Raw genomic sequence first — 72,089 nt, forward strand, 5'->3', positions numbered from 1 at the left:
TTTTTATTCGAAATTAAAAAGAAGAAAGACTTAAAAGGTTGATGTACTGTTAACCAATTCTTTTAATAATATCTAGATGCAAATATTTTGTTTTACCAAATGCAAGTGTACGCCCGGGCGTTTTGACGTAAACATAGCTACGCGCATGAAAGGACGTTCAAAAGATCCCCTTGGCCGTCTACAGGACCCCCTGTTGTCTGATCATTCTACTATAGGACGTTCTATAGGAACCCTTGCTCCTTATTTATAATGAAGCTACTATTAGGGCGTTAGGAACATGTAAATACTATCAGGCGTTATATAAGATCCATTGGGCGGTCTGCAGGATCCCCTGTTTCTTCAACATTATATATCTACTATAGGACGTTCTATAGGATCCCCTGTTTTTCCCCCATGTATATACTATAGGGCTTTCTATAGGATTACTTGGGCGATCTAAAGGATCCCCTGTTGATAGAAAATTATGCATCTGAGAAAGGAACTTCTTTAGGTTCCCCTGTTGTTTGTTTATCATGTATATACTATAGGGCTTTCTATATGATCCTTGGGCGGTCTGCAGGATCCCCTGTTTTCTCAACATTATATATCTACTACAGGACGTTCTATAGGACCCCCTGTTGTTTGTTTTTCATGTAAATGCTATAGGAGCAAGGGCATCATAAGCCTATTTGGCTGGCTGACAATTACTTGTATATACGAATGTAATTGTTCGTTATAATTCGCTTTGCACTTTGATATTAAAATATTCTATTCTATTCTATTCTATATAATCCCCTGTTGTTTGTTTTTCGTGTATATACAAATGTACTATAGGCATCTACGGGATCCCCTGGCGGTCTACATGATCCCCTGTTGTTTGTTTTTCGAGTGTATACTATACGGCGTTCTACAGGATCCCCTGGGTGATCTACGGGATCCCCTATTTTCTCAACATTATATATCTACTATAGGAAGTTCTATAGGATCCCCTGTTGATTGTTTTTTCATGTTCATACTATAGGGCGTTCTACAGAATCCACTGGGCGGTCTTTTTCGTACACGATTATTACACAACAGGTGATCCTTTACACCCCACAGGAGGTCCCATAGAACGCCCTTTAGCAGATGCACAATTATTAAACCACAGCTCCCTTACCGAAAAATAAGCCCTGCGGAAAACATTTGCCGCAACCATTTTACCATGCAAATGAAGGTTGCAGCAAGCTTGCTGCAAACATAATTATGGAAATAAGATTTGCCTCAAGCTTGCGGCAATTGTTTGCTGCAAGCATGCTGCAATTGTTTGTTGCAAACTTTCGGCAAATTTGCAGGAACTACACATATACATGTAACAATGCCATGTATGTAGACACATTCAATTTATCTCTTTCAAATTACACAGCAACATTTTAAAAAATTCAATTCCTGCCTGTATACAAACAGACATTGAAAGAATTCTTGTAAACTTATGAGATTTAAGGAAATACATACATGTACCTGCATTAGAGTTTTGAAAAAAAGGGCAGGGGTCATTCTCAAATGAAATCATATACCTGTATTAAGAAATGAAAAAGGATAAATCTCAGATGTGTATTGAGTATAAATCTAGGTAATACTAGTAATTGCATTACAGAATTAAACTTAATTTTAATAAACATGGTACAGTACATCAGTTACAAAATTCAAACTTATAATAGCTTAAGTTTTTTAAACACACATACATGTATAGTTGCTTACTTAGTTATATATGATGATGACATTAATTATTTTATTAAAACATGCAGTTCTATGAATTATTTGTACTTACAAAATACTGAATATCCTATATCATTGAACCAAAATGCTTCCTTGATCTCTTATATGTGAAATGAATTTTCTAAACACAATCAACATGACCTAACCACAATTTGAAATTGTTAGCTTCCAGGAAGTGCCAACTAGGCATGCCCAGTCAGTGGTTCTTGCAATGTTCTGACAAACATATAGAATGGTCGAAGCTTTCTTCAATCTTGCGGCAAATATATAAAATTGTTAAAGTTTTCTGCAATCTTGCGGCAAACATTCTTTATCATATTAAACTATCTGGCAATCTTACGGCAAACATTGATGTTTCTGCAAACTTGCCGCAAGCTTGCAGCAAAAGGCTGCAATGTTTTCCAGAAGTATGCAGCTAGCGGCAAACATCCGCAAACACTATTTTCTGTGTTTCTGCAAACTTTTTGTTTGCCGCAAGCTTGCAGCAACCAATTTAGTTCCATAAAGGAGGGGTTCCTATAGGATCCCCGGGGCGGTTTATAGGATCCCCTAATGGTTTTTCATCATGTATTTAAAACAGGGCGATCTATAGGGTCCCCTATTGTTTAATAATCGTGCATCTGCTAAAGTGCGTTCTATAGGATCCCCGGGTCGGTCTATAGGATCACTTTTTGATTAATAATCGTGCATCTGCTACAGGGCGTTCTCTTAGATTCTCTTGGCCGTATATAGTATCCCCTGTTGGTTGTTCATCATGTTTCTATAACAGGCTGTTCTACATGATCCCCTGGGAGGTCTATAGGATCCAGTATTGTTTAACAATCGTGCATCTAATATAGGGCATTCTCTGGGATCCCCTGTTGTTTGTCCAACATTATCTTCTAGAGGGTGTTCCTATAGACCCATCAGGGGATCCAATAGAACGCTCTCTAGAAAATACATCTAGAAGATAAATGATTACCAAACAGCGTTCTATGGGATCCCTTGTTGGGTCTATAGGATCACCTGTTGTGTAATAATCGTGTATATGCTAAAAGGCGTTCTATAGAATCCCCGGGGCGGTCTTTAAGATTCCGTTGTTTGGTATAAACATGTATCTACTAGATGTTTCTACTAGAAGGCGTTCTATGGGATCTCCTGTGGGGTCTATAGTATCACCTGTTGTTTAAATATCGTGTATCTGCTATACGGCGTTCTATAGGATCCCCGGGGCGGTCTATATGATCCCCTGTTGGTTGTTCATCCTGATCCTATAGAACGTCCTATAGTAGATGTATAATGTTCAGACAAACTGTAGAACGCCCTATATAATATATATATGAAAAAAACCAACAGGGGATCCTATACAACGTAATATAGTAGATATATAATGTTGAGAAACTGGTATTCCTGCAGACCGCCAAAAGGATCCAGCAGACCGCCCAAGGGATCCTGCAGACCGCCCAGTGGATTCTGTAGAACGCCCTATAGTATAAACATGAAAAAACAATCAACAGGGGATCTTATAGAACGTCCTATAGTAGATATATAATGTTCAGACACCAGAGGATCATGTAGACCGCCCAGGGATCCTGTAGAACGCCGTATAGTATACACACGAAAAACAAACAACACCGGATCCTATAGAAGGTCCTATCTTAGCTGCATTATTTTCGATCAACAGGGGATCCTATAGACCGCACACGGGATCATGTAGAACGCCCTATAGTATATACACGAACAACAAACAACTGGGGAACCTATCGAACGCCCTTTCGTAAATATATAATGTTGAGAAAACAGGGGATCCTGTAGAACGCCCTATAGTATACACAAGAAAAACAAACAAGAGGGGATCTATAGTACGTCCTGTAGTAGATATATAATGTTGAGAAAACAGGGGATCCTGCAGACCGCCCAAGGGATCATATATAATGCCCTATAGTATATACGTAATAAACAAACAACAGGGGAACATAAAGCAGGTCCTATCTCAGATGCATAATTCCTAAACAACAGGGGATCCTGTAGACCGTTCAGGGGATCCTGTAGTATGCCCTATAGTATATATACATGAAAAACAAACGACAGGGGATCCTATAGAACGACTTATAGTAAATATATAATGTTAAGAAAACAAGGGATCCTGCAGACTGCACCATGAATCATAAAAGCCCTATAGTATATACATGATGAAAAAATAACAGGGTAACCTATAGAAGGTCCTATCTTAGATGCATAATTTGTAAATTACAGGGGACACTGTAGACCGTCCAAGGGATCCTGTAGAACACCCTGTAGTTAATATGTGAAAAACGAACAACAGTCGATCATACAAAACGTCCTATAGTAGATATATAATGTTCAGACAACAGGGGATTTTGTAGACTGCCCTGGGATCCTGTAGAAAGCCCTATAGTATAAACATGATAAACAAACAACAGGGGAACCTATTAAAGTTCCTATCTCAGATGTATAATTTTGAAACAAGCCGGGATCCTGCAGATCACCCAGGAGATCCTATAGAAAGCCCTATAGTATATACATGAAAAACAAACAACAGGGGATCCTATAGAACGTCCTATTATTTAATAGTTGATATATAATGTTTAAAATACAAGGGATCCTGGAGACCGCCCAAGGGATCTAATATAACGCCTTACAGTATTTACATGTTCCTGAAGAACGCCCTAAAAGTAGCTTCATTAAAAACAGTGAACAAGGGTTCCTATAGAACGTTCTATTGTAGAATGTTCAGACAACAGGGGGTCCTGTAGGCGGCCAAGGGGGTCCTGTAGAACTTCCTATAGTAGATGTTTTATATCGATACAGATTTATTTTTTATTCAAATGCAAACCTAGCATTTTTTTTTTTCAATCAATCCAAAGCCAGAATTCATTATTCAACATCATTCATACTTATAAGGTGAATTCAGAATTTTCTTTGAATAACTGTATACTAGGACCGATTTTTCTAATTATCAAAATGAGGACCAGATTAATTCGTTTCTTTAAACCCAGACCAGCCCCCACCGTCCCCTCACATTCATGTAAAGGAATTTCTCGTGCCGTAGTACGTGTAATCTTTTTAGCGGATAATAAAAATATTATTAACTCAAAAGTACATGTATGTTGAAAGCTGATGTTGGGACTTTTGTTATGTGGACTTTATTAGAAAGGAGCAAAGATTGCCGTCCAGAATATGAACCAGCTGACAATAAATTGAATTATGTGAAAATGATAAAACTGTTCGGCTAAGACGTCAAACGCTATTTGTCATAAATTACCCGAAAAAAATAACAAAAGATATAATAGGTCATAGAGAAGTTCTCGCTCGGAAACACACTCCATAATGTATTTTAAAAAGGAATCTGTATTTGTTAAGAGGGCACAATGATATATGCTACTGTAATGCTGTACATTTTCCTATTTTTCATGTGATAAAAAAAAAAGTAAATTCACCTGAGTGTTACATGAAAGTTAATGATTTCGCATCGTTTTTAAGATAGTTTTACATGTTGAGAATATTCTATGTTGAGAATATTCTATTTTTAGTGGTATTTTAAGTATCGTTTATAAATAGCTTATAAATAGAATATGCATAATTCCTGAATCGTGACGTAGGGCGGTCTACGGGATCCCTTATTCCGCTTACGACGTTGGAAAACTTCGTTACTGTTATTTAAAAAAAAATCGGTGGCGGAGGTCTTATATTCTCTAGTTTGTACTAATTTCATATATCTTGAGCGTTGTGAGAAAAATATTTCTCCTCACTAGTAAAATATCTGCTCTTGGCAAATGATTAGTCGAAATTTGATAACTTAATATTTTTCTTTGTTTTATTAGTTGTGTACGGAATTTAACAATGCATTTTCAACACAATTGTTAAATTCTTTACTTTAGGATAACACTAACTATCATTTATATAGTTTCACGCCATAAAATTCCTCACATATATCTTTTTTCTGATTAAATTACTAATAATTTAGATAAAAAAAAAAACTTTTCATACTACAAGTAAGTACAATTGTTAAGACCGGTCAATGTTCAACTACTAAACAGATATAATAAAGAAGCAAATCCGATATTTCAAAATCAAATTAAAACATCCTAAATGTAAAATTGAAAAAAAAGTATGAAAAAGGATGTAAGATTGAAAATGGGGAATATGTCTAAGAGACAACAGCCCAACTAAAAAAGAAGATACATTATTTTAAAGATCCATGTGAATTTCACTTGACAAAAAAAACAAAAAACATGTAATTTTCAGAGATATGTGAAATTCACGTGAGACACTGATTTCATGTGAGTTTCACGTATAAGCTCGTTTGAGGTGAAATTCACATGAATATAAATTCACGTGAAATTCATGTGAGTGAAAATTGACCGTTATGGAATAACCGTTTCACAAATGATATCGGATATGTTCCTTACTTCGTAACTACAATCCCCTTCCCTTTCATGAATGTGACTACCGAATTAGACTATTTACCGGATTTGTAATCACATAAGCAACACGACGGGTGCCACATGTGGAGCAGGATCTGCTTACCCTTCCGGAGCACCTGAGATCACCCCTAGTTTTTGGAGGGGTTCGTGTTGTTTATTCTTAAGTTTTCTATGTTGTGTCATGTGTACTATTGTTTTTCTGTTTGTCTTTTTCATTTTTAGCCATGGCGTTGTCAGTTTGTTTTAGATTTATGAGTTTGACTGTCCCTTTGGTATCTTTCGTCCCTCCTTTGCATGTGTAGGTCACTCAAATCAATATGCGATTTAGATGTTTGACACGAATATCTTACATTTCTAAAGCAACCAAATGGAAATTATGTGTCATATTCCTGACTTGATTCAGGTGTTTTCTGAACAAAATGATGGGTTTAACCTGGTTTTACAGCTTGCTAAACCTCCCTCTTGTATATCAGGGTTTAACTAACAAAAAGGAACTCTTACATTCAATCTTTAAGAAATATAAATACATAGACAGACCAGCTGTACATATATCAAGATATTTGTCATTCATTTGACGATATTGACCAAACTGATAACCTGTCAGACACCTGCTGATATTGATACTGGAGGTAAAGAGAAGACTTGGTCTAGGGTTACCAGTTTAGGTAAACATTTGATAGCATTCACACCAGGAATAATCTGAAGATGAAGGTTCTCTGTACACTGCTATTTCTACAGTTTTTGTTGATGACGAAGGGTAAATACTCATCTTTTTATTCTCAGTAGTTGTTTCGTATTTGAACGACATCACATCGTTTTTCAATTCGCCTTTTCAGAATCTAAAGGAATATGGGTAATCTCATTGTTCGTACACCAAAATAAAAATAACGTTACATCATTGGTTGATTTTTTATTTTGTATTGCGTTTTAAATCAATCACAATGTTTTGGTGTACGCTTTATAGTAAATATCAGAAAGCATTATATTCTGAAACGCCGACAATAGGCATGTAAGGGAAGTAGTGTTTTTCTTTCACACCAAATGTATGAAAGTAAGTATGCATAATGAATATAGCTAAAAGAAAAAACATCAAAATATTGAATATCACTTCGAAAAACAAACACCGAAAATCCTGTACGTGAAAAAAAGACGGTCATTTCATAGCCTCTTATAGCTTACTATGCGGGTATGTTTAGCTTTTTTTGAAGGCCGCATGGTTACCGTTATAAACGATAACGTTTACGTCATTTGATCTCTGATGGAGAGTTGTATAATTGGAAATCTAATTGGAAATCATACCACATCTTCTTTTTTAATTTTTTCTATATCAAACAAATAAATAGGAAGAAAGCCTTCAATGCAATTTAATATTGAGCTAAAATAATATGTAAAAAAATGGAATAATTCTTTTAAATATTAAAATGAATACCTTATCACTAGAAACTTAATATGTCTGCAGAACAATGGTTCAATGATGCGGTCAATTTTGTTATTAAATTTTGTCTTTTGGCCACAAGTATGTCAGTTTTTCTTATTGAAATTGTAGTTTTGGATTATCCCCCTTGATGTCTTGTTTATCTTTTGAAAAATCTTATGTACATCTTTTTCACTACACCAAACCATTTTTTTCTAGGATTCTTATTTGATTTGACAAAAGACTCCGATCCGTGTAGCAGCCTGAAACTCTTCTGTCCACCCGGATGTGCTTCGATGACACCAAGCGGATGCAAATGTGACTGCGCACACCATTTTGATCCATCGAATCCGGGAAACACTTTCAATGGTGGAAACAAAACTCCTAAACCAAATATATGTAAGTAATCTGTCACATGAAATATCGTTTCCTCTGTTTACACTTATTTATTATATTATAAAAGTACCATGATAATGTCGTCTCAACCGTTAATATAAAGTATTTTTTAGGTTGGCGTTTTTCTACCATAAATTTTTACAGAATTATTCCAACATAGTATATTTATTGTAATATGGAGTCGAATATTGATACATTACACCTTTTAAAAATTATTAACTTTACTGAAAATGTTTCGTAAACCGATACTTGTCAGTCTATCTAAAACATAAGTCACGTTTGATGGACTCTGTCTAGTATATGTATTAGAACATGAAGTATATATTCCCCAGTAATCCTGGCTACCTGTTTTACCCGAACACTGTACATGTAAGAGGGTTTGGACTAGGATTGAGAATAAAACATAGTTGATAAAAACGTCAAAATAAAGGAGGGAACATAAAGAACAAACAAAAAAATAGTGAAAAATGCAGTACTCCATTAGAAAAAAAAGAGAATTATAATAGACAAAATAAGTAAAGGATAGAGAAATATGATCAAACGAATTACTTTTTTAGTAGAGAAGAAATTACAACTTCCCAATTAGACTTTCTTCTTATGTAACACACTTTGAAAATAAAAAAAAATATCAAAGATATTAGATTTTTCATAAGTTACGCAAGACACACGTTTGTATAAATAATTCTCACCAGAAACGCTCGAATCTACATATCTCGGAAGACAGCATCAACCACGAAGTTGTTTCGGTTTTTAACAAAAATCAATCCGACAAGTTGTGCCAAACACGGTTAAGGCCACCTATGTCTTGGCGATGACAATCTAAGTGTTTCGAGTATCTCAACGCTTTATGAACAAAAATTCTAGGATTCCAAGTAAACCACTCGTATGGAAGTTCGATGATTTTAAGTTTGCCATATATCATATGAGCTGCGTCGGAAAGAAATCGACCTTATGCAAGCGCATAAATACATGTACATTTTATTGATTTTATAGGATTCACATACGAAATAAAAGATGAATTTTAGTCTGTTTTGTAGGGTTCTTATAAATAACTATAAAATTTTCAAACAGTTAAAGACTCACCGTTTAAGTTTTTTCAACCCGAAATATTTTAACAGATGTATTGATATTCATTTGCATAAGGTCGATTTTTATCCAACGCGGCTCAAATGTTACATGTAGTTACTCTTACAAATATACGACACACCCTCTTTAGCAGGAGGATCCTGTAACACTGACTGGAAGAATTGTCAACAACCATGTGCCACTAAATCTAACCCTGTGTCCGGATGTATTGAATGTAGCTGTCGTAAGTCAGTAAAATGTTGTTATCTCCCTTAGTATCGGAAGTCACCTTAATAAAATGATTTTACTATTGATTCATTATTATTCGTTGGATGTTAACTTTGATGGAATTCGTGGGTAAATGTGTACCACGATTTTAAATGTTCAACGATTTGTTAATTTTTGGCAATGCAGACTTTGGTAAAACCAAGAAATCAAAATAAATATCCATGAAAATTCAAGTTTTTCTAGGTCAACGAAAACTGGTACCCACGAAAGTAAATGAATCCACAGTAAAACAAATATATACTGATACCGATATGATGTGATGAACTATATATATCATAAGTAAAATCGACAAATGTAGATCAAATTGAAGTTCGGACATAAGAATTACACCAAAACTTTGTGTAAGTCAACATACAAATTAATCTTTGCAAATTACAAAATGAAAGCGATTAAAGAATTGATAAACTATACCCGGTACTGCCTTTAAATTAAACTCAAAAGGCAAGAAATATACCACATTAAAGAATTGAATGAAAATTGTACTGGCATTATAATTCCCCAAAAACTCTAGTCGACCACTTGTCTTTTTATTAAAACACAAAATGTAATACCATAAGTTGCATATTTTTCCTTATCTAACTCTTGTGCAGTCCGATGAGTATTCCTTTTATATTTATAGTATCGTAGGTTTAATAGTCCAACTATGAATTGTAGCTGCAGTTCAAACAACCACACCAGTTGATACAATGATTTCAAGAACAACAGAACCTCACGGTACTGTTCATTTAAATAGTCAGCAGTCTTCCGCCATTTCTACAACAAACAGACCTACAAGTACGTCGGAAACACAGAAACTGATGACGGCAAAACCTACTACAACCGCCCTACAACCATTAGTTCAGTCAACAGAAATATCCACTAAAAGTAAAGTTAACACGGAGGTACATTTAAAACGTACATTAAAGAGAATTAAGATTAAAAGAGGGACGAAAGATACCAGAGTGATATTTTAATGTATATTTTGATAGTATATTTTGAGAGTATATTTTGATAGTAAAAAAAAAAACTATATTCAAAAAAGAATTGCAGTTTTAGGGGTTTGTGGGATTTACAAAGGGCTCAACAATGACTAAAGAGGCTGCTATAACATGTGTATAATAGAGAATAGGAAATGATTGGTAAAAAACAAATAAAGAGAAAAATGACATGAAACTGGAACATTGACTACTATTTCGATAAAACCAGTAAGTTTGGTTTAATTTTAGAACATTAATATCAAACACTTTACTGATACATTATTAACTTGTAAGACCTCATATCGACCCGTATGCATACGACATATGATATGCCTTCAGTTGGGGATCAATCGTACTTGTCTTCGGCATGTTCTGTCACGAATTCAATTGAACATGATCAAAAGTAAACACAACAGACCCATATCGTTTACACACTCGACACGCCAACATCTATTCTTATACAGTTAACACGACTTTTTATATTGTGATGTTTGTAATATTAGATTAGGAGGATAGTCTGTACTATGCTATTCCACTTTTAGAATATTGCTCTTGCATATTTTTAATAAATTGAGGCCATAGAACCATCGGTAATCTTAGGAGGATATGTCGATGGTTGAAATAAGTATATTTATAGTTTTGTTTTTTAAAGCATGTCAAACTATGTATCTAACAGTCGATTGATCAAAAGATAGAATGAGTGAAATAAGAATAAGATACCAAAATGTAGACTTTTGATGATTTGCTTGTCGTTTTCAGATTAAATTCCCGGATGTCTTCACCACCCCACATGTACCGGCACCGGAAGTTACAAGTTACCAAACAACAAAAGGCACCACCCTCCATATGATTGTATGTGCAGAAGTTTTCGACTGTGATTTAGATTGCTATACAGGATATTCTACTGATGATAGTGGATGTCCTTTGTGTAAATGTACACCTCTTCCCACAGGTTTCGTTTGTAAGTTTTTAATGTTATATCTTATATTAAAAACCTGTTTTTCACACTTATCACTTTACAATGCAGTATTAAACCTTAAAGTTGTTTCTGTTTTCTTAGAAATATTAATATTTTCAATTGATTTCAATGACATATCAAATTTACTTAAGAATTGAATGCTTCTTTTTGTAAATTTCATTGTGTTGTAAAAGCGGTCAACCGAAGTACGCGCTTCATTCTAAAAATGTGCGCACGGTCAACGCTTTTACAACCCTATAGAATTACCAAAAGAAGCATTCAATACTAATGTCTTATAATTACATTTTTTCGCTATGAAAATGAAAAATTGATTTTTATCAGTTATTTCTTTTTGAAAATAACCTGTGCACTTTTTTGTGATAGCACGTGTCATCATGAATGTTAAACTTCATTGAGATATGAAGGTGAATAATAGTTTACGCACAAGCGTTGTTATCCAATCAAAATAAAGGAATCCTTTGAAACATACATGTTATGTAATTATTCTTGGAAATTAACGAACGGAGAATTATATTTATAATATTGTGTATTATCATTTTTTGTAAATATGGCAAGTACATACCATTCTTTTTTTTTCTTTTTCAGAAAATAACACAGATACAATAAATGGAAAATATGACCTTATTGTTCACATTATTGACCTTTGACCTTAACGGATACATTTAGTTGTCTTATTGTCAATCATACCACATCATCTTATATGACGGTATTCGCATTTGTATAAAATCTTTGAGGTCCTAAACTCAGTTCACTATTGACTTACCAAACATGTGGGTCGACCCTACCAACTCCAGAAACGTTTTGTGCATATGGAATAACATTTCCTTGCTACTATATCTAGATCAGTTATATTTAGTTAGTAAATAATTAATCGCTCAAGAACAAAGATATGTGAGTTTGCGTAAATGTTATCTGTACAAGGGACACTATCACTCAGTCTAGCTTTACAACATTGAGGTTTTATGTGGAACCAAAATATTTCTCATCACTAGTGAAAAATCTGTTCTCAGCAAACAGTTATTGGTCGCAATTTATCTTGGTATCTTCTGAATTTTATATTGTGACGTCCTGATAAAAGTCATCCATGCCTGATGATGTGACATAAAAAGAATACGAATTTATACAAATGCTTGAAATGGAAGGATATAAATCAATTACATGTATAGAGAAACATATTCAAACACTATACCTCTTGTATAACGATATTTCTCCACCCTCAACAGTAAAACTTAATTATCAAAAAAGCTCGGCAAGCCTCGCGCTTTAAATATCAAAATTTAACTGTTTCAGGTAGAGAAGTATCGTAACACACTTGTTGCAGTGATGGAATCTACATTTGTCTCGTTTCTGTCACAGTTTTTGTTGTGAATCCCTCTGGCAATATTGAAATAAGAACAATTTTAGATACATTTCTTACAGCATTCAAGTCGAGTTGTTATAAATTTTGTCTGTTTGACTTTCATAGCGTTTTGTCTAAGGAATTATGATAAAAGGAGAAATTGGATCGACTTGCCATTAATTTTTATACCCCTCCCAAATTTATTTCTTTATGTTTAATGCCTCAAATTGTAAGTAGGGGGTTGAAATTACACTGTAAAAAAATTTGGGTCCAGAATTTTACAGGAAAGTGGTGATTTGGTCCAGCTGAAAAAGGTTAAAAATTAGCACTTCGGAAGCTGACAAAAGATTTCAAGATACCCTAAACACAAAATTATCCATATTTTGAGTTAGAGCCGATGAAGTTTTCTATAATTTTGATATAATTTGTCCCAGAAGTAGCACAACACACTGTAAAAATTCATTGAGAAAGCGCAGGTTGGATTTTTTTAATTTTCATTTATGTTCTAAAAGAAATGCACTACGAAATAATTGTGGTCTCGGACCATATCTAAAGCAGTTATATTTAGTTAGTTAATAATTAATCGCTCAAGAACAAAGATATGTGAGTTTGCGTAAATGTAATCTGTACAAGGGACACTATCACTCAGTCTAGCTTTACAACATTGAAGTTTTATGTGGAACCAAAATATTTCTCATCACTAGTGAAAAATCTGTTCTCAGCAAATAGTTATTGGTCGAAATTTATCTTGGTATCTTCTGAATTTTATATTGTGACGTCCTGACAAAAGTCATCCATGCCTGATGATGTGACAAAAAAAGAATATGAATTTATTATGCTTGAAAAGGAAGGATATAAATCAATTATAGAGAAACATATTCAAACGCTATATCTCTTGTATAACGATATTTCTCCACCCTCAACAGTAAAACTTAATTATCAAAAAAGCTCGGCAAGCCTCGCGCTTTAAATGTCAAAATTTAACTGTCTCAGGTGGAGTAGTATCGTAACACACTTGTAGCAGTGATGGAATCTGCATATGTCTCGTTTCTGTCACACAGTTTTTGTTGTTAATCCCTCTGGCAATGTTAGATACACTTCTTACAGCATTCAAGTCGAGTTGTTATAAGTTTTGTTTGTTTGACTTTCAAAACGTTTTGTCTAATGAATTTGGATAAAAGGAGACATTGGATCGACGTCAATTTGCAGCAGAAATTACAAAATACATCTACAGGGCAACATACAGTCGTCAACAATAGACATGTGTCTTTATAGCAAGATCTAAATCTTCTAGGATTTAGAAATCTTTTGAAAAAATAACGCACACAATTTTAAATGAAGATTATTATAAAAACGTTTGAAATCAGTGTTATATATTCGATTGATACAATTAGCAACATGTCTTTTAAAACATAATGACTAAGAATATGACGAAAGGAAAGATTGACTGAAAGCATTATATACCAAAATCATTTATCACTGTCTCTTTGTAAAAATGTTGATGTTACATGTATATTGTAAAGGTATTTTTGTGTTAACTTAACATTCCGCTGGACATTCATGGCAGACTAGCCACCAAGTGGTTTTCCATCATAGTACATTTTACAATAGTAGTAATTTATGCCAGCTGAAGTCCGCCTCCGGGTCCTGAATTTCCTAGCTGTGCTGAAGACCCATTGATTTTGAAATATTTTATCAATACAGAGTTACAAACTGTAAAAGAAACGAATCGACACAATAGTGGTATAAAATAAAATATCCCTTTCATAAAAATTAAAAAAATAAGCAAAAAGATTTCTTGTGCAATGATAGTCGTTGAATACAAACTATCGATAAACAAGAAGAGATTGGGATACAGACGTAGTCATCGCTCCCAATTTAAAGCTGGACAATAGCAAACTGTAGACCAAATATTAAAAGTTAACAAGAATATGTCCAAAGTACACGGATGCCCCAATCGCACTATCATTTCAATGTTCAATGGACCATCAAATTGGGATCAAAAGTCTAATTTGACATTAAAATGAGAAAAATCATATCATAAGAAACATGTATACTAAGTTACAAGTTGATTGGACTTCAGCTTCATCAAAAACTACCTTGACCAAAATCTTTCACCTGAAGCGGAACGAACGGACGCACGGACGAACGAACAGACAGACAGATGGACGGACGGACAGACCAGAAAACATAATGCCCCTCTACTATCGTAGGTCGAGCATAAAAACAGAGGGAGTGAAGCGTCTGATGAAATAACTATCAATTTGCAGACATTCCCTTAAATCTACATAAAACATCAATATTCTCTTTTATGTTCCAATAAGCAAAGCTACTATTATCTACCGTGTATGTAAATCTAAAAATTGAAGACAAACAAACTTACAGAGTGTTTTTTGCATATTTGGAACGAATTCTGCAACAAGCTATTAAAACTACTATATATACAATTGCTCATCTTTTTAACCGGTCTTACCAGGTCTAAGACGACGAAAGAATACACCTCACCCGCCTCAATTTTAGACATGTTTTGGTATTTGGATTGGTCTTAAAATAATGTTTTAGTATATTATTGCTGGTGAATAGGTTATTTATGTTCTTGATTAAAAAAAATTATGTGGTATGATTGCCAATGAGACCACTCTCCACAAGAGACCAAAATGACACAGCAATGAACATATATACATGTAGTATATATATTTTAAATATTTAATCACTAATAGGAAAATCACGCCATCCTCTAATAAGATTTGCTTTAAACAGTAAACAATGCGATATGGGCTTTCCTCATTGTTGAAGACCGTACGATGACCTATATTTGTTAATTTCTGTGTCATTTGGACTCTTATGGAGATTTAGTTTAAAAAAATATTTATCCATAGAGGATTAGGAAACAAGTTTTGGAACTTATATTCATCCCTTTCCACTTTGCGGGTGCGAGTGCTGCCTTGTAGAGGCATTAGCCTGCTCTTTTCGAAATCTTCAATGGTGTCTTTTACGTGCATGGCTCTCTCTCTCATCACGGGTCAGCCATTTATCGTCCAATTCTGATGGAATTTCATCGTTTACTCAAGACCATACTTGCAAATTGTATCAAGGGAGAGCCGAAAATTCAGTTCCTGAAATTTCATCCCGAAACGGGAATCGAACCATACCACATCTCCTTTTTATATAGGTTCGTTATACGCAAACTTTGCCCCTTCAATTCTCTCTCTCTCTCTCCAATTTTACATCCACGTGCGGTTAAACTCATGACGGGTTGATAATCATAACAACTTAAAGATACACTTTCTTACCGTTGTAAACGTATGAATTAAACAAGAAATGACAAATGATATCACAAATGTTTGGACAATTTTCTCCTTAATTCTTAAAATTACTGCATGTATCTTTAAAGAAGTTTCTGACTTGTATCTTTTTCTATGGCTGTGTAAGCTTTGATTAAATTTTCGAAAGTCTCCAATATTATTTCAATGAATAACATTGTACATCAAGAACATACAAAAGGTAAAGAATTAAAGCTTAAAACGTTATTGTAAATTTTGAAAATACCTTCGAGGTATATACGGAGTTGATGTTGCCGAGTCTAAAGTCTGTCATGTTGTGTTTTGTCTATTATTTTTTATTTGCTTTTACATAATTATGTAGCTTTTCATTCGTATTGCGTTTTTTGATTGCACGTCCTTTTTTTTTTTAATTTTTGCCGCTTTTTCATATTTTCCATAAATTGAATTTTTCTATTGGATTACAACATATTTTGTCAAAAAGGAATTGCAACGTGTAGTGTGAGAGCAATGAAGTTCTGCAAAGCATAATTTCTTGCGACTGTGAAATTATTTCAGTAACCTAATTGATTAATCTAGTATTAATGAATGGGTGTTTTTATAATGGCCCTGTTGTATTTCCAAGGTCTGTAATAATGGTCGAGGAAGTCTGTAATGGCCCGAGGCAACGCCGAGAGCCATAACAGACATCCGAGGCCATTATTACTGACAAAGGACATATAAAAGGGACATTATAAAAACACACATTTCTTAATACATTTATTAACCAACTGAACAAAAGTGTATGTGTTGCTGCAAACTTGATGTACTCTCTACTCTTTTAATGACAGTTTAGTTTGAAAAAAACAGTTTGTACTTCACCATCATAAAGCTTTTAATATACCAAATATCCAAGATATTAAGTTGACAGAAGTTATGTGTTGAAAAACAGGATGAACAGTGATCCCTATATTTGAAAATCGGCGGCCATGTTAAATATATTATATTTGATATTAACACTGTTTTTCTGCAATGGCCCTGTTTTTTCTGTAATGGCCCTGTTTTTCCTTTTTTCCTTAATGGCCCTGTTTTTTCTGTAATGACCCTGTATTAATGCCCAGTTTGTCTGTATTAAGCCCAGTTAGGGTTTATAATAAACAGTTATTTTTGGCAATAATGTACTTAGTTGGTTAATAAATAAAGATAACAAAATTGAGATTTTCGCATTGATAAGTTACAGTACTTTCCAGTGTCCATGATGAAATTCAACACGTTTTTTTAAAGAAATATTATAGTTTTATCGGCACAACAACACAGTTGGCAAAGCAGACCACAACAAGCCCATCGGCAATTATCGGGTGAATCCGCTTGAACTTAGAATATGCCAATCTTTGCTGCATATTGGTAGAAAAAAATATGCCAGCTGAGGGACGCCTCCAGGTGCGAGAGTTTCTCGCTATATTGAAGACCCATTGGTAGCCTTCGGCTGTTGTCTGCTCTATGGTCGGGTTGTTGTCGCTTTGACACATTCCCAATTTTTATTCTTAATTTTACGTACAAGTCGTTAGAATATTTGACAACAATAAAACATGGTTATCACTGAACTAGTATATATTTGTTTAGGGGCCAGCTGAAGGACGCCTCCGGGTGCGGGAATTTCTCGCTACATTGAAGACCTGTTTGTGACCTTCTGCTGTTATTTTTTTCTACGGTCGGGTTGTTGTCTCTTTGACACATTCCCCATTTCCATTCTCAATTTTCCATGTATATAATAAGTAGCCTCTTTATAATAAAAATTTCTCTAAAAACATACATTGTAGTCACCGGTAGAAGTTCGCTTAAGCCAAAAAAAAAGAGGTAATCATGTGATGTTATATGTCAACTTCCAAGCAAAGACTGAAGCTCATAAACTCGGCAATCAACGCAGGACTTCGGGAATGTCCGGAGAGCCGACAACCTTGCTTCGGAAGTTGGTTATATGTAGTGAAGAAGAAGTGATACATGTAACTACAGCCAAAAACTGCTTTAATACAATCATGACAAGTTCATGGCCTTTGTTAGTCTTTTAGTATTTTAATTTTAGTTTCTTGTGTACAATTTGGAAATGAGTATGGCGTTCATTATCACTGAACTAGTATACATTTGTTTAGGGGCCACGGTCGTGTTGTTGTCTCTTTGACACATTCCCCATTTCCATTCTCAATTTTACATGTATATAATAAGTAGCCTGTTTAGAATAAATATTTCTCTAAAAACAAACATTGAAGTCACCGGTAGAAGTTCGCTTCAGCCACAAAAAAAGGTAATCATGTGATACTATATGTAGTGAAGAAGAAGTGATACATGTTACTACAGCCCAAAACTGCTTTAAGGTGGTACCTAACACAACAGGGAGATAACTCTGTAAAGTCAGCTAAACGTTTTAATTACGTTGTGTTGTAAAGGGAATATTAAGCTTCTCAAAGATCAAAATAAGTTTTTGTCAAACTGCTATATAACCAGCGTAATTTTTCTGATAAAATGGTTGGTTAAAATTTTTTGAAATTTTTATATTTTTGTCAAAGGGTCAAAGTAAATACTTTGTCAAAATTTTAAGAAAATTAAAGGAGCCAAATTAATTTTAGTTAAAGTGTTGGGTACCACCTTAACTCGTACTTTTACGCAACATAAGAAATCGGATACGTATCTAGTATATAATTTGCACATGTTTAGCAAAACAAAACAAAAAAGACAAGCCAACTTAAAGAAAAGAAAACAGATAAAAACTCGAACAATGAAATGATAAATGTACATAATTTTATTATCAACCACATTTTAAAGTAATTCTAAAAATGAACATGTATTTGCTACTTAAAATAAAAAGTCATGATCTAATGACCGATAGGTCTTACGTTTCAGGACAGGTGTCGCTGATAGATACACAATTCTATCACATTATTCGCGATAACAGGACAGCAGAAAAGTTTAGTCGTGATGCGATAAATATGAACACACTTGCTGATTGGTGGCCTCCGCTTACTTCCGGTGATAACTGGAAAATAATCAGACGTCAATAAAAACTGTAAATTAAAGTTGACCAAAAGAGGGACGAACAAACTGAAAGAACAAACAGAATGATATTTTGGATTACCATCTCAATAGCAATTACATCAATTTGTGAGTATTGTTGTGATAAAACGACATATTTGTTACAGCATGATTTAAGATTTTTTTTTAAAATGCACCCACTTCTGTTTCTCTGCTTAAGTTTCATGTCAGCTTAACCCATTGATCGCGACATTTTAAGAATAAATGAAATCGTGAAATATTTTGTCAACATGATTGAGCGATACTTAGCGCAATAGAAATAAACATGTTGTATGAAGCCTTTCCATTTTAATGTTTCTTACTAAAGTTTAATTAGTAGAAATAACGATATTATTAGTTTTTTGGTTCTTTATAAAGTAGAGTGAATGTAATAAAAGTTGTGTTTAAAATTACTACATGTATATGCGAAATAATAGCCTCGGTTGAAGACTAGAGTGTTAACCATTTTTAGGCTCGACTACCACTGAAAAGATGTTTTAAGCTGTCACCAAGCGCATTTGATGTGGTAAAATACGTACGGTTGATGTTATAAGTAGCAGTCAGATATAGTGTTTAATGGAATATTTACAATTTGATAAGCTATTTTCCTATCATTATTATAATAACATTTTTGCGAATCAGCATTATTACATATCTTATCCATATAGTTGATACTTAAAAAAATCTGTTCCAGGGGCGTACGGACCATGCCCAAACCCTCCACGATGTGCACCGGGCTGTTTTAAACTTGACGAAAGGGGATGTCTTCTCTGCGCTTGCGGTGTATGTGAGTATTAAAGTGGTAGATGAACTATATTCTTGTGAAAGGAGGGAGAATGGGAAAAAGAAGTATGGTATTTTATGTTGATTGAGAACTTTTTCTCGCAAAACATACATGTTATAAAATATATTTTTCTTTTACAATTTTAATTATAATGTCATGATCATCTTGTAAATTGTCAGTAAATTTCACATATGGATGATCGTCGGTACATATCTTGTTCATGTATTTCATCTTTGTTGACCGTACGAAGTTTATTTTTCTGTTAAACTTCCCGTTCTTCCGGAAACGAGCCATCGCGGTTGTTTACTCGTTACCAGACGACACTATAACTGTTCCCAGGTCTCCGATTTCTAAGCGTCATATTAGCGCGTAAATACAGGGAACCAGTCGTAATTGGGTTATTTCCCTTAGTGTCGGGATCTAACTTAAGACACGATCAGACACTTGAGAAATGTTAACCTATTATAATACTATTTCTTACTGAATCGCAAAATGAATAATTAATCTTTTTCTTACAAGAGGGATAAATAAGCATTGCCACCATCGTTTTCCTATCAAAATGTACTTGTTTTCTGAAATAATCGTCCACATTTTGGTGTGCATTTCAGTAAATTTCCACCCTGGAGGATACCACGGAATGCCACAAGGTAAGCACATATGTATTCAGGTATTATCAATGACTAAAGAATTATTTCAGATATTTATTTTTTTGTGACAGACTTTTAAAGTGCCCTGCCTCATATATTCATGCTGTTACATTAGTATTTGTTTCTATAAGACATTGCTAGAACTTTCATAGTTTTATATTCGTTTTAACAAAAAATATGAAAATAAACACTTCTTTTACATGTTTAGTTTTTAAGTGTTTAGATTGTGTTTAATATCTAAACACATTAGATGAACATATGTCTTGATTCAAACACTTTTCAACGTGTTTAGAACTATAGTTTTCAGGAATAAAACAAAAAACATCTAAGTTTAACATGATTATAAACATAATCATAAACACATTGCCAATCTAACTATGTTTAGAACAAAGACAGGTTGAGAAAAACACTTGAAAAAACGAAATTCATTTCCACTGGTAATTAAAGTAACAACAATCAATTAAGCAAAATATGTTTGCCAATCGTTATAACATGTTTTTGACTTTTATTATTTTTTTTACAATAGTCCATATGGGTGGCGGAGGATTTGTACCTGGACAAATGCCAGGAGGTGGCATGTTTGGAGGACATAAGGTAAATGGTCTTTCAAGACGTGTTAGCACTTACAAATACAACACATACATGTAGAATAAAACAGAACTGTTCAGTATATTATGGATAAATACATTTCTAATGCGAAACTATGTTAGAATGAAATCAAACAGGTGTTAATCTTATCAGACACATATATATATATATATATTTGAAATCAACCACAGTGAATTCATTTTGAAAAATGAAAATACTAAATATCATAGTTTGGTATTTATACCCTTGTGCAAAAAGCATTATATCATTCACAACTTTATAGTCTACAATACGTGAAGATGGAATTGCGCTTTGGCTTAATTTTTATATATCATATATATATGGAACATACCCTCGCAAATGGTCATTATCTTTTTTATGTCCAATTTTTAAAGCAGGGAGTCCTAGTAAACCTGAAAACTACAGAGGCATAGCAATACATCATCTGTTTGTTTTCAAAACCATATTAGACAAATATACTAACAAAAAAGGGGGGAAAATCTATGCTTGCTTTGTGGACTTTAAAAAGGCTTTCGACAGGGTCATAAATTGTGGTATTAAATATAAATTATTGGAAAATTTTATACTATTTTAAAAGATATGTACAGTAAGAATGAAATGTCTGTGAAAGTGGGCAATGTATACTTTAATTGGCCTTTTAAAACTTTTTTGAATTCGAGCGTCACTGATGAGTCTTTTGTAGACGAAACGCGCGTCTGGCGTATATACAAAATTTAGTCCTGGTATCTATGATGAGTTTAATTAACATCATCTTTCAGTTCACTAGTTGGGGTAAGACAAGGGGATGTTCTAAGTCCAAACTTATTTAAGATTTTCATTAACGATCTGCCTCCAAAATTTGAGCCAAGTCCAGATGCTGTTGATATCAATGGGCGTAGAATTGATTTTTTTATGTACGCTGATGACATTATTGTATTATCAAACACTAAAAAAGGTCTTCAAAATCGACTTTATATATTGCATACTTATTGTATTGACTGGTGTCTAGATGTAAACTTGTCCAAAACAAAAGTTTAAATTTTTAACAAGCCTGGAAATTTTTTGAAGGAATCATTTTATTTAGATAAAAAGGCTATAGAACGTGTTAATAAATGTAAATATTTAGGGATAGTCTTTACTTCTAGTGGTCTTTTTCAACAGGGGAAAGAAGAGCTATTCAAAAAATCCTTAAAGGCAATATTTAAATTACAAAAATCCATGTCAGCTTGTAATCCAAGTATTGATACTGCAATTCATTTATATGATCACACAATAAAACCAATTTTATTAATATATTGTAGTGACATTTGGGGTTCATTTAAAATTAACCCTGCTGCTTGCAAGAAAAAAAGTGATTATCTATTTGAATTAATCTACATAAATGATTATTTGGAAAAATCACATTTCAGATATTTAAAGTATATTCTTGGTGTAAATAAGAAAGCCTCAAATTTAGCAGTGTTATCAGAGGTTGCAAGATTTCCTCTTTATTTTTCTGTCATTATATCTATGGTAAAATATGTACACAGGCTTAACAAGTAGGACAAAGGGTTACTTTATGATGTTTATGTTTGTAATAAAATTTTAGATGCAGAAAACATTAATTGTTGGTATTCATCTATGAAATATGTACTTCAATCACTTGATATACAAAATTTAGATACAAAGCTCAATAAATTAATTAAATTTGTAAAATGTAAACTTTGTAATAGTTTTAAAACATTTTGGGTGGTCAAAAGATCTGAAACCTTATCACAAGGTACATGTATAAATATTAAATTAGAAAATTATTTTACCCTCAAGACTGACTTTGTAAAGGAGGTTTATTTATCGATTAAAGATTTTAGTATAAGAAGAGCTATATGTAAAATGAGAATGAGTGCTCATGATCTTAGAATTGATAAAGATAGATATAGTAAAAAATATATAGAGAGAACTCAATGTCTATGTCATCACTGCTTATCACATGGATCAAATTTTATTGAAGATGAGACCCATTTTACAGTAAATTGTCCATTATATGATGAACAGAGGAAATTATATTTGATAAAGTTATCACTTTTGTACTTATTTTAAAGAACTACCTAATGATAAGAAGTATTTCTGGCTGTTCACAAATGAGCATTAATTTACCAACTCTCATGTGCCTAGGAAATTACATTATTAAAGGTTTAGAAATAAGATCCAGATGTGAACAAAATATATGAAGAAATATGATATTTTATTGTTATAAGATTTAATATAATAGTTATATAAAACACATGTTGTGTTAGGCTCTGATCCTGTCCATAACGTTATAGTATGGTATTAGTTTTCTGTTTTGCTTTTTCCAATCATATTGTGTTGTAAAATGATGCCCTTTATGGGTTCTTGATTAGATTAATAAAATTCTTATCTTATCTTACATAAAGCATGAACCCTACACATATTACAATGTGGAAAAACAGTTTCGATAGATGAAAGTGGCAGAAAAAGAAATAAATAGATAGATATATCTGAGTTCTTGTAATATTTCGTCCTTGTGGTCCTTTAAGAAAACTTCTCACTGCTATTTTTGAAAAATTGTGTCGGTCATAAGCAAAATGTTTGCGCTTATCACATTCGGAGCACCACTGTTCGATGATTTTATTGTGTTTACTACTAGACAAAGTCCGAGATTGTAGTAGAAACTGTCGTCTGTAGTTTTAACTTTTGATATCATTTTTATTCCGTATTTATTAACATTCAAGGAACAGACACAGTCACAGGCCAAACCATTAAGTCAATGCCCAGGAACGAAGTTATGCATGCAGACTTGTAACGGAAAGTATTCCCTTGGTAATAATGACAGAAATGGATGTAAAACATGCACCTGTCACACAACACACGTGTCAACACAGCACACTAGTAACAGTAAGTATCATGTTATTACACATTTCCACGTATACAAGTAATAATTATTGTCGATCTTTGAAATATTTACCAACCCAACCACTCGTATCACCCAAACACATACTATCTTACGTACTTGTCACAGAACATTTGTATTTTACATATTTAAAAAAAAAGAACCAAACGACGGTTACTATTGAAAATTAAAATATATAAATAATTTATATCTCTCACACGTACACAGTAATAACATTAAGGATCAGCGTAACGTGTTATCGATCACACATCACAGATATTCACAAACATTGCATTCGTAATATATCTCAATTTTCAAGAAAAAACACATTTCTTTTCTTTTGATTCTGAATTTTATCTTAATTCGTTCGTTATCTCATTTCTGATATTTTCAATTATGTACCGCTTATCAAGTTTGGAAAAACGAAATATTTCATTCAATGTTTAATGTTTTCTCCCTCAGCTGTATATGTCGCAAAGCAACAACCACACCAACAACCAAAACCACAACCTCAACCACATAAGACATACACGTACGTTGTACAACAAGTACAACATAAAGAAGCATCCTGTACTGGAACAAAACTATGTATGATGACTTGCAAATCTAGATATGTTCTCGGGGCTAAAGGTCGAGATGGATGCAACACCTGCACGTGCATCCCAGGTTCGTTGTTTACCACGTGTATACTTTTTATATGTTTAGCATGATACAATTATGCTCTAGTACTAAATGTTATCTTTTACATTTATAATAGAATCACAAAGGATACGGGGTATCTATTATTGACACAAAAGCAGAACATACACAAGGAACATCGCTTTTATTGCTGTTCTTCATCTCACAAACAAGTATCATTATGCCACAAGTACTAAGTAGTAGGTCGTGCAAAAGAGATGAATTATTGTTAACTTCATAGCAGAAAAGCACTTTACGTGTATTGTCTTAATTAACTTTGAAATTTTTTAATAAAATCAGTCGCTCACTCCGACTCACTCACTCACCGTCACCAACTCATCGTAAGTGGAATTTCAGAGAATACTGAATAGACATTGTCATTTCGGGGCCTTTTATAAATGACTATGCGGTATGGACTTTGCTCATTGTTGAAGGCTGTACGGTGACCTATAGTTGTTAATTTTAGTCTCTTGTGGAGAGTTGTCTCATTTGCAATCATACTACATCTTCTCTTTTTTATATCAATTTATTTCTTTAGAAAACCTTGATGACTATAATGAACGCAATTGAACTTGAATACAACAACAAACGACTAAATGTATACAAAACACTAACCTGTCAAATATGTTTGTAGCACCAACACCAGCACTAACAAAAGTTCCCGCCAAAATGTATACAAAACACTAACCTGTCAAATATGTTTGTAGTACCAACACCAGCACTAACAAAAGTTCCCGCCAAAATGTATACAAAACACTAACCTGTCAAATATGTGTGAAGCACCAACACCAGCACCAACAAAAGCTCCCGCCAAAATGTATACAAAACACTAACCTGTCAAATATGTGTGAAGCACCAACACCAGCACTAACAAAAGTTCCCGCCAAAATGTATACAAAACACTAACCTGTCAAATATGTTTGTAGTACCAACACCAGCACTAACAAAAGTTCCCGCCAAAATGTATACAAACACTAACCTGTAAAATATGTGTGAAGCACCAACACCAGCACCAACAAAAGCTCCCGCCAAAATGTATACAAAACACTAACCTGTCAAATATGTGTGAAGCACCAACACCAGCACTAACAAAAGTTCCCGCCAAAATGTATACAAAACACTAACCTGTCATATATGTTTGTAGTACCAACACCTGCACCAACAAAAGCTCCGGCTAAATTGATACAAAACACAAACCTGTCAAATATGTGTGAAGCACCAACACCAGCACTAACAAAAGTTCCCGCCAAAATGTATACAAAACACTAACCTGTCAAATATGTGTGAAGCCCCAACACAAGCACTAACAAAAGTTCCCGCCAAAATGTATACAAAACCCTTACCTGTCAAATATGTTTGTAGTACCAACACCAGCACCAACAAAAGCTCCCGCCAAAATGTATACAAAACACTAATCTGTCATATATGTTTGTAGTACCAACACCAGCACCAACAAAAGCTCCCGCCAAAATGAGCTGTATGTCTACTGTTATGTGTATGTTAACATGTAAGAATGGTTATCAACTAGGAGCTACTAAGACTGATGGCTGTCAGGAATGCGCATGTGTTGTTCGTAAGTTGTCATTGTATTGCTCCAAAATCAGATATTTTACATTTCGTGATTGAAAAAAAAACATTTCAGTTTGATAAAACACTGTTTGTAACCTGTCTCACAATTATTCCAACATAATAATTATTGGAATTGTCTGATCTATTGATTGTTTGTTTGTGTTTGACGCCACTTTAAATAACTTTGTCTATACCGGGGGGAAAAGGGGGGGGGTCGTTTTCTTTTAGGGAGACAACCAGAGTATCCGGAGAGAACAAGTGGTATTCGGCAGCAAAATTGTCAATCCTAGTGTACTACGATGGGCGTCGAACGTGTCTGATTCGAGCGGATCAAATTATGCCCTTTCTATTATTAATTGTTTGAAACACCCTTGAACAAACAGTATTATAGATACTGCACTTATTCCTTTTTTACACAATGCACGTGGTTCGTCAACTGATTAATCACCGGTAAGTTAGAATAAATAAAATAAAATATCTAAATAAAGTATGAATTTGAGAAGCACTAAGGACCCAATATCCGAAAGGTTTTTACAAAATTTAGGGAACCACATGAATAGTAGTATTTATAGCTGTTCACCTTTTCAAGTGTATTTTACCATAGACTGGTTCCCGATCGCAATATTTAGTATGTTACACACATATATATACCAATATAACCGTGAGAGAGTATGCTAATAGCTAATACCTGGAACGTAGTACCGGGAACCACGATAACTTTACTATTAAATATTGTTATTGCAGCACAAGTAGTAAAGATGGAAGTGACCTGTGCTAGTAAACTGACCTGTTCCTCAGGATGTAACGTAGGCTACAAGTGTGGAACTGACGGATGTCCAACATGTGGCTGTATTAAACCTCAAGGTACCTTCATTTCATTCTTTAAAAAAAAAAATCTTTGACTTTTTCGGAACAGATGTGTTCATTTAAAACAAGGACAAACGATACCAGAGGAAAGTCAATCTCATAGATCGAAAAATAAACTGACAACGCGATGGCTAAAAAAGAAAAAAGACAAAAGACAAAAGACAAATAAAAGTACGCAAGACACAATATAGAAAACTAAGAGTAAGCAGCTTCGAATGTAAATGTGGCGTGACCTTGAAATTATTTGTGGTTTGCTTTAATCATAAAAAAATTGTCTTATTTTTTTTTAAATCAAATTTTACAAGAGTTGTCTTTTTTTAGACACGTGCACACTAACAAGTAAACCAAGCGCAAAGTCGAACTTATCTGATTGCTTAAATAGATGAAAAATCGGACCAACATTGGAGAACAATATTGTCTATTATAATTAAATCAAATAGATTGTCTACATAGCAAACCATGATCGCACACACATCATCATCAAAGTAAAATTCTTCCCCCTTTTTTTATTTTTCGTTTTTTCAATTTTGTATTTAATTTTTTTGTGTTTCTGTTTTCTAAATATTCATTTATTTATTTATATATATATATATTTTTTCTGTATTATTATTATTTTCTTTTTCTTCAATTTTCCGTCTTTTGATCCATATTTATATATATATATATATATACTAAATAGCTATACCATTCTATACATGCATGCTCATACATATATTTTTGTATTATATTGCTATACATGTTAAATGGAGAAGACTTCATAAGTCTGTTTGACTTGTGTCTTATCCAATTTGTACTTAAACAGATAAAATATGTTTAAACTAAATCAAATAAAACGCCAATTCAAAGCATTAGAATTTGAAGTAACTATATAACACTTCGTTATTAAATTACGATTATCGTCATCATCAGTTCGGAACTATCTTATTGGAATTTAAAATTGTATTCCTGGAAAACCATAAACGAAATAAATACATAAATTTTAGAGAATAAAAACCGATACATGTGATTTAAAAGCTTTTGCAATATAATTTAAAAATAAATAACATATAGAACACCGTACTCAAATGAAAAAAAAATCCGTTGTTTACCCAGAAAAGCTAGGTACTGATAATAATTACAAATGTTTTATCATGCGAGTCTTTTATAAATCATTTCAGTTGTTGGACTCAAGGTAGTAGAAGTAGTTCAGAAACAAGTCACGTGCATGTCTTCCTTCTCCTGTCCCAGTAAATGTTCCCTTGGTTACAAATGTGGTACAGATGGATGTCCCACGTGCGAATGTTTGGTAGCAGTACACACAGGTATTGTTGTTTTTATTGATCTGGCAATTCATGTGGAAACCTTGCTATACATTTTTGTTTGAAATATTTGTTTTATATGCCCGAGTGTCTGAGGGATCCTTTGTTACTGTATAATTTCATTTTTTGAGGCGTTCATTTTTCTTTATCTTTTAAACTAATATTGTTAAATTCGCAATACATCATTATACTCTGAGTTTTATTTGTTTTAAAATGATTTCCTTATTTGGAACATTTAATCAAAATTTTAATACCTCATTCGTTAATTTTTCACAGTTATTCCTGATTTGTTAGCACCCATGTCTATTCCTAATTTATTTTACTATTTTTTCTGTATTTGTTAAGGCTCTATTCTGTAAATCCAATTAAGATCCTGATGACCGAATGATTCATTTTGTTGATGCTTATTTTTGTTTCTTTTAATCAAATGTGACCCATATACCTCCCTTTGAAGGAATCGTTTCTTTTTTTAATTTTTATTTTGATTTATGGAAGGTAAAATTCTTTTTTTTAAATTTTAAGATTGTAAAATTAAACGTAATGTGTAAATATTCATTTTTTTAATTTGAAATTTACTGATATGAATATATCAAAGTAAAAAAACTACTTCATCACCTGATGCCATCAATGTTAATTAATAGTTAAAATTCAAAATGATTTATTAGTTTCAATTTGTAGAATGCAATGACTGTAGTAACGTCAATAGTGGTAGCAATCACGTGTATATCACTCAGACAACCAATCAGTGTCATGATTGTGACAATACACATACATCAACAACCAATCAAATCGCAACTCAGAATACCGGTTCATGTACTGATTGCGGTACTGGTACAGGAAGTGCTAACATAGCACAAAATAGTGGCATGAAACCAGGTCAAAGTGGTTCAGGAGGATTTCAGTCACCTTTTACACCAGGCAGTGGTGGAATGGGTAATGGTCAAGGTGTCATGACAAACAATGGACAGAATGGCGGAACGAACACCGGACAATCCCCATTTAATACAAACGGAGGTGGTATGACAAACGCAGGAGGGGGCATGACTAATACAGGGACCGGATATAGCCAAAGTCAAGGACAACATGGAAGTAATTCGATGGGAACTGGCGGTGGAAATATGGCTCAAGGTAATTTGCAACAATCCAATACTGGTAGTGGTCTCTCACAGAGTGGTCTTGGAACAGGAACCGTGTCCCAGTCCTTAGGAAACACCATGGGAAATCAAGGACCTTCGGCCGGCATAAATACTACTGGTACAGGGCCATTTGTTGCTTCTGGATATGGATTCTTTGGAAATGAGGGATTTAAACAGAGTCCGTATTCACAAGCAAGCGGAGGTAATACTGAGAAAGGTCCTTTTGCCCAAGCAGGGGGTAATTCTGGAAAGAACCCATTTGCACAGGCTGGAGGAAATACAAACGGACAAATAGGTTCAAATTCTGGTGGTGCACAAGGTCCGTTTAGTTCTATGCAAAGCGGACAAGGATCAGTAACACACAGTGGTCAAGGTACATCAACTGGAGGGAACCAAGGTCCTTTCAGTTCTGGGCAAAATGGCCAAGGTCCTTCGAGTGGTGGTAATCAGGGACCATTTAGTTCAATGCAGAACGGAAAAGGTCCGAATACAGACGGTGGACAGGGTCCTTTTAGTTCAATGCAAAATGGACAAGGTCCATCAACTGGAGGTAACCAAGGTCCTTTCAGTTCGGGGCAAAATGGACAAGGTCCTTCGAGTGGTGGTAATCAGGGATCATTTAGTTCAATGCAGAACGGAAAAGGTCCGACTACAGGTGGTGGACAGGGTCCTTTTAGTTCAATGCAAAATGGACAAGGTCCATCAAAGGGAGGGAACCAAGGTCCTTCGAGTGGTGGTAATCAGGGACCATTTAGTTCAATGCAGAACGGGAAAGGTCCAACTACAGGTGGGGGACAAGGTCCTTTTAGTTCAACGCAAAATGGACAAGGTCCTTCGACTGGTGGTAATAAGGGACCATTTAGTTCAACGCAGAGCGGAAAAGGTCCGACTTCAGGTGGGGGACAAGGTCCTTTTAGTTCAGGGCAAAATGGACAAGGTCCTTCGATTGGTGGTAATCAAGGACCATTTAGTTCAATACAGAACGGAAAAGGTCCGACTTCAGGTGGGGGACAAGGTCCTATAAATTCAATGCAAGGCGGGTCAAATGGGCTTGCTGGATTACAAGGAAATGGCAATGTTGATGTGTCCCATATTATTAAAAATTGTCCAGAGACTATGTACTGCATGGGTCAATGTCCAATGGGATATCAACTTGCAGAAGCCGATAAAAATGGTTGTCCTAATTGTTCCTGTCTAACCGGAAATGGAGAAACAATGCAAGGTCTACCTCATCAAAATCAGATCAACAGTCAAGGTCAACTTGGCAAAGGTTCTGGTCCCTTTACATCAGGAGGACAACAAACAACAGGAAGTCAACAGACCAGTGGTACTCAAACGACTGGAGCGCAGCAAACAACCGGAGGAAAACAAATAACCGGAGGACAGCAAATAACCGGATCACAACAAACAAGTACTGATAATAATAATGGTAAGTATGGAATTAATTTGAAGTTTTCAATCTCAACTTACGTTCACATCCTCTTCCTTTAGTCTCTGATCGGTGGTTGTCGTAATGGAAATCATACAGAATCTCCTTATATATATATATTACTTAGTAGCTAGATTGGAACAAATTACAGTCTGTAGCTTTCTATGTTGTTTCTTGTGTACTATTACTTGTTTGCTTGTCTTTTTCATTTTAAGCCATGATTTAAGATTTATATGAGTTTAACTGTTCCTCTGGTATCTTTCGCTCCACTTTTAAACTTATAAGCAACTAGCTATATATAGAAAGGGATGAAAAATATATAAAAATGGATTTGTTTTTATATTCTTACAAATATGCTACTATCTGAGTATCATAATTCAAATTTTGTAAAGGAATCACTTGGCGGTTATCTTATAGTGCTAAAATTTGTATTTTGAATAATATGATATTACATTATGACAATAGAAACAATTCGTTTATCAGAAATGGCTCTCATATCAGTTGTGTATAAATACTGCAACTTTCTGATTTTATCAAGTTTTAGTATGTTATATCACACATGTAAACATGTCTGTTAGGAGAATAAATATAACCATCAAAGATAGCAGGATTAAACTTTTGTAAGTCAGACGCCCGTTTCATCTAAAAAATATACGACTCACCAATAACCCCTGAATCAAAAAGCTAAAAAGGCAAAATAAAGTATATCAGATACATACCAGTGCTATAATAACAGATTTTTATTTTTTTATTATTTGCAGCACAAAAATCTATTGTTTTATCTTGTCCGACAACCTTTAACTGTCCCCATGGATGTTCGATTGGTTACATTCCTGGTCCTGATGGATGTCCGTCATGTGAATGTGCTGGAGGTTATAGTAAGTTATTTTCTTATACAGAGCATGTCGTTTTAGAATTAATGAATTCTGGGAAATATTTTCAGAATTGAACCAAAGCTCAAACAGATCAAACGAATAGATTAACAACTTACAAATAATTAGAATTGAACCAGTGTCTTGAAGTTATTTTCGTTTCGTGGTATGAGCGATAAAATAAAGATGCTTTAGATTCGAAACCGACACATTGGTTATCAATATAATAACACATTTAATTCATGATGCACATAACATGCACAAAAGTTAAAAAACCAAAAAAATCTCCACCATGATATTGTTTAAATCAAAAAAAAAAAAGTTCATCAAACAGACTATCAAATTCCTTTTAATTTTATTACTTGACATAAACTCGACGTACCTTATCACATAAAACAAAAGAAAATTTATTTTAGAAACTGTTTCAGACATCTAAATATAGGACGTAAATGCTCAAATGTAAAATCTGATACTAATTACTTTGAGATGAATACTGGATATAAAGCCTGTTTTAATGCAGAGATTGTATGTCCAATGAATATTTTCGTATGTTTGAACAAATTAATATTAAATAACACATACAACATGAACAAATGTATTCAGCAATACCTACTAATTTGCTCCAAACTTTTTTTATTTTCGATGAAACGTATTTTCACAAATTTGTCAAAAAACTTGAGGTTAGTACAAATTGTTAAAGTTTTTTTATTTTTTTTATTTTTTAGGAACCACGTCACCTGCGGACTGCATGGGGACATTTGCCTGCTCCGATGTCTGTAAATCAGCGTACATGCGTGGATCGGATGGATGTCCCAAATGTGACTGTATAAAAACATCTGGATGATCCCGAGATATTTAGACATAATAAAATGCTCTGTCCATCAATACTGAAACAACATCATCTTCTTGTGTTATTCTGTCTGCCATACTAATCATTGGTCTTACACATGTTGATGTTGGCTTTGAGATACATTGTAGAATAATCCATAATCTAAACTGTTGTATTGCTTGATTGGATGCTACCACTTATGACGTTATACAGTTGGGTTGTTCTTACTTAAAAAAATAACATATGGTGTATTTTATGAAGGCCAATATGCTTTTTTGTTTAGAACTGAATTTATTTCATTTACATACCCAATAATAACATTTATTTTGATTAAATTTATTTGAATATTGTTTAACATGAAAAAAAATTTGGAAAAATTAAATAAACATATTTTAAACTTTATTAATAATTTTACAGAACAAAAACCAGTGATTGTAACAGAGCCTTTAAAACAACCATCAAAAACTGAGACGGTCACCTTATTGAAACAGTGCCCTGCAACATTCAAATGTATGACGTCATGTAAGGAAGGTTACACATTGGGTAGTGCTGGTCGGGATGGCTGTCCTGTTTGTACCTGTGCTACAGTACAAAGTATGTATTTCATTGCTTTTGAAACAACAACAAATTGACCGGATTAAGGTGGTACCCAACACCGTGACTAAAGTCAATTTTGATCGTTTAATTGTCATAAATGTTTGACAAAATATTCATTTTGACGCTTTGACAAAAAAAAATAAGAATTTCAAAAATTTTTAACCAACAATTTTATAAAAAAAACCAACTACCTTTGTTATTTATATAACAGTTTGACAACACACTAATTTTGATCATTGAGAAGCTTAGTATCCCCTTAACAACACAACTTGATTAAAACGTTTAGCTGATTTATCTCCCTGTAGTGTTAGGTACCACAATGTCTGTTCCTCGCCAAGTCATGGACTTTGAATGTCCCTTTGGTATCTTCTGCCTTCTTTAACCCTAAAATATGACCAGGTACGATGCATGATAATCATCTCTTGCTTTGTTGTCATCAACACTGTTATACCAATACAATTTGATAAAGAAAGTGCAAAATCCAGAAGCATGGCGAGTCATAAGTCATCAACACTGTTATACCAATACAATTTGATATAGAAATTGCAAAATCCAGGAGCATGGTGAGTCATGAGTCCAACAGGTCATGAAAACAACCGAAAAACACCTTGTCAATATAAAAATTGAGTTGTTGGTTTGCAGTTCCCTATTTAAGTATCATTAGAGTTAAAAAGCATCACTATTTATCTAATGATAGTAATACAAAAAGAAAATCAACAAAATACTGAACCCCGAGAAAAATTCAAAACCAAAAGTCCCTAATCAAATGGCAAAATTAAAAGCCCAAACACATCAAACGAATGGTCAAGAACTGTCATATTCCTGACTTGGTGCACACATTTTCGTATGAAGATTATTGTTGATTAAACCTTGTTTTAAAGCTAGTAAAACTTGAATGACAGTCGCATAAAATTCCATTATAATGACAACGATGTGTGAAAAAAACCAAAATACACAAAAGGCTTAAATGTCATATGATGTTAGGGTTAGTGACATATCAATTTGTAAATTCACAGAGCAAAAGAACGCTAAAATGGATTAAATTATAACAATATGCAAAGAACAAAACGGTTATGGATCATCGAGACATAAATTGCAGTGCAACTAAATGAAGCTTTTCAAAAAAAAAGAAGAGAAAGATATATTCTTCCTCATCACATAAAAACAAAACGCTATTTGCATACAGTTTTTATTCATGTGGTTACCTCTTAACTCGTAGGAATATTCTAATAGGTCGGCACTGTAGATCACATTTGTATACGGTAGAACACGTTTAAAAACTTGCACACTGTAGAACACATTTGTACACTGTAGAACAAACATGCAATGATTGCCACACATCTCGTAGTTGTGATGCTACAATATCCTGTATGGCAACCTGTGAACACGGATATATCCTCGGTGATAAAGATAACAACGGTTGCCCTTCCTGCCAATGTCAGGCATGTAGTACGTGTGAAGAAACAAAACCGCAAGTTGTCCTTGTTCAACAGCAAAAAGAGACATGTAATAATTGTGAACAGGTTCAAGTAGTACAGAAGGTTAAGGAAGAATGCCACGAATGCGGAACCTCAGGTAAATATGTTAATAAATCGGAGTTCATGTATACTTCTATTGAAAATTGAAACGCAGACTTAAATATATCAAAGACAAGTTTAATTTCCAACCGTTGTTTTATGTTAATTATTTGTTAATTTCACTGAATTTTTCGGCCTCATTTGTAGAGTTGGTATATTTTTGAAACGAAAAAGAGCTAGACTATTTATTTCAAAGCATACGTTGACTCACTGTTTAGAGACATTTAGATTTCTTTCTTTCTTAATTAAATATTCATTTGGAGTATGCAGTAAATACATAGATAATTTTGCTTTGGATGTGCAACTAAGGAAGTAACAACTATGTGATTTTTTTTTGTTTTATTCTCATATGAAACAAAAAGTAACCAACTGTTACTATTTATTACTTTTTATACATTTTTTGCGTGTATTAAAGGTGGTACAAGTCTAATGACAGGGGGTACATCCGGTGGCGGAAGTGTTGGAGGAATGACGGGAGGAGGAAGTGGCAGTGGAATGATGGGAGGCGGAGGAGGAGGAGGGGCCATGGGAGGAGGAATGTCATCAGGAGGTGGGGGTAGTGCAGGAATGACTGGAGGTAAAACCTTTAAACATCCGTGTATGATCTTTGTAATTTTAATATTGTTGCTAATAAAATAACGCCATTCCATGCTTTCTAAATTCAAAATTGTAACTCGAAATAGCATCAGTTACAAATAAAATTAAATGACTGCCTAAGAGGGGGCCCGCTCCAGTCACGCCTCAGTGATTCCCTATATAAGCAACCAATTTTTTTTCCCAAAAAAAGGAGGGTCCCGGGCCACCTGGCCACCCCTAAATCCGCCTCTGAGCTCATCATTTATTATAAAACATGATAGTTGTTTTTGTTAGCTAAAAAATGATATAAAAACGTAACAGAATAATTGAGTCCGAAGCGTTTATAGCTACCCGCAACAGGGCCACTCACAGCTAAAAGTTTAACTGTATAGCAACATAGACACGCAACGAATCGCTAAATAAAAAAAAGGCATAACGATGATGATGATGGATGTCTGCTTATCTATCGTCCAGTTGCAAATTAATATGAATATTACAGACGGGAACACGTCGTTAGTATATCAATATTAACCCTGCTTTGTACTACGCGGACATGATAAGTCGGATAAAAGAGGCACGAATGACTATAGCTATCGTAGGATTATATTCCCTGTGTGAGTTTAATCATTACTTTCATTTCAAAATATATTAAGTTGATAAATGTTGGTTCTAGGTAGCGAATGTCATCCATTGCCACCAGATTGTCATCCATCATGTATAAAGTACGATGTGGCTCACTGTAGGATGTGTGAATGTACAAGTAGTAAGTATATTTAAGGCATAAGGTTCTTCCAAAAGGTAACTGTTTACACAGTAATGCACAAAAATAGCGGATAATTAAACTCATCATACATACTAGGATTGAAGCTTTATACTTACGCTAGACGCGCGTTTCGTCTACAAAAGACTTATCATTGACGCTCTGGTCAATATTTTTCTGAAGTAGAAAAGCCTTAGTATTTCAAAAATTCAAGGTTTTGTAAAAAAATAATTTATAGTTATGAGCATATCAATGCTAATTCCTGTCAACACAGAATTGCAGACTCCTCGGCTGGTGATACCCTCGGGGAACAAGAACAACATGAGGAGGGAAATAGATAAAAACGAGGTGCTTAAATATAAAGAGTGGTGAATAATTTGGAAACAAAAGAGACGAGACAAAGCGGTCTAAAAATGTTAGAATAAAGAAGTAAAGAGATTTCAGCCTTTCATATGTGTAAAGGATGAATATCAAATATAAGTATGAACTAATAACTTACTTCATCACGGCACCTATGGCAGATTACTAGTATTATTGATTACCAAGCCATTAAATGAAATGCTTTAATGAATATTAATCATAACATGGATAAAACATGTCTTCAAAGCGCAGAGGCTGTAACGATTCTGTCAACGACATGGAAGACAAAAGAAAAGCAAGTCCACAAAATATTATATAACAAAAAATTAGCAACATTAACCCATACAAAATTTGTGGTGATCTCAGGTGATCAGGAAGATTCTCATTGCAGGTGTTGGTTTGAATATTTATAGAATGATGCAATAATATCGTTTTCATTTTCAGATCCAGGGCATGGAATATCATACCGAAGATAAGACTTTGTATCATACAATACAGTTTACAATAATAAAGTATAGACCTTACTATCACCATTAAAATTATACATTACTAATAAAGTGGTGTTCTCATAAATTGTTTGGTTATACATACCAACTATAGTAACCATATAGTTCACATATAATTACTGTTGACAACATAACCACTTTTGATAAAAAGAAGCGGTAGATACCGGAAGGGGGATATTAAAAAATCGAGCAAAACTGACAAAGCCATGACAAAAACATAAGAAGACGAACAAACATTCATGTGAACAAAACGCTACAAAGACAACTTTACACTGATCATCACGAACCCAAAGAAACTAGGAATGATCTTAGGTGATCAGACAGGATAGGTAGACACCTTTCCTCAATAGTTGCAACCGTCGTGTTGACCTTAGTAAAAACAAGTTCAGTGATATATCTTATTTGGTGATCACATTAATCAAGAGACTATCGGCATTCCAATGGGAACGAATTGTGCACCTCTTCTTGCCGACTTGTTCCTTTATTATTATGAGGCTGCCTTCATTCGGGAACTTCTTAGGAAGAAAGATAAGAAAATAGCAATGTCCTCTTCCGCTATAGAGATGATGGTCTTTCACTAAATAATTCAAAATTTGTGGACTATGTCGAACGCATCTATACCATTGAACTAGAGATAAAGGATACACCAGATTCAGTTAAGTCGGCCTCATATCTTGACTTAAATCTTGAAATTGACAATGAGCATGATGAGGCTCGATTGAAAAAAAAACTTTATTACAAAATATATGATTTCAGCTTTTGAATTGTGAACTAAGTAGCAACATTCCAGAAGCACCTGTATACGGTGTATATATCTCCCAATTGATACGATATTCCCGTGCTTGCATTTCATATCATGATTTTCTTGATAAAGGATTGTTGCTCAGAAGGAAGCTATTATATCAAGAGTTCCAAATGGGGAAATTGAAATCATCTCTTAGTAAATTTTACGGACACCATCACGAATGATATCGGATATGTTCCTTACGTCGTAACTACAATCCCCTTTCCTTTCATAAATGTGACCTACCGAATTAGACTATTTACCGGATTTGTTATCTTATAATAATAATAATACTTTATTCAGAAGCAATACAGCTTATAGAATATATATAAGCAACATGACGAGTGCTACATGTAGAACAGAAACTGCTTACCCTAGTTTTTGGTGGGGTTCGTGTTGTTTATTCTTTAGTTTTCTATGTTATGTCATGTGTACTATTGTTTGTCTATTTATCCTTTTCATTTTTAGCCATGACGTTGTCAGATTATTTCCGATTTATAAATTTGATCGTCCCTCTTTGATGAAAAGAACACAGGATAATCAGTATTTTTTAACGAATAAGCTACAAATATTGTACAAAAGTATGATACAATTTATTATGTTTGTTTCTCTGACGCACACTCATACTTTGTCTCAGAATGTATTGGACATATTAGAACATAAATACGTTTCTCCCCTCATTGTTGGACCTGAATAAACGATTTATTGTGCCCTTAAAAGCGTGTGATTTTTTTCAACTGCGGACATGTTTTCTATTAAACACTACTTTGACTAAATCTGTGATTGCCAAACAATGGACGAAGAGTCTAACCAGTTTTGCAAATTTCTTTCAATATGTTGTTCGGCTTATAACCTTTCACAAACAAAAGAACGTACAGGTTTTAGGACTAAATATAACCTTTGTAATTCTTCCCAAATCTTAGGTTAAATTATATTTATAACGTATATTAGTTAAAAAAATCTTTTGCATTGATAAATAATAAATAAATACTTTTTTCAAGCTCTAACGTATTATTTCTATTTGTAATGCATTAGATTCGTAATAACAGTACTGTAGTTGAAGAGTTGTCACCGCCAATTTTGAAATGACGGCTGCAAATTCCCGTTATAGTGTCTACGCTTCTTCAACAAAACTGTATTTGCGACCGTTAAATCGGCGGTGGCAACTCTTAAATTCATTACTGTTATTCTATCAATGGATAACTAATAATTACTTTATGTCTACGCACGTACACTGTCCATCTAGATATCCGATGAAAAATTAACAAAAACTATAACAACATTACTGTATTGTGCTTGATGGTCTTTTAAAGAAAAAAAATGAATAATTAATTTCGAATAAAATACTACAGTGAGTAATGTTGTATGATATAAAATAAAATTCATTTTCCAGCTAAATACTTTTAATGACGTCTTTCGTAATCTATGCAACACACTTAAGAGCCAGACGATAATTTATAATCTGAATCCTGCCGGATATCCATAGGCTGTACTTCCATCAAATCCATAAACAATAACTCCAAATAATGCAGTCTTTGACACATGACGTATTTTGTAAACTGAAAGACCAGCCATTTTTTTAATAACAATTGTAAAACTTTCGTTACGTGCCATTATTACAGTAGATTCTACAGCCAAAAGGTTACCAACAAATCGAAGTCCGTCGACACCCGATGTTTTTATTATGATCGATATGTAATTTGTGTATGAAAGAACCTTTGGTGGTGCAATCACATACTCTTTTGAAAAATGATCTATTCCCGGAACAATCGACATAGCCATACCTGTGTTTTTAAATATTATAAACATAGACAAAAGGATCGGATGGGATGCAGATACGTAATAGGACTTGGCAGATAAATCTACCTCTATGTTATCTCCATGCACAGTAATTGGCCCTGATAAAGTAGCCTTTATGGTTGTGGTGGTATTTTCATTTTGGCTTACGATTCGGATTCTGATACTGGACGCCGATTGGAATAGCGGTATGATAAAATTGCGACTCCATTTATCAGCAGAAATCAGACTTTCGCACACAGTATCCGAGACATAGTCACAAAATTCTTCACATCTGCGGTCTTCTTTAAAATAAACATGTTTATTTCCTGATACAACAACAATCTGTTTGTTTGCAGAAATTTTTGTTCCAGTAAGATTGGCATCTGTATTGATGTTAAAGCCTTCCAAATAATCAAGAACCAATTTAAACGTCTGTCCAGGTTTTATAGTTGCACCTCCAACTGATATATCACTGACTGACGCAGACTCTATATAAATTGTAGTGTTTGTAGCTGAAGCCATTATACCACAGTTTTGTTGGTTGGTTGCATATGTTGTAAGTGAGTATTCTGTTCCTAATTTATTGGAGGGTAGTACAATAAAACTTGACGATTCACATTTACGTGATCCATAGTTACAAGTCGATTTATGGAACATTTCAACAACTGTAATCAGTTGATCAGACGATATCATAACGGTTGTAAATGTTCTACCCGTTTCTGAATTCATTACTAAGCTTGGAATGTCAATGTATGCAACACCCGTGTTAATGACTACAGTTCTATTAATTTTTGCATATTTTGAGATGATATCAACATCAGTGGGCGTGTCTGCTGTGATTATGAACTGCACATTAAAGTTGTACGAGTCTGTATGTTGTATTGGGAACATTGTATAAAATAGTTTGCCTTTGTGATCTGAAAGAGAGAAAATCATCATTCAAAACCATATTTAACATTAATTTGGTTTTTGATAATGCCCTGTCTACAGGGTGATATTTAGTGATACAAAAGAGTTAGTTTTGATGATTTACTTTCAGTTAAGGACATTATTATTCCTTAATCAACATTTTATTTAACTCAAAATTTCAAACAGTAACATAACCCGTTAATTATCCAATGATGATTGTTTACGTGTACCATGCATTTGTTTTTAGAATGATTCGTGTTACTGTTGTCCCCAAAACAAACTGAAAACAATTAGTTCATCATGTTCATGTGATATTAAATATGCAAAATGTATATTTTACCTAGGGTATTCTTTTTGGGTGAAGATTCACTGTCCCTGTTGGCGACATTGCTATCATATAATGAATCTGAAATAAAGTAAAATTCATGCGTATCAGATGATAACAGGTATATAAATTGTTTGACTTTGGAAGGCAAATTTTGAATCCTCACGGAGAGACGATGAAGGAAATATTATCATTTATTTTCTTCCCCTAACTATTATTCCCCTGCAAAATCATGCTTAATTTAGTTGTAAGAGTAAAGTAAACAGAAGAAGCGTTTCTTTGAACTGCAATATTGTTTGACGGCAGAACAAAACCCGCTGCATGCCTATGAACCTTTGAAGACACAGGAGTCTCCCGTGTATAAGTTGTCGTTTGTTGATGTGGTTCATAGGGATTTCCACTTTTGTATATATATTAGATCGTTGGTTTTCCTGTTTGAATTTTTTCACACTAGTCATTTTGGGATCCTTTACAACTTACAGTTTGGTCTTATTCACAGCCATGCGTTTAAGTCCAGACTTTTAATACATTATCAGGGTGGGCGACATAAATGGTAAGTTCCTTAAATGAGAGACTGTTCCTATGAAAACATGTACAAGGGGTCATTTCTCTATTGCCGAAAATAGAGAAGACAACTCATCCTAATTAAATATCTTTTCTAAGAGAGGTGTCCAATATTTGTTTTATAATAAAGATTAAATGAAGATATGTTAAAGTTCAGTAATATTACAACGTTCTTGGACATGTGTTAACCATATACATGAAATAATACCAGATAGAAATATGTTCTTTAGGAAAAGGTTCTTTCATTGATATACATGAATTTCCTTTTGTACTCAAATGCTGTTTTAACACAAAGTACTATTATATCATCTGCAATGTTCCCCTCACAAAAGGGATAAATCAATCATCGTTTGTTCCAATCCTGATTATGATATGAATGGAGAACTGTCTCATCGGTATTCATACCACATCTTATCAATATACAAAGTGTCAAAAAGAAAAAGAAAATAATATGAGCCTCTGAAACGATATAGACACAAACAACCAACATTAAACAAAAACTAAACTAAAATGAACACACATCAACGAACAGCTGGAGGTGAAAATCTTTGTTTTGAAAAAATGAGCAGTTCCTGCGTCTTGCAAGTCACCCGCCATGTTGCTAGTTATAAATCATATGCGGTGAAGGAGGAAAGACATCTATGACAAATCAATTGAGATAAGCTAAAGCAGTAAGAATAATTTTTCAATTACTTTTTAATAAGCAAGAAAACAACACTTCAACAGTTGGTGAATCAAGTTTTATACCATCTTGTGTTGACTTATATTGTCAAAACCTGTTAATTTATATTTACAAACAAATTATAATCGCCCTATTTGACTTAAAAGCGTCGCTTCAAAAATTTGCAAATTAAAATATTTTTTTTATTAAAATTTAAAATTGCTCGCTCGATTCAATATTTTGAGTCGAAAAATTCATAGAACGAGAAATTAAATTGATGTCGCCTTACATGCTATAATTTTATAACGACAGTTTTATCTGTCCTATGGTATATTGTATTTTTTTGTTGTAGAAAAAAGCGAAGACAATATTAGAATCTACCGTACACACATCTGTCTTAGATACTATAATGTTTAAAAGGCAACAGAAGTATACCATTGTACGAGATACATAAATCGATAAAGAAAAAAAAACCAAATCCGGGCTACAAACTGAAACTGAGGGAAACACATCAAATATAGGAGAACAACAACACAATAGAAACACTAAAATACAACACACACAGAACCAAACAATGATATAACAATAGCCATTTTCCTGATTTGATATCGGTTATTTTAAGAAGAATGATGGGTTGAACCTGTTTTTGTGTAAATTTTTTTTCTGGTGTATATATGAGTAAAAAGATACAGAATAGACAACTTGATATTAGTATATAATAATAAAAACTCGCAAGAAGATTAATTTGTTGGGTCAAACTTATGTTTGAACGGACGAAAATAAGGACTTACAAAGATCAGCTGATATTGCTATATTGGATAGGAAATCAGCAATTAATATGGTAGTAAATTCAAAACTAGAAAACTTTCAAATCGGAATATCAGATGAATCACTAATGACACAGAATCTGTATGAATATGCTGAAACATGTATTAATAGAAAATGACAAATTCTGAATATTTCTTGGCATATCAAGCAAGATGTTAAGGCAGACCTATAAGTGCGGATATATATATATATATAAAGTATTTGTATACTCCTACTTATATGATGTAAAGACTAAAATAATGTTCGGGACTAATATTTTTGGCTTGTGGTATCTTAACTAAATTGAAGTGAGCAGCTTAACCTTCTATGTGCAATTGCACGGCATTGAATAAAAAAAACAAAATATTTCTTTTCTTTTAAATCTTATTTTTTTCGTCCAACTCTTACCCATTGTTGGCCGCTGTATTGAATAGAAAAGGCAACGAAGAAGAATGAAATATTGAGTGTTGATTATATTACTAGATACGTAAAAATTATTTACCATTTTATCATTTTTTTTAAATTCAATACTCACTAATCCTACACTTTTGCGATATAACTATCTGTTCAACAAGTCTCATAAATACATCACAGTCACGTCAATTTCGCTTTCATGCAGAAAAAAACCTCAAGAAAATGGTAGATTGAATCTACTTTTATAATGTTCTGCAGGTACGTTATATTGGCATAATTAAGCAGAGAGAAGCTCACAATAGCTTAATAATATGACAATAATGGAACCCAGCAGCAAAACGTGGTTAAATACATTAATATTTTTCAACTCAACTAACTGAAAAATTCAACTGAGTGAAATAACAAATTTGTTTACCTTTCACTTGTTCTGAGAGTCCTTTGAATTTTCCCGACAATTTTCCAATTCGTGTCGCATCTGTGTTCTTAGAATCGCTACTATTATAATTCTCTGTAAGAACTGCATCTATTTCATTTTTGACATACTGTAGTGTAGATTGGATATCAGAATTCATGATGTTTCTGAAACGACGTACTCGCCTAGATAATGATTTGTTTAGTTTCCTTTCAATTGTCTTTTGCATCACTATTGAATTATTACGAAGCACGCCATTCGTGTAAGTATCCATTGATGTTCTGAACTCTTCTATTGCTTTGTTAATTTTACTCTCCAGCTTATATTGAACATCTTTCGATTCTAGTACTAGCTTTTCAGTTATGACATTTTTTATTTCATTTTGCATGAATGATTTAAGTTGTTCTCCAAGGGTCGACAAATCCAGTTCCGCCATCACCGGCGTTTTCACTTTGTTAAAAAGTGGAACATATTGTTTATCCGAAGAAGCAGACACATATACAGTTTTGAGGAACCCTATTGATAAATACAATATAAGGAAGACATGTACCGATCCTTCAATTGAAGCCATGATTTTAATAACTTAACGTACAACATACACAAAACAATCTGAATCACTTTATTTCGTATGATACAAAACATTGCAAACAAAAACAATGCAAACAATTCAAACAACTTGATATAGACTTTCAATGTGCACTTAATTACGAAAATAAATATTCTATGTCTGGTAACTGTTGATTCTTATATTTGTTTACTTCAAATTAATTAACTTTCCAAACAAAATTGTGTAAAGTATCATTAACATGATGCCATGTTTATAAACAACGTACTTGTTTGCAGTCATATGATCCGACTTTTAAAGCATGAATAATATAAAATATCTATTTAGCACATCTAAAATAGATTATATCTGATAAATAAATCAAACTTTCATTGTATTTCTGTGTCTGTAAATATCAGCCAGCATACAGGCATTGGGGTTTTTCGGCAATTACGTCCTAAATCTAATTTTAAACTTTTTTGTTTCGAGCGTAGCAAATAAGCCTTATGATTAAAATAATAATTGGTGTTTCTTATATGTAGATTCGACCACTTGATCGAATAAGATACGTTTTTTATCCACTCGAGACAGTTAAATTTCAAAATGTTAGCGCGAGGCTCGCCGAGCACTTTAAATATTTATCATTTAACTGTCGAAAGTGGATTCATATTGTTTTGCACGATATTTGGTGGTGGAATCTGTTTCTCTTATGATTTAAGACGATATATGCAAACAATCTTAATCCGTCTTTTGTAATGAACTGCAAAAGATATGTGCTCTTTCTATGTCACGTCATGAAACATTGTCGCCTTTTTTCATGACGTCACAATAGGAAATACAGTCGAAAACAAGAAAATTTGATGACATGATCGAATTTTAACCAATGAAGAACTGAGATCAAACAAACCACGCATTGATTAAATAAAAATAATCAAAGGTGAGAAAAGGGGATAAATTGAGTAAGTCAGAATTAGAGAAATATGTAAAAACTCAATACTGAAAAAAACTAAAAGAAATCATCGTTATTTTTAGATCGTGACAAAAATAAGAATATTTCTAAAGCCTTATATAGATTTATATTGTCACATAGATAGAATACATATTTAACTTCTTATGTTCTTCAGAACAACTTTAAAATCAATCAAAATATGTTGTCACATATTTGTTATACTTCATATAAATCAGCGATGTGATGATGATCAGCGTTGTTTAAAAAAAGATGGAATTACATATGCATGTGTGGAGATAATGACAGCTGAACATGCGGAGTAGATGACAATTTAAAACAGAAAATGAAAAGTGTAACAATAGACTGGTAACACAATGTTTAGCACAAGAATCATACAATACGTACGCGTATTTACTTTACAAGATCTACTAACTTGCGAATTATAATATAAATATCCTTTTTTATATATAGTCATACACAACTTCCACTTCTCGAAGATATTTTCGGAATTGTCTTACACTAGTCAGCAAAAAGTAAAGATTAGGTTGTACAGATATATATTTTATTTTAATGCGAAACAAATAGGCAGATAGCAATTGAATTCGTTCAAATCGTGCAGTGTTATATACATGTCTACATAATAAACACTAGTAAGTGTTATAATTAAAATTAAAACAGAAGCATGCTCTCATAAATTTTTTTAACCTTAGCTGTTCCTGCTTCTGCATGTGATAGTACAATACGTTTTTGAGTGAATACTTTTTCAATTAATTGATCATGTATAAAAGAAAAATAAATTCAAAATCAAACTGAAATAAAAAAAAGACCTAACATTTAATGACAAATCCAACCGAGAAGATATCGATTTCGTTTGAATGATTCTCAATTTGTCAATCGGATACCTTTTAAATCTAGCTTTACGCTATGGGATTTCTTTATTGTTGAGCACATGTTGAGGGCCGTATTGTGATATTGTGTTGGTTACATTGACATTAGGTAAGGTCAATTGGATGGTTGTATTATTGGAAAGTATTTCACATTTTTGTTTTCCTATCCTAATAAAATAGTAATTTGTTTGAGTTCACGTATATTTTTCTGCTCGTGAATTCAACAATAACTAACATGTACGGAGCCCCGATAGGTACATACAAAGAAAAAAGAATATATTGTGCGCACAATTTAAATTTTTTGTTCGCACAGTTTAAATATTTGTCTGGTTGGTATCATCTGACCTTGACCTTACTTTCATGGTTTATTGGTCAATGTTAAATATATCAGCATTGGTCTATTTTTCAGATACGATAATAAAGGTATAGTTTAAACTGTATTTAATATACAAAATAATTATAAGGTGCGCATATCGTAAAAGGTTTGTTTCTTAGATACATTTGGTTCTTTAATACAGCAAGAAAATCGCGCACCCAAAAGCGTACTTCAGCTGGCCTATAAACAGAAATATTTACTAGTTATGTGATAATGGACGTCATACTAAACTTCATAAGTGTTTCTCTTTTCTCTTTTTTATATAGATAAGACCGTTGGTTTTCCCGTTTGAATGGTTTTACACTAGTATTTTTGGGGGCCCTTTATAGCTTGCTGTTAGTTGTGAGCCTAGGGTTCGTGTTGAAGACTGTACCTTGATCTATAATGATTTACTTTTATAAATTGTGACTTGGATGAAGAGTTGTCTCATTCGCACTCATACCAAATCTTCCTTTATCTATCCAAAATATATACAAGCAACTAAAATTAAAATCATACAAGACCAAGAAGGCCAGCGGCTCCTGGCCTTGGACAGGCCCAAAAATGCGGCGGAGTGAAACATGTTTGGTGATATTTCAATCCTCCTTTTATACCTCTAGCCAATGCAGTTAAAAAAACACACACAGCAATACCGACCGTAACACTCAGTTGAAAAGAAGTCCGTGTCCGATGTCAGAATAGGTAACAAATGAAACTTAACAAAATGAAAATAATACACAAATAAACAAAGAACTATAAGCAGTTACTGACATGCCAGCTCAACACCTCAATTAAACTGATTGAAAGATTATGCCTAAATCATATGAGTATCAAGCACCATATTAGGGTTTGAGTGGCATACCATCATAAAATGCATGAGAAGAATATAGCCTGTATTTCTATGAGCTATGGTGTATATGTATATAGTTGTCTCATCGGCAATAGCATCGAACGCGATCAATCGCGCAACAAGCTTTTGAATTAATGATGCCCCAAAACGGACCATATTTGGAAAAAAAAAATGAATCATAATTGTTTCGTTTGCTTTCAAAATATTTCACTGGTGAATACATTTTCATTGACTATTCCTAAATTGCTAAATTTCAGTTCCATAATGTATACGAACAACATTCTGTAAACTTGCATAATGAAATCGATCAAAAATAGATACTATAAGTGACCTCTTGTCCTCTCTTAAAATTTTTAAATCATAATAAGCATACTGTTCTATGTCGGGAGCTTGTTATTCAGTGATTGTCGTTTATTGGTGTGGTTCATATCTGTTAATCGTTTTGTAATTGTCATTTTGGACCTTTTATAGTTTGCTGTTTGGTGTGAGCCAACGCTCCGTGATGACGACCGTACTGTAACCAATAATTGTTAACTTCTAATAAATAATGACTTGGATGGAGAGCTGTCTCATTGGCACTCATATTGCATCTTCTGATTTAAATATGTACTCAGTTTTATCTTTATTTGATCACAACTTCATGGTGAATTTCTTAGACTGAACACACCGTCACATTTCAATAACGAACTGTACATTGTGGGCCAAAACCGTACTTAATCATGACCAAACATAGTCATCTTTAATAGAAAAAAAGTGGATTTGACTTACTCTACACTTTTACAATGATATCTTTAGAGAAACCACATAATTCATTTAAGTTGATGACACTAAAAATTCATCATAAACTATGACCAAAACATTTACCATAAACAGGGACGGACGAATGGACGGACGGATGGAGGGATGTAAAGACTTTTGTATATAATGACCATCTCTATCGTCGACGGAGCATACCAAAACCAAAGTCGTGAATTGAGTAACATGTTTGTCTTGTGTCAATCAACGTAAACAAAATCTTGAGATTTTCAGACATAAAGTATAATGCACACGTGCATATAGTAGTTATATATTTGTTACAAGAAAACAGGTAAAACCATATTGTCAAAGTCTACATAAGTTCGATAGTGTCCTCGCTCTTTAGTCAAGTCTGTTTCAACCCGTTCCAATAAACGCTGATATAAAGTGAAGGCTTCCAACGCATCTGTTGGTAAACCAAGTTTCAGACGAAATAAACGTAACTTCTTCAGTATTTTTGGTCAGGAGTCGATAAAAATGCAGTGATGATTTTTAGCTTTATTATTAACATGTTATCTGAGGGGCGTAAAGGGGGGTATCTGCACGGAAGAACGCGAAATAAAATTGCCAATTCACGATGAACGAATAATTAAAAATTTCTTGCACGTTGATATTTTAACCGATTTCACGAAACACGGTGAATAACGAACCTTTTTCACGGCTGCCCGTGAAATAAAAATGGCAAAACACGTTGCACGAAAATAACCCTTTACCACCCTCTTATCTAGTCCCATTTCAAAAGAAATCTTTTGTATTTCTCCATTCTGTCACTTTAAAAAGGAGACATTGAAGCCCCGTACCATGTGTAAGGTCAAAGAATTTAACGAATACTATATTATTTTGTGCGCACAATATATTTAAGTTGTGCGCACAATATATTTAAATTGTGCGCACAATATATTATTTTGTGTGCACAATATATTATTTTGTGCGCACACTATATTATTTTTTGCGCACAATTTATTTCAGTTGTGCGCAAAATATATATTTTTTTCTGTGTATGTCCCTAGCAGGGCTCCGTAAACATGGCATAATCATTAACGCAGAAAATTAAAAATCCAAGGATTAGGGAACGAATATTTTGTTAACGTAGAATGTAGCAAACATGTCCCCCACCCCTCCGTCAATGATACTGACTGCCCATCATTGTTATTGTTCACCTGTAAATAGTTGAGAAACCATTGTTTGACATACACACACCATTAATGAAAGAACATTGAATTCACTATCGACAGTTATGTTTTCTACTCAATTTTCTAATGGGGACCAGAATAGAAATTCAATATTTTGTCATCGTTTTAGGAAAATAATTGTCTGATTTTGAAAATTATATGACGAATACAAGTTCCTTTTCCTGAACACGCATATCATCCTTTTGTGCGTAAAACATGGACACTATAATCAGCGGTTAGAACCGGAATCCAGCAGAGTATCCATAAGCTGAAGTTGAGCCAAATCCATAAACCACAACTCCATATAACGCATTCCTAGACACATGACGTATTTTGTAAACTGAATGACCCGCCATTTTCTTTACAACAGATGTATAACTTTCGTTACGAACCATTATAAAAGATGATTCCACAGCTAAAAGATTGCCAACAAATCGAAGTCCGTCGACGTCCGATGATTTAATAGTTATCGTAATGTAACTTGTAAAACTTGGATCTTTGGGTGGTGCAATAACATACTCTTTAGAAAAATGTTCGATTCCAGGAACGACCATCATGATTATCGTACGTTTTTCTGTTAATGCATAAAGCGACAAGAGGATCGGATTGGAAGCAGAAACATAATATGACTTGGCATCTAGATTCATCTCGATTTCTTCACTATCCATAGAACTTGACCTTGATGCATTGTAAAAATCCTTTATACGTATGGTGGTATTTAAATTTCGGCTAAGTAGTCGAAGTTTTAACATGTATGGCTTTTTGAAAAGCGGTATAACAAAATGTCGAGCCCATTTGTCAGTAGGAATCATACTTTCGTATAAAATACTATCTGTAAAATAGAAACAATCATGAAAACACGTCAAATCAGATTTCATAGAAATATAATTATTTCCTGATATTACGACTATTGGTTCGTTTGAATATATTTTTGTTGCAGACAGACTTCTATGTGTCTGAATATGAAAACCTTCTAAATAATTTAGAACTATTTTGAATTTTTGACCAGGTTTGATAAATGCACCTTTAATCGTTAGACCAATGACTGAAGCAGGCTCTACGATAATTGTTGTGTTTGCGGTTGTAGCCATTATGGCGCAGTTTTGCTCGTTGTTTGGACTTGTGATAATTGAGTAGTCCGTTCCTAATTCGGAGTAAGGCAATGCAATAAAACTTGAAGATGTACAATGAGAGTAACACTCAGAGGAATCAAGTACGAATCCAACAACGGAAATAAGGTGATTAGCCCGGATGAGAACGGTTGTAAATGTTCTACCCGTGCCAATAGTCAATACTAAGTTTGGAACTTTTACGTATGCAACTCCTTTTGTAATGAATACCGTTTTATTTATTTCTGCGTATTCGGAAAGAATCTCAACCTTCGTCTTTTTTTCGGCTGTGATAATAAACTGTACAATAAAATCCTCCGAGTTTTCTAGTTGCATTGGGAACATTGTGAAGAATAACCTTCCTTTGTGATCTGAAAAGAGAAAATATCAGTAAATAATTGCGTGAAAACTCTTTGTAAGCGCATTGTTTTGATTACTCAATATATGGCAGGACATTCATTCCTCGACCAACATTGTTATATTTCACAATTACAGACTTCTCTTTACATGTATGATGGAACTTTTTTTAATATAAATTAATTAAATATAAAAATCATATGCAAAGAGAAATTTTATTTTATAGATATCACGGTCCTTAAATTCTCGCTATAAGCAATTATAACATGTATAATATAATGATAAAGTTGCAAACAAGGCATAAATTGTGTCACTACGAAATTGGATTCTATATTTACATTTGTTCCAAATACATGTAATGATTATATTTCTTAAATCAAAGCACAAAATTTAGTTGCGGCTACTAGAAGTCTTTTGTTATTTCTTTTAGATTCATATACACTATTTTCTGGCTCGCATTCATATAGTGAATAATAAATTGTGCAAAAATCTGTCTATCATTGAGGATATGTTTCGTTCTACACTGTTTTTTTTTTATTTATATCGTTTGTTGATGCCTTTCTAGCATATATCAACATCTCTATAATTTATATGTTGTTTTTTTGGCATTATTCCTTACTCAACTAAGTTTGTTGTCAATAAAAGTGTCGTATGTGACCAGGAATACTGTATGTTGGCATTTACGATTGAGGTAATCTCAAACCTCTCATAAAATGCAGTAAATTTGGGTAGGTGCTAGTTTTCCCAGAACAGTCATGAGAACAATTCATCTGACATATGTAGCATAGTTTATGACTTTGTTAACCTGAACCCATTCAGAATCGTCCAATTCTAGAAGGGGACCGTCATATCCCAGAACAGATTAAACCAGATATGTACTATAACATGTACAAAAAATTTGGATGTTTCTACCGTAGAACTGATTTTGACAGATCTATCCTAAAACAGATCCTGACAATTCCATCTCAAACAGATTGGATAGTTTTATCGATTCTTATAGTTATTTAAATAATTGTATAAATATATTGATATCTTTCTTTTAAATACTAGTAGTCACTGTGCTGACATGAAATAGTGATATGGTTATAGTTATAATTTAACTGTTCACAAAACTATGAAAGTTTCCGCCATCATGAATAGATTACCTTAGCTGTATTAGGCTTAAGAGCTTAATTATTCACAAATAAAAGTTAAATGAGGTTAGACCTTAATTGTACAGTTATCATTAGGACTTTTTTTTAGTTTGATGTCTTATAGTCATATTCAAAGAACATGATGGTAATCCATGAACTAGTATACATTATTGCTTAGAAGCCAGCTGAAGCCTTAGGCTATTTTCTGTATTCTGTCGGATAGTTGCCTGTTTGACTCATTTCTCGTTTCTATTCTCGATTTAATATTGTTAGTATCATTTACAAAAAATGCTTAACCAACGTACCATTTGAATAGCTTTCAGTTGAAGGTCCTGCAGTATTGACTTTCTTTTTGTCGCCATTTCTATTATAAGCTGAATCTAAAGAAAATTTGCAAAAATACTTATAGTTTCATAAATAGGATAATTAGACGTCATTTGTATTAGACGCATGGGTGTATTTGACATGAAGGAAATATTCAATAATCGGCGAAAATTTTACATTCAGGACTGCATTTCCTTATGTTGTTACAGCCTTTAGATTTAATTCAGAAAGTTCGTAAAATCTAGTGGATTATTGTTTTTTTTAACATTCTTACTTTTCAAATCTATAACACATATCTATAACTATATGATGTTTATTAGTGTAACACTTTGCTTGTAAATAATGTTAATGTTACCTGTTTTAAACTTTGCAAAGTTTAACACAATATGAAAATTGTCAGTTCAGCTCAAGGAATATGGGCTACCTCTTTATAATATGCAATTTTATGAAAAGTATGTTTAGTGTATGTAGATTACATTAGCTGGATTTGGCAAAACTTTTCGGAATTTTGGTCCTCAATGCTCTTCAACTTTGTACTTTATTTGGCCTTTTAAACGTTTTTGTATTCGAGCGTCACTGATGAGTCTTTCGTGGACGAAACGTGTGTCTGGCGTATATACAAAATTTGGTCCTGGTATCTATGATGAGGTTATTTAGCACTTACTGTATATTTATATGATAAAACGATAGAATTTGAATGCTAGTAACAAATGAGAAAATTAAAGAAAGATAATGAAAAATTTAATTCAACACTATATTTGTATTCAAATGCATTCAAATGAATACGGATATCTCGTCGTAATGCAATTAGGAAATATCGATGAAAATGCATATAACAATATAAGGTTAGGTCAATGTCAGGTAAAAAAAACCATCTATGTAAATTTTGTAAGCGGTTAATAAATGATAAAAAACACTGTTCAACGAGCTGCACAATCGTGTTATAACGAAGGAGAAAAAAGACATTTTCCTTATATTTATCTTAAGATATTTTTCTAGACTCCATGAATGGCCACAGTTATAGCAAAAACAATGTTAAAACAAAACATTAAAATTGATTTCTTATCCTAAATAAAGCTATAAATTGATGAGAAGTTATCGATGTGACATGCCATTTGAATTGCAAAAAAATATGATTTTGGTACCATTTTTAAAAGAAGGATAATGTGTTAGTTGCCGTATGAATCAAACCAACAACAAAAAATATTTTATAACATAACAAAACATAGAGTTCAATTAAACAGAGAACTGCATTAGTGAAAATATGATGTAGCCAGTGCATTTGTTGTAAATTGTGTTTAAAGTTTGAATAGTATCCTACATGTAACATATACTGTCAAACGATACATTCGTGTGACCTTCTTCATGTTAACTGTATCTGATAGAGTCATGTCAGTTAATTTGCAACGTATGATGGTACCGATGGCAGGGGGAGAGTAAAACAAATTTTCTTTTTATTTATGCACATTATAATAGATATAATCTCATATATGTTAATGTATTATTTATTTTTCTTTCTAATCACACGAAGTTGTTTATCCATGCATAAACTAAATAGCGAATCCCATTTAAGTTTTTGGAAAATAAAACGATACAAACTTCATTTTAGCAAAATCTTTATATATCTTAATATATACAATAACACGTTACCTTTGAGATGTTTTGACAGGTCTTTGAACTTTCCAGACAATTCCCTGATTTTTCTGCATTCTGGTTTATAAACATTGCTACTGTTAGAACTCTCCGAAAGAACAGACTTTATTTCTCTCTTTACATTTTGTAAGTTAGATCGTATTTCAGAATGCATGATGGTCCGGAAGCGACGCACTCGCCTTGCTAAAGTTTGATTAAGTTTTCTTTCAATATTCCGTCGCATGTTGATCGACGTATTATGAAGCACACTATCAGTGTAAACGTTCATAGATGTTGTGAAATTTACAATTGCTGAATTCAAATTATATTCAAGGGTATGGTAAATATTTGTAGACTCTAATGCAATCCTTTCTGAAATCACTTTTTCAATTTCAATTTGTATGAATGATTTAAGTTGTTCTCCAAGCTTGGACAAGTCAATTTCCGCCATCACCGGTGTTTTCACTATGTTAAGGAGAGGAAAATATTGTGTATCAGTTGAATTGACGACAATGTAGTTTTCAGATATCCTAATGATCCATACAATATAAGTAAGGCATGTACGCAGCCTGTTTTTAAAGCCATGTTTTCAATGACTATGTTTGTTTACGCTATACAAAAAATAACCAAACTAACCGTATAACCCTGTATGCCGTGTTTTACATGTTTATGACAAGTGAATTCGATGTGACACTCGTGATAGAACTGTGCTTGTATAATGGATGTAGTTTGAGGTGAAGGTTTTATGTATTATATCGAAGCTTACCATTTCATGGAAAATGTTTTGGATATATATACTTTTAAACTTATCTCTTTTTACCCAAAACTTATAACAAAACTGCTAAACATTTTAACCGAGGATTTCCATTAAAACGGACAAATCAAACGTTATTAACAAACTAAACAATACAAAATGCCATGTGGAGTTTTTGATTTGTTTACCTTACATTTGAGTCCTACGTAGTTTTGATATAAAGACAAAGTGACGACTATGATCAGTATATTTATCATTATGTGTTACATTAATAGTTTCATGAGGAGCCCATACAGAATTTTGTCAATTCATTTGCAATACATTTACTAGTAATTCTGATCGAAAAGGAAAATATACGTTCTCTTTTTCAGTAGTTGTATAGTATTTGTGTTAAGTGTAAGACGTAATTTTAATGATTTTCGGTTTTAGTCACCCGTAGAAATAAAGTAACAGAATTTTTTTTTCGGAAAGGCAAACGGTAAAATTCTAGGTCTTTTTAGAAATATATTTTTTGTCCTTGAATGAATACAAGTCATCAGAATAGTCTTTCACTTGGCAACATCAAAACACATGAATGTGTCAATAGTACACGGATGCCCCACTCGCACTATGTTTTTCTATGTTCAGTGGATCGTGAATTGGTATCAAAGCTGTAATTTGGCATTAAAATAAGAAAGATCATATCACAGGGAATATGTATACAAAGTTTCAAGTTGATTATTCTTTAACTTCATCAAAAACGACGTTGAACAAAAACTTTAACCAAAAACTTTAACCTGAAACTCACACTATTATTTCCTATGTTCAGTGGACCGTGCAATCGAGATAAAAAATCTAATTTGGCATTTGAATTAGAAAGATCATGTCATATGGAACATGTGTCCTAAGTTTTAAGTTGGTTGGACTTCAACTTAATCAAAAACTGTAAACTGAAGCGGGACAGATGGACGAATGGACGAACGAACGAACGGACGAACGCACAGACCGGAAAACATAATGCCCAATACATTATTGTTTCTCTATCTTCTAAACTTTTGTGGCAAACGACAGACATACTTTTTGTGTATGCAATTTTGTCGAATAACATAACATATGTAAATCCGGCTAAAGTGAAAACAGCAACTGAATGAAATTCATTCGTTCCTATCAATTATTTGACATGTAATTAGTGTTAATTATTTATTCTGTTTCAAGTTGGACCAATTCAAACAATTTGAGTTTAGTAGATCATCAAAAGTTTAATTCGTTCCAGGAAGTATCGCAGTGACAATGCCGAGTGTGATATTAAATATTTTATGATAAATGTATTATTTGCAGGATGATAATAATACATATCGACATTTTTTTAATATGTAAACGAATGTTTTTAGAATAAGCATTATCAGATTCATTTGATGCTAACTAAAGGCAATACCACAGTGTAGATACTATTCTGTACGGTATCCAGAAGTCGCGATTTTCGAAGCGAGAACTTTTTGGATCACATTTTAAATTTGATGGGTATACTGAATTAAACGGTAAGTTGATCATCTGTACATTGCTTAATGATTAATTCAGCCGACATCGATATTCTCAAATGGTTTAGAATTAAATTCCGCACATTAATTATTCGTATCTTTATCTTAATCAAGAGATTTTCAAGTGCATCACTAAGAAAAATCAGTCGGCGACCCTAAAAACAATCTTTTTACCCTCTTAGTGTACAAATTAACGTAAAAACCTGACTTAATTAACTAAATGAAGTATATTTCAAGTGGTGGTGAAAGTTTCAACCAGATCTTTGAAGCCAGAAATAAGAAAATTACACTTGAATTTCTCACTGTACGATCAGTCTCGCTTGTATATTTTAAAACTGTATGATCAGTCTTTATGTCACTGTATTCTAGTGATGATTTCAAAGTTATTTACGATACATTAGAAGGTGGCATTTTTCTAAAAACACAAACATATTTCAATACATTCACATCCTGAAAACTTATGAAACATGTTTTAGCTTGATGGGGTGTACTCGACTTACTACATTAAGTATAAGGATGTTTAAATGTTGCTAAAATAAGAGGAAGGTTTGATGTATACTAGTATATAAGTTTCAGAAATGTCCTCCGTTATACTTAAAATTGTACAAACACACAGATTTAGTTGTTATATAAAAATGCATGTATTTACACACATTCGAGGCCGTACTGTAGCCTTTAATTGATCACAGTTCCTTCACTTGGTTTAAGATGTAGAGCTGTCTCTTTGACACTCAATTGTACACCACTTTGTCAAGCGGGGGGTTATAGTGATAAGGAAGTCCGTCTTTCCGTTCGTCCGTTGGACCAGTACAATATGTTTCGCCGGTTTTGTAAGCGCGTCTCCTCATAAACCACTTAATATACATTGGGGTTCAGGCCATTTGTAAATGGAGAGGGGGTCCAATCTAGGAGAAAAGGGGATTCCAAATATATGTTCCCATACAAATGCATTGATAGTTAAAAAGGGTTTCAAACTGCCGAATCCCCTTTTTTTGAATCCGTCACTGATATAACTATTAATTAATCTTATTCGGTTTCCTTATCATAAATGATAATGACTGTATTGTGCACCGTCTATTTCGAATTTTAGTAAAAATCTTTTATGGGGTTACTTTATATAAGATACGGACTTGAACATTGCATTATTTGGGGGCACCCATCAGGTATTTCCATCAATTCCTAAACCAATCATTAAAGTTTTCTGAAATTGCTCCATTTTTACTCGATTAATGCTTTATGGACCTTCTATTTCTGTAAACTTACCAAAATTATATCACATGAATTATCCCCCTACGCAAAGCTGTCTTTATCCATTTTTTGTTATTTTAAAAGAGACAAGCTTGATTTATGTTATCATCAATTGGTCAACGGCGGACGGTGTAAATAATCTTTAAAAATGTAATAGCTAAACAGATAACTGTAACTTTACACTATTACAAAGTCCACAAGCGAATCATGTATTACTTTTTAGGCATTTGATTTTAAATAAGACTGATGGAACAAAAATACAATTATTTTGCCGTCTAAAAAATGCATCAGAAATATATTTGTATGAAAGTAATTACACGTTATAGTTCACTGGATAGTTCATAATATCACATATATACACGTATATACCTTCAAACTGCTTTTGTTTTTTTCTTCAAAATCACGACTGGTCATACAGTCAAAAAATCTTAAATCGCTTCTAGAATACAGTCAGTTCTAGACTGATCGTACAGTAATTTATTTTGGGATCCTCAAGGAAAACATATTTTTTATGGGAAATACGAATATTCTACTCAAATACGAAAAGAATATTGAAACAGTATATATTTAACTGTAAACTGATGCAAATATTTGCAATAAAAGATTATTTGCTTTGTACTACGAAAGCAAACTTGTCCATCGATTTCACTTTTTTCTACCAAGTTGTTGTGATGCACACGTATATTTTATATTCTAATGCATGTTTTTGTTACAGTTACTCATATTTATGATGCTATATATACATTGAAGATGTTCAAAGCACTTTGTAGATATAGGAGTAAACAAATGATGAGAAAAGTTACCGTAGGCAAAACCGTCCTGTTAACCAGTTGGAAATCATCGCTTCGAAAATCGCGACTTCCGGATAGCGTACAGAATAGTATCTACACTGTGAATACAACTATTTAGCAAAACTGAGTTAAACATACGCCATCACGAGCTGGTTGACCGTAATGGAATCACCGTTTCATCGAAATAAACTGACAACGCCATGGCTAAAAACGAAAAAGACAATCAGACAATCAAAAGTACTCATGATATAACCATAAATAACCTATTCAAAAATAAAAAAGATAAATGTACAGATGTTTTTTTTTAATGTATTATTTATCACAAATCTCTGATTATCGTCTGCACACATGTCCCTTCTGTGAATGATACTGACAGCCCACCACTTCATTATTCCATATTTATTGTTATGCATACACACACCATAAATCCATTATTGATCAAGCACGATCGCTTTGATTTGTAACCAATTCTTTATTTAAAAAATGCAAACGGGAAACTGAAACATCAGTTTAAATAGCTTCTTTATCTTTGCCTTACATATCTTTTAAGGGAAACAATTGTCTTTTGCTGGAAAATTGGCGTTTACAACCACAAAAATGTTTCTTCTACCTGATAACCCATACCATACCTCTTTGCTTATAACATAAAGACTTAAAATAAGAATCTGTTTAAATTAAAACCTAAATCCGGCAGGGTATCCATAAGATCTTTTGTATCTAAATCCGTATACAACAACCCCATACAATGAATTCCTAGACACATGACGTATTTTGTAAACCGAACGACCAGTCATCTTCTTTACAACAGTTGTAAAACTTTCGTTGCGTCCCATGATTACAGTGGATTCCACATGTAAAAGATTGCCAACAAATCGAAGTCCGTCTACGTCCAAGGTTTTAATAGTTATTGTTATATAATTTCTATCAGATGGATCTTTTGGTGGTGCAATAACATACTCTTTCGAAAAATGTTCGATTCCCGGAACAATCATCATGCTTATCCCCAGGTTTTCAGTTAATGCATACAGACATAAAAGGATAGGATTGGAAGCAGATACAAAATACGCCTTTGGTGATAATCTAATCTCTATCTGATCTCCGTACTCAGTAATTGACCTTGATGAATTATCCTTTATGGTTAAAGTTGTATTTCTATATTGGCTAATTATTCTAATTTTAAAACTGGTTGCCTTATGAATTGGTGGGATGATGAAATGTCGACCCCATTTATCAACGGGAATCAAACTTTCAAGCAACATATCTGAATAAAAACTTTCATAAGGATAACCTTCATTTAATTTTGCTTCTTTCAGAGTCGTATATCTGTTCCCTGAAATAACAGCTATCGGTTTATTTGCATAGATTTTCGTGGAAGTCAGATTGTTATTAGTCTGAATGTTAAAGCCTTCTAAATAGTCAAGAATTATATCAAATTTTTGTCCAGGTTGGATTGTTGTACTTCCTACTGGTATACCTTTCTCTGATGAAGACTCTATAACAACTGTAGTATTTGTAGCTGTTGCGATTATGCCACAGTTTTGTTTGTTGTTTGGTTGTGTAATAAGTGAGTACTCAGTGCCTATTGCAGTGAAAGGTAATACAATAAAACTTGTCGATTCACAATACCTGTTACAATTATCTTTACCAATGAATCCAACAACAGTAACTAGTTGATCAGCCGAAATCAGAACGGTTGTATATGTTCTACCCGTTTCCAAATTGACAACTACGCTTGGAATATTTATGTATTCAACACCCGTTGTAATGATCACCGTTCTATTAATGTCTGCGTATTCTGAGATGATATCAACATTAGTGGGCGTGTCTGCTGTGATTATGAACTGCACTTTGAAACTGTATGAGGTGTCTTGTATTGGAAACATGGTATAAAACAGTTTTCCTTTGTGGTCTGAAAAAGAGTAAATGTGAATTCAGATTTATGTGCAAAACTGTTTGTCCTGAAAATAATTAAATGCATGTTTTAACATGCTTTTTTTTTAGTTAAATGGAATGGTATTTTTTTGTATTAAAGTATTAAGGTGGATAACTCTTACGCATGATTTTGATGTCAAATTAGCGTTTAAACTTAGTAGTTATTTGAAACTTTAAAACTTTGAAAAAGAAACCAACCTTATGTATGCTTCATGCACGATATGTAATTTTTTAAAAGGTAATTGGTTTTTTTTCTGAATATAACATATACATATAATACATAAATTTTCATTACATCACATAAGTTCACTAATAAAAAAAGAGAGACCGAAGAAGGTTTCATTGAAAGACCCATTAGCTGTCAAATTCGTGCTCTTTAATCTGATCAGAATTCTCATATTTGATTTATAACATACTTAAACGTATATCCAAATTATAAAAAGTCTAAAATAATCAATTTACAATGTTCGGGATCGATAATATGTATCAGTACTCCGTGTGTATTTAGTCTAGACGCCATCAAATAAATTATCTAGGTGATCTCCAAAGACTGCCTACGGTCATTTTACCCGATATTAACATTAATATATATTATACAAATATAGCCTTTGCATGAGGTCGATAAAAGGATATATTGACATGAAAGAAGTATATTGACTGAGGACGAAGTCCGAGGTCGATATACTTTTTATGGTTAATATATCCTGTATTGACCTCATACAAAGGCTCTATTTGTTATATTATTAATTACCGACAATAGTTGTATCAAAATCGTCATGTGATTTTGTTGGAATTTTCAGTATAGATATCATATTGTCTCCTTGACAATAACAATATATCAGTTGTTATTTCAATTGCTTTTTTTTGGTTGTTTGTCATCTTATGTGTTTGAAGATTTTTTTCGACAAATAATCGATCACAGAGATTTGTTTCAAAACGTCAGATCGTTTGACACTATTCCGAAATTCATTAATTATGAACAGATAATTTACATTTAGTGTACAAATAATACCATGACATTTTTTTCGTAAATTTTACGGACGCCATCACGAGTTGGTTGACCGTTATGGAATAACTGTTTCACAAATGATATCGGATATGTTCCTTACGTCGTAACTACAATCCCCTTCCCTTTAATGAATGTGACCTACCGAATTAGAATATTTACCGGATTTGTTATCACATAAGCAACACGACGGGTGCCACATGTGGAGCAGGATCTGCTTACCCTTCCGGATCACTTGAGATCACCCCTAGTTTTTGGTGGGGTTCGTGTTATTCTTTAGTTTTCTATGTTGTGTCATGTGTCCTACTGTTTGTCTGTTTGTCTTTTTTTCATTTTTAGCCATGGCGTTGTCAGTTTAATTTCGATTTATGAGTTTGACTGTCCCTTTGGTATCTTTCGTCCCGTCTTTAATATTAACTTAAAATATATTAATATAATATATGCATTTCAATATTCTTTGATATTCCTATTAAAAGCAAAACGCACAATATACACCTTCTAGAATTTTGAACCGTTTAAATCATGTCAATGGTACCTATAAATACTAGTCACATTCATTATACATAAAACATAAAAGGGAATTTGGAACATCATGTATTGAACCCTACACATTCAATGGTGTAAATATATGGCAGACATAAACAAGAGAAACGTATTTGGATTACCCCTTAGACAGTAAACAGTATTGGTTTATTACCTTTGCCATATGAGGACAGTTCATCATCCTTGATTTTCTTGTTAACCGAAGTTCTGTTATATGATGGATCTAAAAATCAGATGACTTTTATTTCATTTATTAAGTAATCAGATGTGTATTATATATATAAAAAAAAAATGGTTTGTTAAATTAGATTCTATGAATAATGTCCTTCCCATGCATGTTTTTGATACAGTTTCATAATTTGCTGAAACGACGTGGGTAGCAGTTTTAGATAAATGTATCTTTAAAAATAATTCATGCAATTGTGAAACCCCAACACACACGATCCACAGAAACTCTGAAATTTCTTCAAAATGAGTTAATGTGTGAGATAGCTTGACACAATATGGTATATGTGTTGACATTTGTAAAACACCGTATTCTAATTTTCAAGATATTCTGATTTGTTGTTGTTTGGTTATTGTACTAAAATTGTTATGCATAATATAATTTAAATTCAAACGTTTGTACGTTGAATCCATCTGACGTTTTCAAAAAATATTTGAATCGAAAATACATATATTGTTCAATAAGAACTCATATATTTTTTTACTAAGTCTAAGATAACTGCTTCATATATGATATATCATAACTTTTTTTTCTAATTCAATGTCAATGATTAAAAAAAAGTTATAAAAAACACAATAATGGCAAAGTTGTGAATATTAGTATATATCGCGTATATAAAATCTATTGGCCAAGGTATGACAGATAATATCGTTGTCTAAGGAAAAAGTAAACTTTATAGCAATCATGAAAGAGATAAGTGGAAAACACGAGATAAAACAATGCCTATACAAATAACATGAACAGACAAAAAAACGCATAAAACAATCTTCTGCGATAAAAAAAAAATATGAAAATATGTTCTAGAGTAATAAATCGATCAACGGAAAACAAATCCGGGTTACAAATCTAAACTCCGCGTTACAAAAATGTATTAATCATATAACGTATTTAAGTGATGTTAATATCATCACATTTATTTTCTATAAATAAAATACATTTGTTTAATCATATGCATTGTATACATGTACGAGAATATAAAATTTAGATGTAGCTTGTAATGATATTTTTTTATGTATCTTGTAACCATGACAAGAATATTAAAATGAAATGATGTTTAGAATGGGGTTATTATTTGGATTAATAAAACAATGTCGGTTTTTTTAATGAAAAAAAAACTGTGTATACACTAAAAATCCTGTGAATATGGTATCTTTCAACTTATGATAATTAATTTGAAATTGATGAATTATTATTTTAAACTTTACATACACACAGAAGATGAAAAATAAAATAACTGTTATATAAGACAAGATGATGTGAGACCAAATAGTTAACCCCCTAAAAATACAAGCAACATAAAACAAAAACACTCCAAACTCCGAATAATTTGACTATACTGAACGTCGTAGATGGTAAATCATAATCTAAGACGAGATAAAACTGTCGTTAGTTTAGACACAGACTTATTTTTAAATGTTTTATTTTTTTAAATTATTCAAACTTATCAAATATAAACAGATTTACCTTTCAGATGATTTGACAGTTCCAATAGCTTCCCCGACAGTTTTCTTAATTTTCTCCTATCTGGATTATTATCACTGCTTTTGTTATAACTCTCAGATAGAACAGAATCTATTTCTCTTTTTACATTTTGTAAATTAGATCGGATTTCAGATTGCATAATAGTCCAGAAGCGACCCACTCGCCTTGCGAAAGTTTTGTTAATATTCCGTTCAATGTTCACTCGCATGGTTATTGACGTATTATGAAGCACACTATCGGTGTAATCATCCATGGATGTTTTGAAGTTGTCAACTGCTGCATTGATTTTATTTCCAAGCTTATGGTGAATGTTTTTAGACTCTAATACAATCTTTTCCGTAATCACTTTTTTAATTTCAATTTGCATAAATGATTTTAGTTGTTCTCCAAGCTTGGACAAGTCCAGTTCCGCCATCACCGGTGTTTTCACATTATTAAGAAGAGGAACATATTGTGTATCTGTCGAATTAGACGAAAAAACAGTGGTCAAATATCCTAATGATAAGTACAATATAAGGAAAGAATATACACATCCTTCAACCGCAGCCATGTTTTTTGATATGGAACAAAAAATGTATGATCCGATACGTATGTCGGGCTTCAAGTGTTTATGAAACGGTAATATGATTTGTCATTCTTGTCTAGACCTTGGCTTGTAAACTAGATCTAGTTTGCGGTGAAGGTTTTTTGTCTACTTAATCAATGCTTAGGGAATCACGGGAAAAGTCTTATCTTTAACTTTATAAATTTTCAATTTTAGAATGAAAAAAATATTGTAAACATGCATAGATGACATGTTTGTGTTTCATATCTCTACATACGATAACGTTTTTAAGATTTTAGTGATGCACTAAAAGATATCAGAATTTAATATACTCTTCTATTGACTAGATTCGATAATCACGTATACACAAACATGGTATATACACGCAGGCTTTTAACTTGGAATGCAAAAAACATAAATTAATACGTAAGTGTCTGTTTAAAGTTGACTGCGTAAATGAATATTCCAAATCCATATCAAAACAGCAGGGAAATGTATTTTGATAACCGAGAAAATCTAAAATCTTTTAGAAGCTAAGTAAGCAAAAAGGTGTGCAACTCTTCCGGATATCAGTATTTATGAATTGTCCTAAAAAAAATGGGGCATACAATACCAGAGGGACAGTCAAACTCATATATTGAAAATAAACTGACAACACCATGGCTAAAAATGAAAAAGACAAACAGACAAATAATAGTTAACATGACATAACATAGAAAACTAAAGACTAAGCAACACGAACTGTTAGTTACTAGTATATCAAAATTGCCTATCAGTAGACATGTCATTATGACTATAATCCATATGTAGCAGTACCGACATGCGTACAATAAGATGTGTACAAGTTGCAATTCTGGTGTCGAGATTCACAGTCTTTAGTTTCCTATGTCATGTTTTGCGTACAATTGTTTGTCTGTTTGTCATTTCTTGTTTAGCAATGACATTGTTAGTTTATTTTCGACTTATGAGTTTGAATTCCTTTTGGTATCTTTTGTTTCACTTATTCACTACTAGGATATACCCTAAACACATATAACATCAAAATAAAATGATTGACCAACTGACCATTGTTATAACCATAAAAAAATAGGCGACGGCAGTAAACCAATGTTCAGAACGTTGGTATGTAAGATGCATACGTATTCACTGTATCATAGTGTTTTTTCAGAACTCTAGACTTAACCAGACCATGAAACCACTTATATAATGTATATTTACGAGTGAACAAATTAAGTTAATCAAAGCGGTAGATATGTGTGTCATTTGGTCTCTTGTGCATGGGGAGTTGTCTCATTGGCAATCATACCGCATCTTCTTATTAATATATCAAACCAAAATTATTAAGTTACTTTTATCCTTATTTTATCATTTAATTATCAAACACATCTGATATATTGAAACTACATTGTATCTAATAAGAATTAAGCCTCTGATATAATAAGGATAAACATGATTAATGGATTTGAAATTTATTCATATAATTTTTCGTGCATAAATGACAGTGCATCATAAATACATGTTAATTGACTGCTTATGTTTAAAATTGTAATATATTGTATTTGATGTATATGTACCAAAATGTACTTTAAAATAAAAATATCTATCTATCTATATCGATAGAGTATATATGATTTGCAATGTTGACAAAAAGAAAAAAAAAAGAAAAAAATTCGCCTGCCACTCAAACGATGCTATGATCATCAGATTTTATTTGAAACGTGATTTATGGAGCAATTAGTTATTATGCAATTAATCGTTTGACATAAAAAAAACAAACAATGAAGGATAAAAAACCTAATTCAAATAGTTTTTTGGGGGGAGGAGGGTGGATCAAAATTGCTGCACGTTTTGTTTAATTGACATCGATTTTATATATATCCTTATTGTTCAAACAATTTTTTACCAAATTAAGTTAAGAAGGGGGGTAGGGGTCAGTGAAAAAAACAAAATGAAATAAGTTAGTTTTTTTTTATCCTACATTGAACTTTTGATGTCGTCCCAAACATCGAGAGGAAATCTTAACAGTTATATTAACCATCATGCCCATTTAAGAAAATGTGCATCAATTAGAATAAAAGCTTTGGCTTTTTTATATTTAGATAAGTTGCGAATTATCAGATTTATATTGAAAATTCACGTTAATATTGTATGGACGAATACTAGCAGTAAAAGAAAACAGAAGTTATAAATAAATTATTGTATGTTTTCTTTTGACTTTAATTCGTTTTACGCAAGCCATTCATAATCCTATCAATGTGGCTGCCCTAAGTCTCGAATCTCTTTCATGATTTTTGTCGAATCCTAATTTATTACTTATTACTTATTAAGGTAAACAAATCTGTTGAATTGATTTTGTATTTCACTTGTATTGAAACATGAAAGGTAGTCCTGGTTAACTACAATCTCCTCTTAAAACTAAACAACAATAAAAAATTGTACCGAAACACATTCAGATAATTCTAGGATTATAATATGGTAAAAACATTTGTCCATTGTTCAATATAAAAAAAAAAAAAGAAATTCGGTATGATTGTCAATGAGACAACTCTCCACAGTAGGCCAAAATGACACAGAATTTAACAACTTTAGATCATCGTACGGCCTTCAACAATGAGCAAAGCCAATACATCATAGTCAGGTATAAAAGGCCCCGAAATGACAATGTAAAACAATTCTAACGAGAAAACTAACGGCCATATTTAAGTAAAAAAATGAACGAAAAACAAATATGTAACACATAAACAAACGACAAGCACTGAATTACAGGCTCCTGACTTGGGACAGGCACATACATACATTATGCGGCGAGGCTAAACATGTTAGCGGGATCCCAACCCTCAACCTAACTTGGGACAGTGGTATAACAGTACAACATAAGAACGAACCATAAAAGTTAGTTGAAAAAGGCTTAACTCATCAGATGGACAAAAATACAAGTGGACGTTCAAGACCACAGTGTTGTCGTCTTTTGTCTTTGTTTGCTGCCACACTGACGTTTATCCTCGGCTACTTTTATTTTTATTTAAAATACTGCAGAAGTCTATGTGACATTACTGTTACATATATTAAGCTTCAAATATTTGTCGCTGGGCGATAAAAACAAACCCCAAGTGATATTCGTTAACCCCTTTTCATCCGTATAACTAAACAACAAGTGAGAACATAAGATATGGTAAGAACCAACAGACGGCTCATGTCTCGAATGTCAAACAAAATTTATTTACACAAGGGAAATGTCAAGGTAAAAGTGAAGCCTCATAAAACAACTAACTGCAAGTTTTAGACAATTCTGACAATGTACATATTTTTGAACGCGTTATTTTAGCTATGTCTGTGTAATAACTATATAGAACTCGGCAGATCAGTTTGGGCGTTTGATTGAAGTCTCATTGACATATACCGAACAGATATTTTAATTTAAAACAAACTTGGATGGAGAGTTGTCTCATTGCTCATACTACAACTTTGTATATATATCTAATTATCATCCTCAATCTCCAAAGAATATTCAAAACGCCTCTCAATGTCCTGTCATCGCTGAAGATAAGGTTCTATTTGTATCAGATAGTTGTCCTCGAGCCGTCATAAAATATGATTACATCAACTGCGTTTTATTCGAATACAATCAGACAATTATCCTTGACCTACCACGAAGGCAGAATAAATCAGTGCATTTAGATGTCGATTATCATCTCCTATTAATCATCTACTTACATTATATCATATTGTAAATACGTATATCTGCTTTAGATAGGGACAAGAGTGCTTTTTAGATAAAGTGTCGTTAACTTCATATTTTTCGATGGTTCAAATATACTTTTTAACGTAAGGGGATACATGTACATATACATAGGATGAAGGAGTGTTAAAACTACACCCAATTAAATTGTATCTTCCAAATTTAAAGCCACTCTTATTTCTGTTATAGAATTATATTTTGAAAGCAATAATCCTTAAAAATATAAATGCTTTAGTAAGATTTTTTTAGTTTGATATTATTTGAGGCCAGGAATATTTTAAAACGAGATTACCCATCTTGCATCATATTTCTATGATTTCAAAAATCCACTTTATTATTTTGCACATTGTGGATTGAAAAAAAATGAAGATGATAAAGAGAATAGACGAATAGACGAATGACTTGGAGACTTTTTTTTACCCTTATTATAGATACGCAAGCATACTGATTAAGGGCGTTGGTTTTTAGAAAGTACCGGGATTGTTGCCCTATGCGTGAATTGGAAACGTCAAGCCATGAAATAGATTTATTCGAGTGAATAGCAACCGTCATATCTCTTAAATATATATGTAAACTTTCTACGGTATTCGCAATGTTCAAGGTCATGTATTTTTCTTGACGTTCGAATTAAGCAGGCAAAAAAAAAAAAAACAAACCCAGAAATATTGAATATCTAAATGATACCGATTTCTTTGCAATCTTCGTTAGCTTGTTTGCACTCTTTGTGTGTTTTTAAGGTGCATTTTCTTGTTTTTTTCGAACGCAAAAAAAAAATGTTCAAAAAAAAAAATGATTTAAGACTAAACGATTAAAATGTTACATACAGTTTGACAAAATCTTTTTAAATTATCTTTTAAGTTTTTCTGTAAAGCAGTTTGAAAATAAAATCAAAAGTATCAATTTCACTGCGACACTTCTACAATACACGTCTCTTCAGTGATGCTCGAGGCCGAAATATCTAAAATCCTAAACTATTAAAAATTAAAAATGTAACAGCTGATCAAAACAAAACGGAAATAAGGATAGACAAATTGGTACAAAATTAGAGCATTCGCATTAGGGGAAATTTATATAATTTGAAAATTTATAAGGGCAAATTTCAGGCAAACAATATTGGAATGTTTATGCCAGCACCGGAGTTATGGCTACTAACGATGTGATATCCTCGGAAACTATGTCTTTATTGGGTGAATCACAAACACACAACCACTTCATTCATAACAATTTATTTAATTCATCATTTTAAATATACTACAAGGACACATTATAATGATAGTATATAGTAAAATCTGAACCCACGTGACAATGATTCACAAAACATCACATGAGTTGTGTACTAGTAAGAATACAATATGTATTTGTTTTAACGTAACACTATAATACTTTAAGGTAAGATCGTTTATAGATACTCATAAAACTTCTACATCTTTTGAAAAGTAAATTAAAGAATTTCATCATCGTCACCTATTATTCATTTTACTAGTAAACATGGTAAAGTGTAAGACATTTTTTAAAATATTATATATGCTTAACAAAAAGTTACTTGGTATAAGTTAAGCTGTGTCAATGAAAATTAGCGAAACGCAGATTTCAGTATCCTGATATATATTTCTCGTGTATTTGAACCAGTACGTAAAAGCACAGAACACTATATATTCGTATCTAAAAATAAAAGTCAAGGTATATCAATTATATGCATGTACATGATGTACATTTAATCCTTCCTGGTATAATGTAGGTGTATATGTTTAAAGGATGTAAACATATAAACATGATAAACTAATAGTTTAAGTTAAATTATAAGCTATTTATCATTATACATGTATCAACGATTTTTTTATATTACTAAGCATACAAATATTTAGATGTATAATTGCCAAAGAGTACTGGACAGATGCAAAGTCCTATTCAATTGTATTTGAAATTAGATCCCCCCCTTTAGTGGATAATTTTTGTGGAAACTTAAGATTAATTAAATAGGGCATCACTGAAGCATGACTAAATTTAGCCCCCTCTTAAGCAGTCAGCTAGTGGAATTTATTGTACGGGGTATTGTAAAAATTTGCCATCAGTTGTAAAATGAAATTGTTTTTTAAGAACACAAATGTACTGTCAAAAAATGAACGATAACATGACCGCAAATTACGTTGGACAACAATATGGAGATAAAATTTAGACAAATTGACAGTAAAAAACATAGACGAATGAATGTCGGAATGGGGTTTCTTATTTCTTTATTTTCAAACTATTTTCTTATATTTAACTTGCCCGTTATGATCTATTCTTTATTTTTTTGTTATTCATTCCGTGCCTTTTGTCCATTTTTCTCTTTTCTGTTAGCCTCATCCAGACCCAAATAAAAAGGGTGGTCTGTATAATGATTTTAATAAAAAAAAAAAAAAAGTAGCCGAATGAGTGAAAAGGAAGAAAAAAAAACCCAACGTAATTTGTTTTCAAAAGATACATTGTACCATAAATCAATTACTGCTATTCTGCATACTATAAACAAAAATTCAGCTTCACTTCTTTTCGTGATCTAATCCATTTGCGTATTGTTTGATTCCCAAATTCGTCTTGTTTTTCTTCAAAAATCTATATTGCTTGGTTATTAATTTTAACATTACATGGTATCTTTTTTCAGAAAATCACCGTTAAAGAGCTATGGGTAAAGGTGAAGGAGGCGGGGCTAAAGGTTGCCTGTCAGCTATCATATGGTTTCTTCTTATATGGTTTGTGGCGTGGCCATTAGCATTTTTACTAGCATGGTTTTACATATTCCTGTTGCCATTTGGAGCATGCATAGACCCTATCAGATCAATTAATGAACAATTAGTGCGCATATTGCAGCTTCCATTGACATGCGCACAAAATATGATAGATATGAAACCTATTTGTTGATATTTTTCAATGGAATATGCTTAGAGTGACGAAGATTTCATGTTTTTTTATGTTATATGTAAATATTTGTTCTTATATTTATATAAATATTTGTTATTCGCATTATTTGTGTATTGCATGTATTATTATACTTTTATTAATTATCATCTTAATAAATTATATTTATTTATTATTTATTTTATTTTTTGTGTTTTAACGCCAATTTTAAGTTCCGCTTTTGGGCTATTTCTTGGCGGCCATTTTTTTGCGGAGGAAGCCGGAGTGCCAGGAGAAAACACCTACCTTCGATAGGGAAACTGACAATCCTAGTCAATTAAGATAGGAGTCGCATGCACTTGCATGAGCGGTGTTAGCTCACAACCTCAGTATTGACTGCCTTGTGATTACAGTAGTAACTACTTAGACCACTCGACCACCGAGACCCCCTAAATAAATAAAAAGTATGTTTGCTCTTCATTCTAATAAGCAATCAATTTTGATCATTACGGATGCACATGTTTTATTTACACTTTAATATATATATATAATGAGATGTGGTATTATTGTCAATGAGACAGCTATCCACCAGAGTAAAGTGAATGTAATATTATCGGCAACAGTACAGCCTTCATCAATGAGAAAATCCATACCGTATAGACATTTATAAATGCCCCCAAATGAAGAATGTGAAACCAGCAGAGAAGTTTATAAATTTTTCTTTTTACAAAAAGCAAATATGACAGACATTTTAACTTCATTGATTGTCATTTGGTCTTAAGTGGAGAGTTGTCACATTGGCCATTATTCCACATATTCTTAATTTCATGTGAACCAACGACAACAACTGGACTACAGGTCCCAACGTGAGAGGTACATACATGTATTGAATGTGGCGAGTTTTATCATGTTTGTCAGTGCTTAACCCTTCCCTACTATTGGACTAGTATGCATTTAATTATGTTTATGGTATAAATCACTACGAGTGACATTTTATGATCAAAGGACACCACATATATGATTTTGTTTATTTCATACAACAATTAATACAATATAATTTCGAATGGAAATCGAGAATGTGTCAAAGCGGCAACAACCCGACCATAGAGCAGAAAACAGCTGAAAGCCATCATGGGTCTTCAATGCAGCGAGAAACACCCGGACTGGATGCGTCCTGCAGATGGCCCCTATACAAATATATATAATAGTATATTCTGCAATATAGGCCAACCTGGATGAGGGACAGGAAACTTAAACTATCACTGGAAATGAAAGTATGTTTGAAAGGAACAAAAGTTTGGCTTTGAAGTAGGTTATAATTATGTTCACCCATCAGAGAGTTGTGCATGGGTTCATAACCTTCACGACACATTTGATTTCGATCAGACGTAGCTGCGTATTTAAACATCCCGAACAAAGTTACAGATGGAAAAAAAAACGACACAAACTACCAAAGATCAGCAAACAGCTACACAGACAGAGATGTTCTCGAATTTGCATTGTCCATATTTAAGTTAACTTTATTTGTTTTCCATATAGGGTACGCTTTTAACTTTTAATTATTGCAAAATATACAAGAATCCGATAGAAAAATTATATTTATAACGTTTCTAAATGTAAATTCCAATGCATATCTTCGTGACTTGTCTATTCTTGTTATTTTTATAACAAGATCATTGTTGATATGACACTTTTCTGTGCGCAGTTCATTAATAGTAAGTGAGGAAATAAGATGGGGAGGGGGGGGGGGAGGGGTTCTAAAATTTTTTCTATTTTTTTCTCTTGCA

At 33.0% G+C, this 72,089-nt stretch overlaps 5 protein-coding genes and 1 long non-coding RNA gene across 8 annotated transcripts; 3 read left to right on the forward strand and 3 right to left on the reverse strand.

The window, feature by feature from the left end:
* Positions 1 to 6,670: 6,670 nt before the first annotated feature.
* LOC139494894 (uncharacterized) lies at positions 6,671 to 11,876 on the forward strand. Its single transcript, XM_071283036.1, has 6 exons — positions 6,671 to 6,918; positions 7,795 to 7,974; positions 9,188 to 9,280; positions 9,979 to 10,205; positions 11,040 to 11,241; positions 11,845 to 11,876. Coding segments are annotated over exons 1-6 (756 nt in total). The 5' UTR covers positions 6,671 to 6,866; the 3' UTR covers positions 11,847 to 11,876.
* A 6,909-nt stretch (positions 11,877 to 18,785) lies between these two features.
* LOC139494406 (uncharacterized) lies at positions 18,786 to 36,951 on the forward strand. The gene is made up of 17 exons (XM_071282570.1): positions 18,786 to 19,014; positions 19,619 to 19,711; positions 20,317 to 20,355; positions 20,882 to 20,949; positions 23,673 to 23,835; positions 24,293 to 24,496; positions 25,944 to 26,081; positions 26,822 to 26,941; positions 28,102 to 28,245; positions 28,921 to 30,807; positions 31,569 to 31,685; positions 32,405 to 32,518; positions 32,926 to 33,102; positions 34,420 to 34,680; positions 35,098 to 35,259; positions 35,932 to 36,021; positions 36,823 to 36,951. The coding sequence occupies exons 1-17, from the start codon at positions 18,972 to 18,974 to the stop codon at positions 36,852 to 36,854; spliced, it is 3,852 nt and encodes a 1,283-aa protein (XP_071138671.1). The 5' UTR covers positions 18,786 to 18,971; the 3' UTR covers positions 36,855 to 36,951.
* A 2,092-nt stretch (positions 36,952 to 39,043) lies between these two features.
* LOC139495862 (uncharacterized) lies at positions 39,044 to 44,089 on the reverse strand. The gene is made up of 3 exons (XM_071284265.1): positions 43,543 to 44,089; positions 40,697 to 40,762; positions 39,044 to 40,364 (listed from the first exon to the last, which is right to left on the reverse strand). The coding sequence occupies exons 1-3, from the start codon at positions 43,973 to 43,975 to the stop codon at positions 39,124 to 39,126; spliced, it is 1,740 nt and encodes a 579-aa protein (XP_071140366.1). The 5' UTR covers positions 43,976 to 44,089; the 3' UTR covers positions 39,044 to 39,123.
* A 3,810-nt stretch (positions 44,090 to 47,899) lies between these two features.
* On the reverse strand, positions 47,900 to 54,332 carry LOC139495863 (IgGFc-binding protein-like). Of its 2 annotated transcripts, XM_071284266.1 has the most exons (3): positions 53,665 to 54,330; positions 51,996 to 52,070; positions 47,900 to 50,571 (listed from the first exon to the last, which is right to left on the reverse strand). In XM_071284266.1, the coding sequence occupies exons 1-3, from the start codon at positions 54,095 to 54,097 to the stop codon at positions 49,328 to 49,330; spliced, it is 1,752 nt and encodes a 583-aa protein (XP_071140367.1). In that variant the 5' UTR covers positions 54,098 to 54,330; the 3' UTR covers positions 47,900 to 49,327. The 2 variants fall into 2 exon arrangements, with proteins under 2 accessions (XP_071140367.1, XP_071140368.1); XM_071284267.1 differs by lacking the exon at positions 51,996 to 52,070 and having other exon boundaries at positions 53,665 to 54,332.
* A 3,909-nt stretch (positions 54,333 to 58,241) lies between these two features.
* Positions 58,242 to 63,808, reverse strand: LOC139495864 (uncharacterized). 2 transcript variants are annotated; one of them, XM_071284270.1, is made up of 3 exons: positions 63,128 to 63,808; positions 61,592 to 61,660; positions 58,242 to 59,865 (listed from the first exon to the last, which is right to left on the reverse strand). In XM_071284270.1, exons 1-3 carry the CDS (start codon positions 63,693 to 63,695, stop codon positions 58,631 to 58,633), a joined length of 1,872 nt encoding a protein of 623 aa, XP_071140371.1. In that variant the 5' UTR covers positions 63,696 to 63,808; the 3' UTR covers positions 58,242 to 58,630. The 2 variants fall into 2 exon arrangements, with proteins under 2 accessions (XP_071140371.1, XP_071140370.1); XM_071284269.1 differs by lacking the exon at positions 61,592 to 61,660 and having other exon boundaries at positions 63,128 to 63,790.
* A 4,890-nt stretch (positions 63,809 to 68,698) lies between these two features.
* On the forward strand, positions 68,699 to 70,495 carry LOC139495865 (uncharacterized). The gene is made up of 2 exons (XR_011657486.1): positions 68,699 to 68,817; positions 70,070 to 70,495. It is a non-coding gene; the product is annotated as an uncharacterized lncRNA (long non-coding RNA).
* The last annotated feature ends 1,594 nt before the right edge of the window (positions 70,496 to 72,089 follow it).

This window comes from Mytilus edulis, chromosome 11 (assembly GCF_963676685.1).
Source record: "Mytilus edulis chromosome 11, xbMytEdul2.2, whole genome shotgun sequence".
Taxonomy (NCBI): domain Eukaryota; kingdom Metazoa; phylum Mollusca; class Bivalvia; order Mytilida; family Mytilidae; genus Mytilus; species Mytilus edulis.

What these genes read in the sequence shown, in the direction of transcription:
- LOC139494894 (XM_071283036.1), top strand. Translation starts at nt 6,867, where the DNA reads ATGAAGGTTCTCTGTACACTGCTATTTCTACAGTTTTTGTTGATGACG. An exon ending in GTTTTTGTTGATGACGAAGG is followed by an intron (nt 6,919 to 7,794) that starts GTAAATACTCAT and finishes ATTTTTTTCTAG; the next exon opens with GATTCTTATTTGATTTGACA. An exon ending in AACTCCTAAACCAAATATAT is followed by an intron (nt 7,975 to 9,187) that starts GTAAGTAATCTG and finishes CACCCTCTTTAG; the next exon opens with CAGGAGGATCCTGTAACACT.
- LOC139494406 (XM_071282570.1), top strand. Translation starts at nt 18,972, where the DNA reads ATGATATTTTGGATTACCATCTCAATAGCAATTACATCAATTT. An exon ending in GGAATGCGCATGTGTTGTTC is followed by an intron (nt 26,082 to 26,821) that starts GTAAGTTGTCAT and finishes TTGTTATTGCAG; the next exon opens with CACAAGTAGTAAAGATGGAA. An exon ending in AAGTACTGATAATAATAATG is followed by an intron (nt 30,808 to 31,568) that starts GTAAGTATGGAA and finishes TATTATTTGCAG; the next exon opens with CACAAAAATCTATTGTTTTA.
- LOC139495862 (XM_071284265.1), bottom strand. Translation starts at nt 43,975, where the DNA reads ATGGCGGAACTGGATTTGTCGACCCTTGGAGAACAACTTAAATCATTC. An exon ending in ACTCTCAGAACAAGTGAAAG is followed by an intron (nt 40,763 to 43,542) that starts GTAAACAAATTT and finishes ACTTTATTTCAG; the next exon opens with ATTCATTATATGATAGCAAT. An exon ending in ACCCAAAAAGAATACCCTAG is followed by an intron (nt 40,365 to 40,696) that starts GTAAAATATACA and finishes TCTCTCTTTCAG; the next exon opens with ATCACAAAGGCAAACTATTT.
- LOC139495863 (XM_071284266.1), bottom strand. Translation starts at nt 54,097, where the DNA reads ATGGCGGAAATTGACTTGTCCAAGCTTGGAGAACAACTTAAATCATTC. An exon ending in CCTGTCAAAACATCTCAAAG is followed by an intron (nt 52,071 to 53,664) that starts GTAACGTGTTAT and finishes AATTTTCTTTAG; the next exon opens with ATTCAGCTTATAATAGAAAT. An exon ending in AACTGAAAGCTATTCAAATG is followed by an intron (nt 50,572 to 51,995) that starts GTACGTTGGTTA and finishes TTCTCTTTTCAG; the next exon opens with ATCACAAAGGAAGGTTATTC.
- LOC139495864 (XM_071284270.1), bottom strand. Translation starts at nt 63,695, where the DNA reads ATGGCTGCGGTTGAAGGATGTGTATATTCTTTCCTTATATTGTACTTA. An exon ending in ACTGTCAAATCATCTGAAAG is followed by an intron (nt 61,661 to 63,127) that starts GTAAATCTGTTT and finishes TCTGATTTTTAG; the next exon opens with ATCCATCATATAACAGAACT. An exon ending in ACTGTCCTCATATGGCAAAG is followed by an intron (nt 59,866 to 61,591) that starts GTAATAAACCAA and finishes ACTCTTTTTCAG; the next exon opens with ACCACAAAGGAAAACTGTTT.